This window comes from Andrographis paniculata, unplaced genomic scaffold, assembly GCF_009805555.1.
Source record: "Andrographis paniculata isolate CXL003 unplaced genomic scaffold, ASM980555v1 Contig69END, whole genome shotgun sequence".
NCBI classification, from domain to species: Eukaryota; Viridiplantae; Streptophyta; class Magnoliopsida; order Lamiales; family Acanthaceae; genus Andrographis; species Andrographis paniculata.
In genome coordinates, this window is record NW_026137605.1 from 2,437,743 (window position 1) to 2,509,831 (window position 72,089).

Below are 72,089 nucleotides of genomic sequence, written 5' to 3' on the forward strand. Positions count from 1 at the left end.
ATCCACTATTTGGCTGGACAGTGCCTCTATTAAACATAATTTAGTCTGGTTTGAAGAGCATGGTCCCAGGCTGAAAATTCGTACATACGATGCACTACTTAGCAGATACATGGAGTTCTCTATAGAATGAAGTTACTGTGCATGGTGTCAATGATCGCTGTTTGCATATTTGAATGCCTTTTTAAGACTTTGCCGACATGAAATGCACATTCAGGGCTCTGGATATTGGACGTCAATATATATATATATATATATGGATTAAATAGAAGCTTTTTAAAGGAGATGCTTTATTATATGTGGTTAAAGCTCCCCTTTCTTATGATATTCAGGTGATGATGTCGAATTAATAATTGCGGCACTGCTAAAGGTCATTACAGAAACTAAAACCAAGGTAAGCTAATCTTTTGTACAAAACATTAAGCTTTTGCTACTTTGTTTAACAATAACTGACAAGATTTTGCAATGTTGCAGTCTGTTTGCAATTTAGGGGTGTGGTGTATATCAATCCAACAGTTCAGTCCTTCATTGTTGGATAAACATTTTGAGTCTTTGATACTGGCAGTTAACCATGCCCTTGATAACCCATTTGGATCACTTTCAGTGACATTTGAGGCGATGCAGGTATTGTGCATTTTCATTATAAAGTGTTATCTCTAAGAGATCGTACTAGGTGCCCAATGAAACTTCATACTGATGGTTTTTCAAACAGCATGCTTTTCTTGTACACTGACATTTGCATAGATATGTTAATCTGAAATTAGACATGGACCAAAGTCCCATAACACACAACAAGAACCTAGCCCTACCAATTTCATTATCAGCATAATGATAAGTGGAAGCTTTTTTTTTTTAATAAAAGTTATTTGTGTGGACTATTTTCTATTTTGATCCACAGTAACATCACTGAACTTTCAGATCTAAATTAAACAATTAACAGCTTTTGGGATTCTAATTCTTACATTTTACTATCTACATATATTATACACAAAATATAATATTAAACAATTGATCGCCTATGTTAATAATTTCTATTCAAGTCTGTAGAACTGTGATTCTTATTAATTAATCACAAGATGAGAGTACACACGCACATCTATGATTAGATACCTATCTATACTAGGAGACAAACTGAAAATCCGGCTCTAATTGTTCTGTATAGATTAATGCCTACTGATATAGTTAAGCATATCCAAGTATATTAATGTCTATTCATATTCTGAAGTTTGGGACTCTAACCCTACTGGACTAGTGATCTCGTTCAAACTTAGTAAAATGAGTCATAGGTAGGGATTTAGCATCTATTCCTTGTCAAAAGGAATTTTAAAAGTTGCACATCTGCATAAGTTGATTTCTCCTTGGTATTCTATTTGTAGGATAAACTTGTAAGCATATGAATTTCATGAATTATAAAGTTATTCCTCACACTCTTTTTGCATGTAATGACTAACTATATTAAAGGTTAGAAATAAAATTTACTGTAGTTTGCTTAATTTCTTTGCTCTAAAACATTTTTTCACCAGTTATAGCTCTCTAGCACCTTCACCAATCCGCTCTTTATGAATGTGTGCATTTTAGCGTTGTCTCTTCATGCATGCTTTTTGCATTATTTCTGGGAAATTTCTCCCCGCAATATAGTTTGTATTTTCTATGCCAGGCCGTGGTGAAGTTGGCTAGTTCATTAACTGAGAACATGAGAAATATGTCTAGCGTGTGGCTTCCACCAATTTACAGAAGGCTAGTCAGTGTCAATAAAAGGGACAGAGATATGTCAGAGAGATGTTTGCTGAAGATTATGCATTTAATATGTCCTCCACCAACTACTCTCTCCAAGGTAGCAACATATGATTATTTAACTTAATTCATTCATTAGTTGAATATCTTCAATTCCTTTTTTTTGCATTAAAGAAAGTTACACCAAGAGTAAATGATTTTATCAATCCAGAAAGCTATATATGATTAGGTTCTATAGATGATAAATCATTTCAACTATTAGGAGTAGAAATATACTGCATTGATATATACTTTGGTAGAGTATGGGTAGAACTTTTTTTTATTGCTAGGGCATGGTGGCGTAGGTATCAAAGCCATGAGTGTTGTATCAAAGCTTGGGAAGAAGCTGCCGTAAGGTGAATGGGTGTTTTGTAGGATTCTATTACTTCTGTTTCATAATTATTCTTGTAATCTCATGTTGAATGGAAGAGTAATATTGTTTATATTATTGGCTACTGGAGACTTAATTTATATCGAGCTAGTGTTAGTGATATAAAAAGGTAGTATCATTTACACGACTAATTCAACTAACATATATAGATGAGTTATAAAGGTTGAAAATATGTAAAACAAATATATGAGAGGTGTTCTATCAGAGATTGCCTTTCAAGTATATTGATTTCCCGCCTTCCTGTTCTTGTTGTTTTTCAGTTGATAGTTAAATCTTGCTAGTTGCTACTAGTTTTATAATTTGCTTTTATATTTTCCTCACTCATTTTGCTCTTGTTGTTTTCTGTATGTCTTTTCCTTTCTCCACCCTTTATAATTTCAAGGTGGAGAGTTTATAATGAAATTTCATATGGCATTTTTTTTGGAGCTAACATTTAGATGCTTTTTAAAAGGCAGTTGCCGTGGACATGAAAAAGAAATTACTCTTAGCTATGAAGGGGCTATTGGATCAAGGGATGAAGATTGAAAGTTTGCGAGCATGGGGGTGGTTTATTCGCCTGCTTGGAACATATGCAATGAAAAACAAGCACTTGATAAATGAAATGCTAAAAAATCTGGAGCAGACATTCTCTGAGTTTGACCCCCAAGTTCAAATTGCCTCATTGGTATTCTGTTCAATCATATGATCTACCAGATCATCTTGGTTATTTATATTCCTTAAATTTGATAATGAGATTGCCTTAATTAGATCTTATCCTTGAGCACTGCTTTAGCAATGATCTTTCTGAACCTCTGATTTCAGTTTGAACTAGATAGAAGGCTCTTGGATTTGTCATGTCAACACAATCAGTCTAGATTTTTAGAAACAATAAATGCTTTGCACCTATTTGATTTTCTCAATGTGTATAATAACCTAGATGTAGAAATAACATGAAATGAGCAAATATACTCTTATTAATCTTTCTTCTTGTGAACCACCCTGCATGGTGTCAAGTAATTTGGGTTTCAATTTTTTTTTCTGCTCTAGTACTGAGGTATCCATATAGTAAGTATGTTTCTCTATGGTATATTCTATTTTTTCCATTGTTTACGTCTATCTTCTCCAAGTGAATGATAGACACCAGGTGTGTTATCAAGGTGGGTTCACACAGTTGCATTATTAGATGAATTCATTGGGTTTTCTTTTCATTGCAGGTAGCCTGGGAAGGCCTTATTGATGCTACAGTTGATCCTGGAGTTCAATTGTTTGGGCTGTCCGAGAGTACCACCACTTGCAATGAAGCTGGCAAAAACTTGAAAAGAATTAAGCTTATAATGGCACCTCTTGTAGGAATAATCTCAAGTAAATGTGATGTGTCTGTCCATATATCATGCATAAGCACATGGTCTTATTTACTACATAAGCTTGGATCGTGTGTTAGCTGTCCGTTAGTGATCAGTATGGTTTGGCAGCCCATTATCAAAGCAGTCTTTCAAGTTGGATTTGATAATAAGAACATCTGGTTATGGAATTTTTGTTTGGATCTCTTCAATAATCTTATATTAGAGAGAAATCAAGGAGCTGTTAGAAAGTTGCTTCACCAGGAAATAAATCAATTATCCTTTGAAAATACTATAGATGGTAATCTGGCATCTAGGAAGCACACATTGAAGAGTCATGAGATAAGCTATTCTTCTTGGAACCTACGTCAGCTGGACTTCTTCTTGAGCATGATATCTCTTCTTGTAAAAAAGTCAAATACATCTGTTGCACCTGAATTTAGGAAATTGGCAAATGAAGCTGCACTAAGGCTATTTGGATCTCTTATGGAAACAGTTCAAAGAACTCTTCAGCATGATAATATTACTTATGATGATATTATGCAATGTCTGAATGCTATATTTGGGTTCTTGGGGAGCACATGCGAGAATATGGCTTCAGAAGATCATACCTACTATTATAATCTTCACATAAGCCTTGAGTTTCTGAAAGTGGCAACAGAGGCACTATCAACCTCCATTCTGGGATCTCCTCTCTATAAAGTGGGCTTTGAGATTAAGAACATTAAAACTGTAGAATATGCTGCTGAAATTAGATGCCCAACAGTATCAGATACCGATTGTGTCGAGAACTTTGATGGCAGGGTTCTTCCTGTAGTGCATTTGTGTGCTCTCTATTTCTCTGTAGTTTTAAAGTCATCTTCGAGGATACATGAATATGAATCTCAATTGCAGCAGATGCAAGGGTATTTGAAGTTTGTATTATCTTCATACAATCCTCAGGATGTTCTTCATGCTTTTTTGTGTTCTCTGTACGAGAATACGGTCCCTGATAGCATACAGATGTGGATAGTTATGGTTAACTGTCTTCAGGAATGCTTCAGTGCAATAAATGATCAATCGATACTATTGATGGAGGCAAGTAATGCTTATTACCATCTTGTATTGCGTCTCCTGTTATATCCATTCGCTTCATGGCCATTATGTCAGACCAAACTTGAGCTTCAGATTGTTGCTGAAGCATGGAATCTGCTTTATGTATCTGTTGATCAAGTGCTACAATCTGTTCATTGCCCAGTCAAGAGCTTCCCGGAGGATCTTTGTGCATCACTGAACAGATGCATTGATCAATTTCTCACAACAGCTGATACTCTAGCTGAGCTGCAGCTTACAAAGAAAATGTATTATGGCAGATTCGCTCTACTCTGTGGAAATGCCATTATATGCATCCTGAAACAACTTCCGAGGCGGATAAGCTCTAATGGAATGCCTTACATTGATTTTTCTGGCCAAAAATCCCGAATCACCAACAGCTTGGAGTTAGCAGCTCGGTAAGAGATACGCATTTGAAAGTTTCATTTGTTTTGTAAAGTTGTCTAAAACTCCTTGAGAACATACTGACTTTGAGAGTTGAAAAAATGTTTTAATAAACGTCAAGGTTGAGTGGTCATTGTGCAATGGAAATTTCAGCAAGAGCAGAAGAAATTTAATTAAAGTAGCATTAATTAATTGAAAATGTGGGAATAGTTAGTGTATATACTTTCAAAAGCTTACCAGGCTCACTGTAGATTCAGCATCTTATTCACTCTGTTATTTTTTAGAAATAATCTACTGCCAAATGAATATAGTTTCTATACTCATTGTTGGATGTATGACCGTTATGAATGGATGCTCTTGTTTCAGTACTTTCTACCTCTGGTTTCTTCTGCTGTCCATTGGTTTTTACCTGTGTCTTGTGCTGGCTAGGAATCAACCTTGATTAAACTTTAGTTAGCAATAATTTTAAAGATCCATATATGTTCCAGTGTTCCTCTGATTTGAATACCATGTTTAATAAATCTTATGATATGCTTATTCATTCATTGTAATGTTTTATCCTAGGTGCAGACTAAGTCGCTTAACATAATTATAATGCTTCTTTCCTACTCCTCCCAAGATCCCTCAATTTTTTCGGCACACACAATAATGGTTATCTTAACTGATTCTGTTTTCTGTACATATCCTAAACTTCTCTCGTTTCTAATCATCTGACTGGGAGAAATATTAATGTCTTGAAGTTGGGAGAGATTTCTTATTCTATGACTCTCTTGCAGGTTTATGAAGCTGTTCTGGGAGAATAAGGAAATAACTGAAGGATCTCATCTCTCAATGGCATCTAGGTGGTTATCTATGCTTCCTTCATATGTACTTCTTTCTCTAAGTACTGTTTCAACATTAAACTCTTCATTTTCAGATTTTTATCAGCATCAGTCAACTTTGTTGAATGCCTTCACCAGAAGGAAGATGTTCTTATGTTGGTTGAGGTAAAAGCTTACTTAACATCTTGCTGTTTTTGTGGTGAGAGAAATATGAGTGATCGAATATAGTGTTTCTTATTGCATCATGCCATCTCCAGTCAGTCTTTTAGCTTAAACTTTTTAAAATCCGTTTTCTTAATTACAGTTATGTTTCTGTTTTAATGCTGGTGAATGTGAATGTGAATTTGAGTTGGCTATACCTATACCTTGTGTGCTGATGGTACTGGTTTCATGGGCATCCAAATCAAAAATGGAAGATGAGAATTTTAATAGTACTAAATTCAGTCCTAATTAAAAATGGGAATTGATTCATTAGTACCAATTCAATCCTAGTCTCAATGATCTTGAATTTGATTTGGTACTTTGGAGTATAGTTAATTCTTCAAATTAAAGATAACACTTGTAGTTTGTGATATACTATGTAAACATTGTTTCGAGTTTATACTATTATGTGTTGTGCTGTTGAATGGTATGAAAAACTTGTTGAATCACATCAAATTTGTTGAACCACTTACAATAAATGTTAAATCATACGAATCATTGGGACAATGTTAAACTATTGAATTGCAACGTCCATATGTTGAATGCTTGTAAGTATATTTGAACGATTAAATATGTTTAATCATGATGTAAATTTGTTGAACTTCTGGAACCATAGCGTGAATTTGTTTAATATGTTGCCTATATTTTGAGCAGAAAATCACAATAAATATACTTGGATACAAAACATGTTGAATTGAAGTATTTGAAAGTATTGAATATTATGCTCTTAGAGTTGAGCTAAGTACAGTGGTTTTGGTCAATTTGTGCCTTATATGCTGGATTCAAGATTTTGTGATTTTTATACAGAACTATGTAAATGGAAATCAAACTCATTAACTACATGAATGTATAGGCTCTGTTTAGATATATCTTTTGAGGTATTGAAAATTTTAAAAAATAAGTAAAATCCTAATATTAAATGTAATGTTTTGTGATATGAAATACTATATATATATATATATTTAAATAGTATGTAGATGAATAATATCAAACGGATTATTTTGTGTATGTAAACATATTCTAATTTTTTTTTATTAAATTCAAATTTCCTATTTACAAATTCATTTTAAGAAGTTGAAATAATTTGAATTTGGGGAGCCCTGATACTGCTTTTTTTTTTTTCAGAGTACATCAACACCATTGCTTTCATGGCTATCAGAAATGCAACTTCTTGATGAGAATGCAAACCATCAGCTTCACTTACTATGGGATCAAATGCTTAAAGCTTTGCAGAGAAGTGAGCCATCCCCTAACTTCGATTCCTCATTTCTCGGCCTCTTACAGCCTCTGCTCGAAGCCACTCTCGACCACCCAAATCCGAGCATTTCTGAGATGACTGTAAAATTCTGGAATTCAACCTTTGGGTCGACACACCATAAGTTAGACTTTTCTGAGAAGCTACTTCCATTGCTGGACAAGCTATACAGAAATGGTAAAATAAAAATCTGCAACCGAAACCACTCTACAGCGGACACCTTAATCAGCTCCCGGTACAACATTACCTCTCTAAGGAAGTGCTCAAAAAGAGTGGAAATCATCGACAATCCTTTGAGCAGACACAATAAGTCGAGCAAGGTGAGTTTGAGTGCAAAAAGAAAATGCCCGGAACTTACGGAACACCAGAAAGAAGTGAGACGAGCGCAGCAAGGAAGAACAAGGGATTGCAACGGGCGGGGACCAGGAATACGGACCTACACGAGCGCCGATTTCTCCCAAGACAACGAAGAATCGCAAGACAGCCCACATTATGTTAGGATATGCTGATTGTCTCGGTAAGTTTGCTGACCGTTGAGCTACATTGGCTTTTCGATTCTTCTTCGGCTGAGATTGCAGAAGTGGAGTTATGTTTGGGCTGCGGGGATTGTCGAATTGCAGCAGCCGATGCGTCGGTTTTCGATTCGAACCGGAGGTGTGAAAACTGTTGCTAACAATGGCACAGTTGTAGTTGGAGAAGTATGCATTGAGCAAAATTTGTAAAGGCGGGAGTTGGTTGTGTTTTTGGTTTCTTTGAGGATGTCTTTAGCATATTTAATAAGTACTTATTACTACAGTTTTGAATGTAATATTTTAAATTAAAAATATTTTATTGAATGGAGATAAATGTATTTTTATTTTCTATGTAAAGGGTGTCTTTTGTTTTGTATTTTTTTAATTGATGTAATTTTTTCTTTGTCAGGTATGAAGAATGGTATCGATGATATATTTTGTGTTGTATTATTTATTTTTTTGCAAGTGAATATATTATATATATGTGTAAGAAATAATCGAGTAAACACACCTAAAGTCTATACAAATGATTATGTACTATCTAATTTATACTTACTGAATAACTTTTGTATTGGAATATTGGTATGGTACACCCTGAGATTAGTCATTTCTATCATTAATTTTTTTTAAGTAAATTTAATTTAAATAAATATATAAATATACTCTCTTTGTTCATGTATTTTTGCATAATTGTGGTTGATTACAGTGTTTTTTTTTTTTTCTTTAAATAGATAACAATTTTTTTTATATAATTCTTTTTATTAGGAAATGATTCGGGCTTGTTTTTTTAGCTTAGATTTGGGCGTTTTTACTGTACAAACAGTGTTTGCACAGTGAAAAATGTCCAAGCTGTTTGTGTTTTGACGGACACTTTGAGAAGGTTTTTTCTTTCTTTTTTTTTTTAATAAAATAATAAATTTTTTAAAATTATAAATATAAAAAAATTATAATAATTATAATTGAATAAATATATATAATATATATGTATTTATAAAATATATTTATATAATTTATACAAATTAATACACATCTATATTATTATGGGTCTGTTGTCTACAGTTTGGCCTACCCATATTTGACTTTATTTTTACTTTTATTTTTTTAAAAATTAAAATATATATGTGCTTCTTTTGGTTGAGTTTAAGAAATTTTAATTTGGATTTGGTATTAAAATAATGTTTGATGGGATGTTTTGTGAGAGAAAAAAATATATATATATATATATTTTTTTTTTTCAGAAAAACGCATAGTCCAAATAGTAAAATTTGGAAAAATTGAGGTAAAGAAACATACTCAATATTTATTATAATTATAAGGAAAAAATATATATACAATATATATATTCGTAGAGAATAAAATTTTCTATAATACAAATAAATAAAAATTTAAATATATATGTTGTGTATAATATAAATTCATAATCAAATCATACAATATAAATTTTATCAATTAAATTTAATACACATTTATATTATTTTATTCATTATCCATCAAATCAATACACAAAAACTCCCAGAACCCCAACCAAACCTAGATACAAAAGAAATAACAAAATTCAAACCCAAACGCAAATTTCCCCAAACCCCTCTAAAGAAACACACCCGAAAAAACAATTCAAAATGACAATCCAAAAAAATATAATACAAATGAACATAGGAGTACTATTGTCTTACAAAATATCATACCTATCTAACTATATAAACCAAAAACTATTCTTCTTTGTAAATTTAAATTTGTGTTCACTTTTTTTTATTATTATTTTATTTTATTTGTCACCCAAAAATATCATTATTTTTTATTTAGTAAAAAATTATATCATTTTTTTACTATAAAACACAAAAATGTAACAAAAATATACATTCACGGTAAAACTCATGCTAAAAAGATTTGAGTATATTTTCTTGTGACGAAGGTAGTAAAATAACATAAAAACAAAAACACCCCATAAACATCTCTTTTGAGCACTTATGTCGATGAGGTTTTTAAATTTGGGAGAAAAACATAAGGAAGGGCAAGAAAAGTCATGGATGTACTTCCATTTCCATAGTTAATTAGTAAATTTTTTAATCTATTCAAATCAAAATTTTTAAAGATAAAATAAATATTATATTACTTTATTCTATAAAATATTAATTTATTTTAATTTGCACAAATATGTTAATAATATATATAGTATATTATTTACTTTTATGGTATATCCATGCTCATTATGTTACTCCCTCCGACACTTGTACTTTGCTCATTTGAAATCCGCATAAGAAAAAGTAAATATTTTATTAAAAATAAAAAAAATAATAAAGAGATAGTTGAAAATATTTTTAAAAATTTAATTAATAATAAAAAAGAATAAAGAAAAAAAAATAGTAATATTTGTTATAAATAAATATTAAAAAGAAAACAATAATTAAATATTACTTCTTCTGTCTCTCAAATCAATTGTTTTATTTTCTTATTTAATAATCGTGATACCATTTTATAATAAAATTATTTATATTTTTTCAAATTATCCCTAATTATTACTTTAACCTATTTTTTTTAAAATCAATCAAAAAATAAGAATATTTTAGTATTCTTTCAATTAAATATTATTATTTTTTAATTCGCGTGCTACATTTTTTTGAGAGAAGGAATAGTATTTTTTTTTAAAAAAAAATTTCCAAATATAATAATAAATAAATTTAACGGAGAATAATGGAGGAAAAATTGTGTGTTATTGTAATAATTTCCTATGTATATATATATATAGAGACATATTTTTGCAGTTTTGTACATTATTTTTTAGGTAAAATAACATTCAGCATGAACAAAACAAACTACAATCACAAGGACTTATGACTTAGCTTCCTATGAATCATCTCTTGTTCATAAAAACTCACTCCGACAGCTGTAAATACTTAATTAAATTATAAAATATAAAAAAGAAAGTCGTAAAACCAGTGTAGCTCTCTCCATCGCCTACTAATCCAATTTACCCTAACAAACAGTTAGTAGTATTGCACAATTGCCCAAACATCGATCCATCAAGAATGGAAAACTAACATAATAGCTAGAAGGAAGGAACAAGAGGTACAAAGTAAAGGGCACAAGAATCACTAACTACCAATGCCTATTTCCATGGAAGATATACGAAGCAAGACGACTAAAGAAACTTCAGTCGTCTGTAAGACCTAGTCGGGAACCAAACTTAACACTTCCATCAAGCACGCACAAATATTAAAGAGAGGAGACGAATATACTAAAATGGCATTCCTGAAATGAACTACAAGAAAATTTAAACTACTTTACTTTGTTTGTAGTAAGTATCCATTGCAACAGCAGCTCATGCCCTCTATATGTCAATGCCGGACCAACTCTACCTCTAAAAACACAACACTAGCAACCAAAAACATCTCAGAAATCCAGAGGTGAGAATCTGTAATTCACCGACTTTAAGCCACACTATGAATCACTACAAATCTAGACGCGACAACGAAAATTTTAAAAAGAGACAAAAAAAGAGAAAAAGAAACTTATTCTCTGAATTGAACTATATATGTAATACACATCCTTTCTTCAAGGATTGCAAAGTTACCTGCTAACCCACAGCAAGGAAGCGCGGGGATGGAATTCACCGAATATAACCATTAAGATGAGGCGCTCAATGTCACATTACCAGGGAGGAACCTGGCGGCGCTGTGCTGTCTCAACTTCGCTACGGCAGCTTGCGTCTTACCACGCTTTAGATCCAAATAGATTGCCGTAAGAATAGCTTGGGGGCTTCTAGGGACTTCAGATAATGCCTTGGTAACAAAGTGGTGCGCCTGCTCTAGATCCCCCAGCAAAGCTAGGTTAGCCGCATAATTTGCACAAAAGATTCCGCGCGCCTCTTCTGGACTGGGACACACAGCTGCAGTTTGGGATTTGTCTGAGGAGGACATGGAGCCAGGAGCAACTCTTCCAGTAGGTAAATCCTCATTATCAGTTCCTTTTTCCGTCTTCCAGTTTTCACAGTCCTCTTGGTTGTAGGGGAGCTCAACATCGCCTCGGGAGACATACATCATCAAATGTTCAGCGGCTTCTAATGGCTGATTTAGCAAGCATAAGGCCTCAGCAACATACATGATGCCCAAAAAGGTGTATACCCTTGAACAGTCGGGAAGTTTCAATAGAGACTTTGCTGTTGATAGTGCTTTCAAAGGATTGCCCAGTGACAACTCGACATAAGCCAAATCAGCAAGTACAAACTGCTTTATCATCTGGTTCTCCTTCATCTGAATCTGCTCATAGTCAATAACAGAGTTCTGCAAGGGTGCATTCAGAGTGTTTCCGCCCTTCTGTTCTTTCACTTCACCATTTGAATTGGGTTGGATTGAACCTGATGCTACATTAGGTTCTTCATGATCACCAACAGTCATGGTTTTCGGATCTGTACTCTCAGATAATGTTGTTTCTCCTGAATTACTTTCCTCTGTTGTAAGTGGTGAGCCAGATCTAGAATCTTTTGCCTTTGGATAGTCCAACAAATACAATGCGTTGACAAGACACTGTCTGGCTAGAGGCATTGACAGTTCCAGCTTTTTACTGTCATCTACAAACAAGTGATCAACTTCAACATCTTCCCACTGCCCATTTGAAGAAACCCCATGCCTCAGAGCAAGCTCTCTCCACTTCCCCTCTCCAATAACATTAACTCCAATATCACACTTTTCAGAACCAGGGGAAATGGACAAAATTAGCCCCTTTTCTAGGGCCATCAAACAGCACTCAGCTATTCGCAGCCACAGAAGAGGTCTGTCGGAAAAAAGTAGACTGGCTTTTTGAAAACAGCGAGCAGCATGGAGAGGTCTGCCACAGGCCAAGGAGTACATGCCACAATTATATGATATCAGAAGGGATTTGTCCTGCACCAAAGTTTGGAGTTTTGAAGGTTTTTCCTTCCTCACAAGAGAGCAGTTCTTTAGGGCCTTGGAGAAGAATACACCAGATATATGATACTTCCCTAGTTGATAATATATGCACCCAAGATTGTTGTAATACATGCTAGAGATTCCAGGTTCCTTGAGGTTGCTTGATGCCATCAAAAGCTTGATTGCTTTACGATAGTTCCTACGAACATATTCAAGCTGTGACTTCAAATAAAGAGCCATGGGGTACTCCTTTCCGCGTGCTAAATTCATGGCCATCTTAACTTCTCGCTTGGCTGCTTTGAGATTCCTGGTGAGAAGGAAAAGCCGAACCTTGAAAAGATGCATTTTAAGCCTTAAATCATCCACAGATAAGGACTCTTCCGCTTGGTTCCTAGTAGGATCACCAGAAGATGGAATAACAGGCCTTTGAAGTTTCTGTCCACTTATATCAAGGGAAGATAGTAACTGAAATGACTCGTCTTCAAGTGCTTCCTCTGATAAGGTTCTAGTTAATGAATTTTCCAATGCATTTGAAGTGATGGCAGTATCAGACTGGGAAGGATCGGGACTAGTTGAATTGCCTGGAAGTGAAGGATGTTTTGGCACCAACAAAGATTGATGCTGAGCTGATGTTCCATTATCCACTTGATTGGTCAAGCTATTGATGCAGAAAACCTTCTCCATGTAGCTAATCACATCCTGAACAAAGAATTCAAGTGATTCACATGTATGCGGAAAGAAGACAGTGGGAATGAAGTCTAAAAGAAGCTATACATTCATGTAAGTATATAACAACATGAGCAGCAATAAATTCAGAGCATAAATACAAGGAAAAGGTTTTGCCTTCAAATGGTGACTAAACATAGATGTCATACAAGGTCACACATTAGAGAGAAGAAAAGCAAATATGACAGGTCAATCTGTGTGTGTGAGAGAGAGAGGGCGGGGGGGGGGGGGGGGGGGGGGGGGGGGGGAATGAGAAAAGAAACAGCTAATAGCAAGCAACAATCATACAGCAGTAACACCCTCTTTAAGTATAAATATATTGCATATCGAATTATAAATAACACATGTAGATACCACGCATTTGTGAATGATACTTACAACAGATCTTGATGCATGGTGAGAAAGTAATGAAACATCCAGCAACAATAGGCATATACGAAGAGCTGTCCCCTGTATGTGACCTTGCACAAGTTAACCACCGGCCATAATAAGAATCAAGGTAATCTACAGTAGATTTGTGATTGATACCTCATCAATAGGTTCGATGATCTGATACAATGTATCCAAATACGAGAATGATTTTGAATATTCATGAAGATGAAACCAGATAACAGCCTGCACTCAAATTGATGCACAAACATCAGAGACAGAAGGATTACCAATTCAACAGGCATAGCCAGCAACAACAGTGGAAGTAATACATACTATGTTGAACACTGCTACCGAAGTGTCGAACTCATCACTGAAGACAACTGATGATCTAGAATAACGATCCACTTCATTGTTAATTCCCTTCATTTCAGACATAGGCTTTCCTCCATCATTGCTCGAAACTTCTAAGTGCTCTCCAGATGTTTGGGCAAGCTCTTCACTTTGTTTCTAATTTGAAGGGAAGAAACCCAACAAAATGTAGATTTTAGAAAAGAGATAAACATGCATAACAAAAGACTCTACATCCATAGCATACATCAAATTAAATGAAAGAAGAATCCTGCACATCCTAAACACTAGTCCATAGTGAAGTTATATTCCTAAAAAATTAAAGTAGAACAAAATGTACTGTCTCATAGCAACAATGAAAAGGAGGAGGAATAAGTCCAAATAGATATAGATATACATACACATACTGAAACAGTCACATGCGCCCCTGAATGTGTTGGGACACGTGCCCATGGAAATGGACAAGCTACCACAACTAATAAGCCAATGGAAAGTTACCTAAAGGTTTGTTTACTTGTCCCCCCACCCCCTCTTTTATTACCCATTTTACTATTTGATCCCTCAAAATTTACTCAAAAAAGCATCTCATCCAACACCCATCAACAGTTGAGTTGTGCGGTAGAAATGCTAGAAACAGATAGAAACAATTTGAAAGAGAAGTGTAACACGATGCTCATCATGGAGCAAAGACTTCAGAAAGAGCTCAATTGCAATGCAATTCCAGCCACAAATATGGTTATTAAATCTAGACAAATAACCATGATGCCTAGTATCTCTGACACATTCCAACTTTATTTCATGAATAATGATACTTTATGTTGCCTTGATTTTCCTGTTTAAAAAACAAAAAACTACTTGATGCCTACCCATCATGATAATACATGGAAACTTTGTGTATCATAGTCATGCTAATTGCACAAGTGTAGTAGTAGTATAACCTTTGTTTGAAAGAAAAGCCCACAAGACCAACAGTTTTCCCATCATTATTCAAATAAGTATTCCTGATTGCCAAATATCAAAACAAACAGAAATATGCTTTCTTCACTCTTCACCTTTCTCACTATGCATTTTCTTTCATATTATAGTGCATAGTAGTTGATATATCATATTCTGTCTATTATTTTAATAATTAAAACATAAATTTCGATCAAGTAATGTGATCATTAAAAAAGAACAAATATGTTAAATAACTGCAGGCGATCATAAAAACAGGTTGGATGAACAAAGTAATTCCATTACTTACTTTTTGCTCTTCACCTTTCTCACATATCTACAATTCTCACCATGACTGCCAAACTATCACAGTTTTAACCATCAAGACTTTACTGGACAATATGGTACAGACTCTGAACCTCTTAGGAACCTAATCCTAAAATTAAGCAATGCACCAGGCTAACACATACCTCATGATCGACTGGCAGGCTTGCAGCTCCTAATGCTGAACAAGTTTCTTATATATTGATACAAGACAACATCTTTTAAGGGTAACCCTTACAAAGTGTCATAAAGTAGAAAATAAATGAAAGCAGCAATCATAATTTAGGGGTACTAATCCCTAATAAAGACCACAGAAAAAAAAAAAAAATTAAAAACAGATAAATTGAGGAAAAAGAAGCATGCAAGCAAACTGAGAAAGCCAAGTTACCAGTAGAGCATTGTGAACAAGTCAAACCAATATCCTAGCTATTCCATTAAATATATACTCATATAAGTAAAACAACCCCACGAGATCACTGGGTCTTGAGTATCCAATTTAGATTCAGTTCCAAACTGCTCCACCAATCTTTTAAAATGCTAAGCACCAAAACTCAATGGACATATAGCATTCAAGCCCACACCAAGTGGTCCTTTAAAACCTACACACATGCCAACCATTTTGCCCTTTCGAGGATGCAGTTTAAATATAATTACCTTTAAGTTCCCATTGTACATATTCTCAAAAATATTTCTCATTTCTAAATGGCCAGAGCTATTAATGACTATTTCATAGTAAAATAGGTGTTGCAGGTAAGTATATACATGAGTCAAGCTACTCAATTCAAATTTGTATATAGCTCAAATTGGATGAATGCCTATGAAATAATGAAACCAGTTTTCATTCTGTTAAAACAAAGCTATATATGTAGTCATCAAACTGGGGCTAAATCAGGTATCTTTTATCAAACCTCGCACCCAAGTTGTTATTTCCCCAACCTAATACCTTTTAAGTTACTGACGAAGTTAGCACAATAAAAAAAAAAAAAAAGTATAATTAAGCATCCACTGGACTTTCGCTCCAGCTTCAAGACACTACACATTTTCCAATTATATATCACAAAAACAAATATACTCAACCAAGATAGACACAACTGAATATCCACCAAATCAAACACCATGACCATATATAAATGCAAACCTTGATGCTCTCAAGTGACTCCAGGAGCTTCTTAGAATCTGAACCTCCATCTTTAAAGTTCTCAGTGATGACAATATTATGGCGAACCTGAATGTAAAAGAAAATACCAAAAACAGTTAGATACCAACATGCTTCAGACTTGCGAAAGTAATGCATAAACCTTCTATACACATCGCACCAATTTACTTAGTTTTGCAATATATGCATAAAGCGTGAATTCAATCAGCTCGGTTGGTCAGTTGTTTATTGCTGATCGGACACAGGTTGGAGAGGAGAAGAATGTGGAAGGACAAATCAAATAAATTCTTTCTCAATATACACGTCATCAAGGGTTTTATTTTTATTTTCTTTTTAGTCAATTTGGGATGCTCATATAAACGACAACGCTCTTACGCTCCTATGTAACGACAAATACTTGTAACTTAAAATGAGCTGCGCACGGAAATTTAGTAGTCAACGGGGTATGACATGTCCCCTCCTCCGCTAGCATAGATAGTGAAAGGAGTAACTGAAGCATGACTATACCCAATAAGGTCGCAAGAAACCTCAGAAATAAATTAAAAGTAACTTGAAGAAGAAAATTTTCAAAAGTAAGAAATGCTTAAAAAATATCCCCCAAGGCATAACTGAACTTAAGGAATTCACAATCATGATTTATCTAGAAAGCTAATCAGTCATAACACTCCAAGTCCAACTAACTCTCTTGAAAACGAAATCTATGAATCTAAAATTACAGAAGACCAGATAAAACATAAAAGCCCACCGACACGCAACAGAAATATACTTTCCAAATGCGAACAAACTCAACACTCTGCCAAATCTCAGTACCATACATCAACATGAATTGTGTTTCCATTATCCAACAGCTTTCAAATTTACGACTAATAATGAACCTCAGCAGTTACCCACTTCTTGTAAAACCAATTACACAAACACCTGTTATGGATTGCGCACTAATTTGAGACAGTATATATAAAATTCTCGAAAAATGGGATTCCAAGCAGCCTTGACATGCCATGGTCAAATAATACTTAGTATAGCACACACATAAACATAGTTAGCATATCACCAAAGCAGTTGTGTCGCCACTATCAATCAGCTAGTATCAATATCAAGCTGGACAATCAGCCAGAACTATTAACACATCCAACCGATGTGTCTTCTGAAATTGAATCACGAGAGACGAGGCAGATCGCAACAGCTTTTCCATTTTAGTGATTAAATGCACCTTCACTTAACCAAAAATATAGACAACCCTAAAATCCCGCAAGCATCATTTAGCCCACCATGAAATTGAAATTCCAAAGTTCAAGAGAGCCCCAAAAATGCAAATAAAAATTGAAAAAAAATTAACCTTGGGATCGTCTTTCTTCTGCAGCAACTGATTCAAAATTCTCCGGCACTCCGCATACTTTCCAGCCTGAAAGAGCAAGGCAGCCTCCTTCGCCATGCCCGCCGCAACTGACAAGGCGGCGTCATCCTCCACCGCTACCGCCGATGTCGACCCATCTCTTGAGTTAGATGGCAATGACGAAGAAGCTGAATCCATAAGCGCACAGATCGAAATAAAGCGGCAAACAAAATCACTTCCACCTTTGCAAAAACCCTCACTCAGTTACTGCAGAACTTCAAATTGTCACCCAAACCTGAAATTACATTCAATTGAAGTCCGAAATGAGCGCCGTAGCTATACATCTTAAACCCTAGCGGCACAATGAAAGAGGCCCATACATACACATACATACAAGCACATCCACATACAGAAGAGGCTATACTTCGATTCCGATGCGTCGATTTAGAGAGAGAGAGACTGCAGAAGAGAGAAAATTAGCGGATAGAAAGAGAAAATCTAGAGAGAGTGAGGATGCACGAACTCTTTACTCTGTAAAACATTAAGGAGAAGACATTTCGTGGTGTAGGGTGTACGCCATCAGATGAAATCCTGACCGTCCATTTTTTTACCTCTGCTTGTACCTTGCTAAGTAGCAATGATTGTTTGTACGTTTTGGCCAAATAAGGGCAATCACACACAACACTTCTCACGGAATCCTCCCCATAACTCTTATAATGAATAATACTCATGTTTGCTTAATTAACTTTAAATTTTATTTTGATATCAAATTAATATATTAAAGTAAATTTGTGGTAGTCTAGACAGGAATTTTGAAGTTTTAATTATAATTAAAAATTAATATTTAAGATATTATTTAATTTAATATTCGGAAATAAAATTACTATTTTTCATACTTCTAAAAATGTTACATAAACAAAACTTTTATATTTTCATCTTTACTTTTTTTAAAAAATAATCATTAGTTGGATTACAAATCAAATAAAAATTGGAGTAAATCATGAATACATTTGGCTTCAACGCAAAATTTTAAAATAATAGTATCGAGTATAAAATAAATAATAAAAGACTAAAATATCTTTAAATGTATTTGTATGAAAATAATTATATTTTTGTAATAATAAAAAAAAATAGAGATAATGAGATAGGCAAAAATAAAAAATTAAAACTATTATTTTGGGACAAATAAGTATTATTTTTAAGTTTGATTATGACTTTTATATACATAGTTTAGATAAATAATATAATTTTAATACTCACTCTGTCCGATAAAAAGGGTTCGTCCCAAAACAAATGTATCATTTTATAATTTAGTAATTCTACTGCTTACCTAACATAATAATTACACTTTCAATTTACAATATATTACACAAATGTCACTATCTTTATATTACACAATATTAATAAGGTTATTTTCGTTTTTTTTTTACTACACCCAATATAATACTAATATTAAAAAAATTACGTGCAAAAAACAAATGTTACTCTTTATATGAGACGAATGGTGTATAATGTTTTGTAAAATAATGATAATACATATTTTTTATATAAAAAATCAAATAATACTCAAAATTAAACTTCAAAATAATCTCATGCCTCCTTTGCAGTATAAAAAAGAATCAATTGTACCTGAATCGCAGATACAGAAGTATTGCGCAACCAAAAGTAAGAATATGATGATTCTTACTATCCAAATCTTCCAATTTGGCAACATAATCTTTATGCTCCCGAGAGGTGGGATCAACATGCACAAAAGGAGATGGGGAGACAGGTGGTCTGATATCGCCAGTGACAATTCGCCATAACTTCCTACCAATCAAAAAACTTTTCATAGACTGCATCCAAAGATCATAATTATCGCCGGACAAGATAGTAGTAATAGGTAAATGAATGTCCATACGCTCCATAACAAAAAAAAGTATAAAAATATATGAATCACGAAATCAAAGCCCAAATAAAAAAAAAGTAGATCGAACAATTCAATAGGTAACAGTCGCAAAACGAGATCAACTTCGATAACAAAGCCAACCATACCACGACGTAGGGAACAAAGCAGGAGGCGGCGACCGAAAAAAAAACGACGACCGGAGAAGGGCGGACGATGGACGGCGAACAGCGGCGGCGACGACTAGGGTTTTGGTTTTGGAAAACCATGCTCTGATACCATTTTAGAAATTTTGAGTGAAAATAATGAGATGGTCATCTTGATTATCAAAATAAGAAGCCTATATATAGACAATACAAAATAAACTCAAATCTAAGTAATCTAATCTATGGATACGATCAAATATAGATATAAATCTACTAAATCTAAAATTGAATATCTAAAATATCTCAACACCAAGAAAATCTACTTGTAGTTTCCAAAATGTTGCAAAAAAATCCCCCTCCATTAACGGTGGTTGTATATCACGAGCCTGAAATGCGATTTTTTATTCATAAACTGATATATTTATGTATAAAATTACTAAAATACCCTAATGACTGTTTTACAACATCTTCTTTCTCATTCTTCTTATTTATTCTACTTTTAGAATTTAATCTCAATTTATTTATTTATTTTCTATTTAAATCCGTTAAACACAACTAAATTTGAAATTGATTCTAAATTTATAGCACGAGTAATCGACCGGACATGGAGATAGAGACAAAAATGCGTAAGTTATTACTGACTGTCGATTTCTTCTTTTATTTTACTAAATCCAGAAATCTAAGAAATCAATTTGACATCAATATTTGAAATCAATCTAACAAAAAAGAAATAAAGAACCTGAATTGGGGGTGGGGCTGCTAGTGTTTAAGGTTTAGGGCGTTAAAAAGAATTGAGAAAGAAGAAGAAAAAAAGAAAAGAGCTGCACGTGTTAAAGAATGAATTTGGAGAATGAGAAGATGAAATAAAGAAGTTGAGGAGAAAAGAAGAGAAGAGAAAGAGAGAAATAAATAAATTAAAAAATATATAAATAAGGATATAACTGTCAAATCTGATAAAATTAGAGCGGCAATATTTTAGAAATCACGTATAAGTTTTTTGGGATTTTAGAACCACCAGGGATTTTCAATGAATTCTTAAAATCACAGTAGGTTTTTTTTGCTATTTTGCCAAAAATTAATTCCGATTTCAAAACAAATCATTTTAATTAGTATTGATATCATTTTTTTTTTAAAAAAATAAAATTATTAGAATTAGTCAAATATATTTTAATTCAATGAACATTATGATTACATGTATCTGTCATATTCGCAAAGAACGCATGGGTATTTCTTTTGATGAATTTTAAAAAAAATTTGATTTGAATTTGATATTAAAATAATATATTATGAAATATTTTATTAAAAAAAATATTTTTTTAAAAACTACATAATTCAAATAAATTTGAAATTTAGATAATAAAACACATAGATGTGGTAGTTTTTATGAGTGATGATAAAAAAAAATATAATATGTTAAATTTTAATGTGGTTAGTCTTCAATATATTCATAGTTTTATAAATTGAGTTTGTTCACATACAGGGTCTTGATTGTCTTTTATTTGAAATTGAAATTGAAATTTAATTTAAATAATAATTTAATATACTACTCCTAATATTTGGTGAGAAAAATAATGAGTTTGTTTGCTATTTTTTATATGGTTTTTAATATATATTATTTCTATCCGACTCTAAGGTTACATTTACTTTTTGTGTCATTATATTTAATATTAAAAATATTTTTATATTTGTATAATTTTTTGTACAAATATCATTATAATAGTTGGAAATAAAAAACAAACAAACACGCCTTAAATTGTGCAGAGGAAATACAGACACGAAATTGAATTGGGAAAGAAAATGATACTTCCATGTTTGTTTCAAAATTATTCAATTTGAGTTTATTCAGTTTAATTGTTTTCGCTAATTCATTTTCGTATTTTTGTATACGAGATTTGTTTGATAAATTCAAAAGATCAGGAATAAATTCACAACAATGGTATCAGAGCCCGGAAACCGATTTTGAATTTTAAAGATTAATTTGGTTTGAGTTTGGTAGGATTCGAATCATGGTAAAAGGTTGAACCCTCGTTTCTTTATTTTCGACATGTTATATTTTGGTAAATCTTGGTGAAATTGTTGTTAGATGATATGTTGAATTTCTTTGTATTGATTGGCTATGCATCCTTGGTGATTAGATTGAATATTCTTGAAAAATATCTTGGATATTATTTTTGGATTCTTTGATTGTATTCTTGTTGTGTTTCTTGGTTATGTGATAGCCTAGTGATTTTTTTTGTGCTAGCTGAAATTGTTGTAGTAGAATGCATGTTAAATCTTTTCTTTGTGTATTAGATATTGCATGTTATGTGTTAATTGGAAAATACCTAAATAGAACGTATAATTGGAAGGATAATCAAGAATAAAATTAGGTTTGTGGCATTATGTGATTTCTTGGTGAAAATGCATTATTCTTTATTTGTATGTATGTGATTAGTTGTTGTTTATGTCATGTTTAGATTGATTGCTTTGAGTTTGTGCTCCCGGGTATTCTTAGTGGTGGTGTTCGATCGAACTAGATGCTTAGTGTTTTGCTTTCCGTTTAGTCGTTTAGTGTTCTTCTAGAGTTTGCTTTGTTCCTAGTTGTTGCGTGTTCCTCTAGGTTTCGTCCTAGTTGTTGCGTGTTCCTCTAGGTTTCGTCCTAGTTCCTTACTGTTCTTCTAGGTTTTCTCCTAGGTTGCTTAGTGTTTGATAACTAAAAGTTTGGTGATGAGTAATTTGTATATTTCCACAAGGAATTTTATGTTTGAAAATCAAGGTGTGAATGACTATAGGAAGCGGTCATATATAATAAAAGATTTTGGTTGTAGACCCTGAGTAGTTATCACAAATATTTATACTCTTTTTACTAGCGAGTTTCCAGGTCGAACACAGAGATTTTAAGTCATGAAATTCTAATCAAGTGTAGATCTTGAAAAATCGGCGAAAATTGTTGTAAAAAGGACCAGCTTTGCAGCGAATTCAAATTTCTACTCTATGGAAAGCGGTAAGTAAAAGCGATAAAAACAAGCGAAGGCGAGCGGTGAAGTGCCAGCGATGATCGAGTTAACGGAACATGAGCGGATGACACACTATATATATATGTAAGCGGTGGAGAGTGAGGGAGAGGTGCTGTGTCTGAATTGTATGTTACTTAATGGCTAGGTTTTCTTGGATGAAATGAGCGAGCGATCTAGATATGTTATCGGAGGTATATGTATAATATGGAAGCCATGGAAGGAGATGATGTATATATATAAACTAAATTATAAAGAATTCTTATCACTGAAATCTGACCTTAAAGGATTTACAACAAGACTTCAATGATACCCATAATTGGAATATTATAAAAAAGAAATCCTACTGTCACCAGGAGTTTCTGTGACCTAATAGACCACCGTCTATGCCCCATGAATTTTCCCAACCTCTGTCTCATTAGTGGCTTTACCCTTCTGTTACCTCTTTTTAATCAAAATTGAATTCAAAACAATAGTTAAGTAGGTCGACAAGGCTCCCGCGTACTTAACTACATTGAACTACTTTGAAAACGCTTTTGGCAAAATACAAGACTTAGATAATCAATTTTTCTTATGCTCTAAACCGGTGAAATGAAATTCTTTAAAATCAAGGTTTATATAAGTGTGAAGAAAATGTGAAAGAAATAGAGATGAAGAACTGAATGATATTTCATTATTTACTAACAAAGCTGGAAATATTAGTTCTACAAGCTGTAATCGAAAACAGTAAAGCTACACTAAGTAAGCGATAAAGTCTTGGCCAAGAGAGAAGGGAAATCCCTACTCCCTTGTCCATTCATGTGGAGAACTCCTTTACAGGGTTGGAGCTCTCGAAGAATAGGAAGACAACTAGAATGCACAAGAAAATAATCGCTAAAAATACTCCAATCGAAGTATATTTACATAGAGATATCTGGTCCTATTTATAGTAGGTGAAAAAGGAACGGTTGCAAGCAGTTACAAGGCAGTTCAAACCGCTAGGCAGTTATGCGGTTGATGGCAATTATTCTGTTGAAGCAGTTGCTGGCCATAACTCCCAGGGTGCTCGCTTCGCTTGTATAGGATGGTAAGGGCTCAGATCTTCCTCGCTTGCCAGAGGGCTCGAGGGCATCAGCGCAGCTAGGCTTGCTTGTGCTGGCTGAAAGTGGAATAGTTGTACCGCTGCAGTTGGAACGTTTAGTTAATATCTGCTGTCATTTTGCAGCGGTGGGTGTCTGGGCTGTCGCTTGCGAGCGGTGGAAGCTACCGCTTGCCTCTCTTGCCTTAGTCTTTTCTGAGTGATATAACCGTCGCTTGCAAGCGGAGGTGGCTATCGTTTGTGGCGTCTGCCTTAACTTTTCTAACACCAGGATACCGCTTAAAAGGGTAAAATTCGTTAATAATCTCAACCAACAAACTCGGGATCATGCCAAGCGATATAGTTCAATAAAGTATGCCATTAACAAGTTATTGTAATGGATTTTATAAAGAATTTCAAGTAATACACAGTATTGTCAAGCTAAGAATATGCTCATATTTGGAGTCATCAGTGTTCTTCTAGGTTTTCTCCTAGGTTGCTTAGTGTTCTTCTAGGTAGGATGTCTAAGTGCTTGTGTCTCCGGAGAGCTGAGTGATAGTGGTCAATCGATCCAGGTTCTTAGGTTGTGCTTATTCTGTAGAGATGTGTGCTAGAGCCGTAGTGCCTAAGATTTTCTTTGTGTCTAGTGTTGAGTGTTCTCTAGTAGATGTCAAATAAGGTGAGTTCCTATTATGTGATTCTATATTTTTTGTATTCGGCATGTGTTTACTTTCCTTTATGTATATTCATGTATGTTGTTCGATTGTGTAGTATTTGTTTGTTCTATGTGTTAGGTTGCTATGTGATCTATCTAGGTGCATTCTAGGATCTATGTGTTGTATTTTGTCTGCATTAACGCTTGTTCGTAGATGCAACGAGGGACAAAAGGCGATGATGAAATCCATTGGTGCTAGGTAAGTCTATATCTAGTAAATACGTATTTTGGAGTTTGGTTAATTCACGGCCAAAATAGGTGGAGCATGTTGGAAATTTTGGTCGTTCGAGGTATAACCCGACAAGTCCCTCGGAAATAAAAATTAGTTGGCTCACTCCGTAGCCCGGCTTTCCGGATCGGCCCAACCCTTTAATCCTTAAACCCAAACTCATTTACTTCACCTATTTTAGTGAGATATAGAGAGTGAGGTGAAGGAGTTAGTTTTTGACAGATAGAGATTGTGAAAACCGAAGAGAGGGATAGGGAAACTGTCGGGAAGTGTGAGAGAAGCCGTGAATGGAGTGCCGGTGAGTTTCGAGTGGTTTTCCGGTGAGAGTAACCTTTTCGGTGGCTAATTCCGGTGGATGTCGAGGCTTAGAGTGACGATCTGACCTCCACCTTGAGGCGTGGTTATCATAGGCCATCGCGCACAATGGGGCTGAGCCGAAAACCGCCGTCCCTTCGCCGGTCTGATGATCGGTGTAAAGATCGGGGCTAATAGAAAGTCGATCGGAGATCAGAGCGTTGGTTGTTGCGGGAGGAGGATCTGCTGCCATTAGCCGTTGTTGGTCACGAAGTCGCCGTCGACCGCCGCTGTCCAGTTCTGCTAGTCGAAACTGCCTGAGATCCGCCGCCTTTAGTCGGTTCTGAATCTCACCTCAAACAGAAATTGGCCAAAACTAATATTTATTTAAACCCTCCTAACAAACTAATCAACACACTTACTGATTGGATTAGGGTAAAATGAGTTTGGGCTTAAGGATTAAAGGGTTGGGCCGATCCGGTGGACTAGGCTACGGAGTGGGCTAACTAATTTTTATTTTCGATGAACTTGTTGGTTTAGGCCTCGAACGGCCAAGTTCCCAACAATAGTATTATAAGACATTAATAAAAGTATTTTTACTATTTTCCCTTTATTTGTACTATGTTTTCATATAATAATTAATATTCAAATATGAACACGCAAAAAAAGTAAATGAGACCCTTAGAGCCGGACGGAGATAGTATGTGTTATCTTTTCATAAAAATCAACATTTAATATAAAATATTATTTTTATATTACCAACACAATTTTTTATACATTAAACATTCTTCAAATCAAAATAATAAACAAACAAACTCAATATGTTTTTATTGAAATATAAGTTAAATAGTAGTACTAATTTTCGTCCACAAATGTATATTTATTTGTGTTGGATACAAATTTTAATTAATATAATATTATATTGATTGAGTTAATGAAGTGAAAGAAATATTTTTTTAATAGATCAATGTGCATTTGGTTACCCGTAGAATTTTTTTAGATCAAAGTTAAGTTGAAACTAATTAATTTATTTAATATTAATATAGATGATTAAAAGAATTAAAATATATATTAAACTATTTTGGTAACAATATTTAATAAAATACAATGTATATATCATTTATTTTATAGAGAATAAACTTTGATACTACAATACATATAAATTTTAAAAATATAGGAGTATAAATATATATAATTAACATAAATTAATTATAGTAATAATCGAGAAGTTTTGAATATATATAAATGTATTTTTTTTTATTGAAAATAGGGATCAAAATATGAGATATTCAATCGTTCATATGACGTAATATTTTGAAAAAAATAAATAAAAGCATAAAAGAACCGTAATCAAAGTTGTGATATTTTTTTAAATAAATGTAATATTTATGAATATAAATGTGTAAAAATGATTTCTTATAAATAAAAATAAATATATTTTTTTATGGACAAAAAAAAATAAATAAATTTGATGAATGGAAAAATTAAATTTTTTTATTTAAAATAAAAAACAAAAATAACTATATGGCTAAATACTTTCAAATAAATCATACAAAAATACATTAAAATTTATTCTCAATTTATATAAATATTTACTCTTTTTATAACCAATATTAACTTTTATAAATGAAAATAATTATAATACAATAATACATGATTTTACAAAATTTAAAATTACACTATAACTTTATACATATGTTTTCATTTAAAATTATATTTATATCATTGTAAGTTAACAAATGTATGTATTTAAACTATATTTAATTTTATCAAAAAAATTATTAATGATCTTTAAAAATTTTAATTATCTAAATAATAGTATTAAAATTATAAATGCATGATTTGTTTTAAATACCCTAAACAGCTGGGATTTGTTTGTCTAATTTTTTTATTTTCAATACGATTTTTAATATATATATATTATTTTTTCAAAAAAAATCATCTTTAAATATAAAATATTACTTTCTATATCATCAACATAATTTTCTATACTTCATATAAAAAAATTCAAACCAAAACACTAAACAAACAAACCTTTAAAATAAATTTAATTAAAAATACGATTTAAAATTACAAACAAAGGGTTTATTGGGTTTGTTCTTCAATCTTTTCTTCTCCCAACACAATTCTCAATTTCTATATATAGTATACTATGTTTTACTACCTCCATCCCACCTACCGTGTCTGCTACACTGTAGATACGGTATTTTAAGAGGGGTATAATTAATAGATAATTAAGAATATATTAGTGAAAAATAATTATCCGATAATATAAATAATTATAAATTAAGATTAAAATAACTAATTAGTTTAATTAAAATTTTAAAAAAATAAAATTAAAAAGTTTAAAATGAGATTAAAGTGTGTAATCATTTTCTAAAAAAGAAAAGTGACATGATACGTGGGACTAGCAGAAATGGCAACGTGACATGGCATGTGGGACGGAGGGAGTATCATTTAAAAGAAAAAAAAATCAACATTAATAAATAATTATTTATACTTCATATAAAAAAAAAAACTATACTTCAAACCAAAATACTAAGGCCATCTCCAACCCATCAACTCCATTTATCCAGTTTTAACTTCAAATATGCTACAGTAATTTTACTTCAACCATAACTCCATTTTTCATTGTTATTCTTCAAATATTCAATTTTCCTATTATTTTAAACTAACTTTTTATTTTTATAATTTAAAATAAAATTTTAAAAAATTTTAAAAAATAAAAATTAAATTTAAAAATCAAATTTAAAGTTTTAAAAATTAAAAAAATTAAATAATATATATATAACACAACGCCAAAAAATTGGCATTGCTTTTTTTGGCGTTGGATTTGGCGTGAGTTGGAGACAATCTACGCCAAATATGCCAACCTAAACAAAAACTCATTGATTTGTACTTCTCTGTTCCACCTAAATTGTCATATTTAGCTAAGTACAAGATTTTAGGTATTGTGTAATTAGTAAATAATTAAGAAGTATATTAGTAAAACTAATTATGATTTAATAAAAATAATTATAGATTAATATTAAGATGACTAAATAGTTTAATTAAAATAAAAAAATATAAATTATAAATTTAGCGTATAATTATATTTTTAAAAAGACAATGATATGACATAAATAGAAATATGAAATAAATTAAGTGGGATAAATGAAATATTATATACAATATAATAATGAGAAAAAATAAATTTTGGTCTCAATATAATCAAAATTTATCAATTTTCGTCACAATATAAAAAACTCATCAATTTTGGTCCCAATATAAAAAATTCATCAATTTTAGTTCTAATATAAACAATTTCAATCAGTTTTGGTCCAATTATAAACAATTTTAATCAATTTTGGTCCCATCGTCAAAACTAACGGAAATTGCTGACGTGGACATAACAGAGGTGACGTGGCAGTTGACCTAGACAGTACACGGCCATGTACAATTATACACGACCATGTATATTTCAGTGTATAATTAATTATACATGACCATGTTGTTACACGGTCATGTACAATTATACACGGCCATGTACATTTCTATTTTAGTTTAAAATTTTATTTTTTGTTATATTTTTATTAAAAAAAATTATTTTGAATTTAAAATAGTTGATATAGTTAAAATGGACAAAATCAATAGTAATTATAATATAATTAAGATTTATCAATTTTAATACAAATATAAAAATTTATAAGATATATTCTTTTGAAAGGTTTTGTCTAAAATTTTATTATTCATGAAAAAAAAAAAAAATTTCTCTTACAAACATCCAATTACACAACTATTTTTCAATTTTTTATATTATAGTAGTATTAAAAATTAATTTATTATTTCAATACATTAATTGGATATTTGTAAGAGAAATTTTTTTGGTAAATAGTAAAATTTTAGACAAAATCTTCCAAAAGAACATATTCGATAAATACTTATATTTGAACTCAAATTGATATATTTTAAATATATTATGATTATTATTGATTTTTTTTTTCCATTTTAACTATCTCAACTATTCTAAATTCAAAAAAAAATATATAACAAAAATATAATAAAAAATTAAAATTTTAGACTAAAACAGAAAGGTACACGGCCGTGTAGAATTATAAATAGCGTGTAACAACATGGTCATATATAATACACTAAAATATACATGGTCATGTAACAACATGACCGTGTAAAATTGTACATGGTCGTGTAACAACATGACCATGTATAATTATACACTGAAATATACATGACCATGTAACAACATGGTCGTATATAATTGTACATGACCATATATAATTATACACTGAAATATACATGATCATATAACAACATGGCCGTGTATAATTGTACATGGCTGTTACTTTCCAAGTCAACTCTCACGTCACCTCCGTCATGTCCACATCAGCAATTTCCGTTAGTTTTTTAACGATTGGACCAAAATTGATTAAAATTGTTTATAATTGGACTAAAATTGATTGAAATTGTTTATATTGAGACTAAATTGATGAGTTTTTTATATTGAGACCAAAATTGATAAATTTTGGTTATATTGGGACCAAAATTGATAAATTTTGATTATATTATATAATATTTTGTGATATATGAAATTATATTTTTATAATGAACAATATAAAATTAAGAGTTTTAATGCTTATTTAAAATAAAAAATAAACACACCCTAAGCATTTAATTAAATTGATAAAATAAGTATAATTTAACTTATAATTTAAATTTAAAGTATTAAAAATATTTAAAACCAAATATTCTAAGGGTTACGCTTGTGCAGCCTAATCCGATAATCTTATTCTCCATTTTGAACTAATCAGAGACAACAATTTCTCTCCCGTTCTCTCTCTCCCAGGCTCTATCTCCCGCCGCCTCCCGTCGCCGCCATGGCTACTGCTGGTAATTTTCTATTCTCTTTATATTTTTTTTATCCTATTTTATTTTTTATAATAGAAAAATATAAAATTGTAGTTCCATGATGATCAATGTTCCATTATATGCATATATATATATATATGTGCGCAAAATAGGTCACATTTTAATCAAAATCTTTCGAATTTAATCATTTCATTACCATTTTTACGTACCTTTCTGCTGTGTTTAGGAGCCTACGCATCATCAAACACTATACAAACTAGTGTATCTTCACGTTCCAATTTGATGGGGTATTTTGATAAGGGTGTATATTTTTTATTTGCATCTAATTAGGCCTATAATTATGTTAGTACGATTTGTTCCTTTAATTAGGGAAAATATATCCTGGCAATTAATTATGTAATTAGTGGCATGATTGCAGCTGTATAACATTGTTTGTATGTTGTATGTATATCTCGATAGGAACATAGAAGAAATAAGATTATTCCTCCGCAGATTTCTTTTATCCCCAAAACTTGCATCATTCATATGCATGCACCTACAAGAGGTTTATTTGTTTATTTTTCACTACTGTATCTTAGAAGCACGTGTATTAAGTAACATGGTTGAATGTGTTTGAACTGGTTGTGTGTTGGCTGTATTTTAGGATATACAGGCAAGCACTGAGTGTATTTTGTAAGTGTTTCTTGAGAACCCGCGCAAGAACATGACTTTATTTGACATTCATGGCCATATATTGAGAAGCATGGCCGTGTTCTTGATTTATACAAGCAATAACATGGGTGTGTTTTCTAGCTGTGTTCATGAGATACACCACTGTGGATCTCAGAAGCACAACAGTGTATTAAGTAATATATTTGTATGTTTTTGGAACAAAATTGTGTTTCTAAAATACACGGTCATGTTCTTAATATTTACGGCCTTGTATATGGACGTGCTTTGATGCCATATAGGCTCCCATAATAACCACAACAATATAGTCCGTAAAAAATGTAACAAAATGATTAAATTTACATGGATAGGTTTGAAATGAGACCAATTTTGAACAAAAAAATGTAATGGACCAATTTTACATTGACTAACCTATTATGGGACTAAAAATGCATACTTCCCTTTATATTATTAGTTACTACTTATTTTGTTTTATAGCGTTAAATTATTACATATTGTATAATTATTTCCTTTACTGAAAAAGTGTGAGGATTTCTATGTTACGAATTGGAATTGGAAGCTAGTTAGACAATAATGTGTCATCTTGCTATTGAGGTGATGATATGAATAGAATTGAAAATCCTACTTTTACTTTTATTTTTTTCTATTTTATCTATATCTGTAAGAGCTTTTTAATATATTTGTTAGCACCAAGGCACATGAATGTTGCCTTCTGGGAAGTCTTCAAACTCTAACCATACAGCTTTTCTTTTAAGAGTTTGAAATCGCTTCCCTTTACACCAAAGCCTACCTAGACACATTGTCATCTATATAATTTACATCTAAACATTGTTGGTGCATATGCCCTTGAACAACTTTGTGCTTGGAAATTATAACAAGTAAATACCTCTCTATTTTTCAAAGACATGCTTCATTTGACTGATTGGTCAAAGTTCTCCTTCAAGAATATCCCAGCTTATGATATAATAATAAAACTAAAATATGATTTCCCAAGTTTGTCTTGGATACCCTTGAGAAGGTTTTATTGAAAATGCCTGAAAATATTGAGACCAAACTTGCTATTTTTGTGCATATAGTGTTAACTTGGCATGTTATGTGCATGGCTGAAAAATCTAAGAATAAAGTTTTCGAATCTTCCAAACCTTCAGACAATGAGATTAAGACAAAAAAGAAACATAAAGGAATTCCGTCAAGATTATGGAATGCTATGTTTGGAGTACGTGGAGATGATTTTCAAAAATGACTGAAACGTATATCCAAGGAAGAGGCTATTGTTCTTGCCAAAATTACAAGGCGCTCTCATAGTTGGCGGAGAATGACTACGCACCTAATTATATTCTCTCTTCTTTTGGAGGTGCACTTATCTTTTTATGTGGATTTTAACAATTTAAATGCATGTTATTTATATTAAGCTTATTACCCGTCTATAAAGGCTGGCATGTTGTTGTTGTTGTTGTTATTATCTATTTATTTATTTTTGATGTTACATTACTGGCATTTATTTGTTGATTAACAAGATTCTACTTTTCTTTCGAGCCCATGTTTATGTTGGTTTTTGGCTAAATTCTCCGTTCACATCATTTTGCATGTCATATTATTGATTTGCTTGTCTTTGCTGAACTTTAGTATTGGTCATCTTGACTCAAAGATTCACTATTGACCTAGTTCTTCCCATAATTTTAAAGATTTATAATGACTAAGTAATTTGGATGATCATTGGTGCCATGCATGCCATTATTTAGTTTTGCCTCATGAAAAAGTATGCACAATCACCACCACCACCACCACTCAATAGTTGGAAAATTGACCATGCCAGTTTTTCATCTTTGATATACAATATACATTTAATGATTTTTTCCTTATTTATTAGTTTTAATGTATAGAGGTACTTTATAGTTTCTTTTTCCGTAATTTCACGGGGGCCTTTGAAGATAGATATGACAATAGTTCTTATAATTATTTTCTATTGTTCCTTTACTAGTGTACTTAAGCCTCTCAAGCATTTTGATTGAAAAATAGTGGTTTTTATTTTATCTTTTTCTTTCAGGTAATTGTTGTGGGTTATGATGTATTGAGCACAAGATCTTTAGAATTAAACTTGAAAACCAGAGTATTGTATTTCTTCCCTGTGTTTTTTGTGCCAGTGTTAAGTTTTTCCTTTTATACAACAATAAGAAATTTCACAAGGATGCGGAAGTATTTGAGCGCTCACGTAGCTTTGAATTTGAATGAGGCTTTGTTCTCATTCGTTCCTTATGATTTAACGTCAATGGCATTTTTTTATAAATATTGTTAAAACATTTTTTTATTCTTACTTTATTTATTATGTAACATTTAATTATTTGAATATATTTATTTTTTTATATTTTTTAAAAATTTATTTAACTTGAATTGTAACCATTCAAGTTTCAAGTGAACTTATTGTTGCTTGTTAGTAAACATCTAGTGCCATCTATTAAAGAATACTTCGCGTGTGAGCAATATTGTACGCAAAGTTAAGTTGTATCATCAGAGTCAATATTCTTAATATTAGCTTATTAGCTTACTGTAGCTGTTCCAATTTGATAAGAATTGACAGTATTCATTTGAATTATAATGATGTCTACCTTTTATTATATATGAGACATTTCCAATAATGAATCAGCAACAATAAGCTCTTTGAAGAACCTCATAAATATGGCTTTTGTTTATTGTTAAACTCTGCTTATATATATATATATATGTATGTTCATTTGTTATTCTATTTATTAGTTTACTCTTTCTTTATTTGTTTGTTATTTATTCATTATCACAGTGGTTTGATTGTTAATTTGAATGTTGTAAATAGTAATAAGATATCAGTAACGGTTAGATTTTATGGTATATAGTTTTAGGTTGTGAATATACATACGAATTTGATTGTATGTGTGATTGAACAATTATTTAATTTAAATATGTTTATACAAGATAATGATTTGTGTTGGTGTGTAGGGGTTAATACTAAACAAATTGCATTTTATAGTTGCTATATTCTCTTCTTTCAGTTTTTCTCTGGTTGTGTGCTGAATATATCTGATATGTGACTGTTTAAGTTCTCTTGCATGCTTCATTGAATTTTCCCACTTTCTATCCACTGCCTTATTGGTGTTACTACAATTTGATTAATTGATCATCTTGTAATAATACATGTGGTCGTTATGCATGAATGATTTCAAATACAACCTTTGATGTAAAAGTACTTGTATCATTACAATTTATGTATATGAATGTCTAATTACAGGTGACAAGAAGGACTACAAGACTTTGTTAGAGCTTCGAACTGAGAAGCAAGCAATAGTTGATGAACTAAAGGAAATAAAAATTACTACATTACTCAATTAATACAGGTAATACTGAAAGCTGGCTGTCTTTTTACAGGGGTAAACTCAGACCTTGTTTGATTATACCCTGCAACTGAGCACAAAGTTTTTGTCGGAGGGTGCTGCTGCTAGGTCTGGTTTCTAGATGCTTTTAGTCTCTCTTTTCTTGGAATTTTGTTTCAGTTTATTTACTATACAGTTCTCTCGATTTTCTATAATAATACCATATTTCAACTTAAACCCAAAACCAAAATATGAGACCAACCTTCAAGTAACAACTCTTTCTGTTTCAAATTCTTATTTGGCCTTTTTTGTGCAGAGGTATGACTGTAATCCTACTGCCAAGGCTACTGCTGCCACCGTTTGGCACATCCAAGCTAGGTGGAGACACGGGCGTAAAAGTATACGAGGAAGATAAGTCTACCCTGAAGAAAGCCTCTGTTGAAAATACTAATGATGCAGAATTTTGCCGGACTGGTGGAGTAGATACTGGCCTAAAAGTACACATGGAAGATGAGTCTACCTTGAGTGCTCCTATTAAAAAGAGCAGTGAAGATGCAACATTTTAAATGGTAGACTAATAGTAGAGGTGGAATATTAATCTACCCTGAATGCCCCCATTGAAAAGGGTAGTGACGATACACCAGTTATCATGAGTGATCGGAGTGATCGACTAACAGTAGAGGCGGAAGATGAGTCTGCCCCCATTGAAAGGAGCAGTGAAGATACAAGATTTATCAGGAATGATGGTGAACTGACAGTAGGGGTGGATAATGCAGAATTTGCAAGAAGAGGTGGATTAGGCATTGGACTAATACTATACGTGGAAGATAAGTCGTCTAAGTCTAAGTGTAATGATGTGGAATTTGCGAGTGGGCTTCGCAGTAGAAAGTCGAGCAAGAATCAACAACATCACCTGGAAGAAGGAGGAGGAATGGTGCAGCTGGAGGTTGTTGAGCATCACAGTCGAACAGGTTTGACCTCCACTCAAAAACTAAAAGAAACTTAGAAGTAGAAAAGAATCAAAGGTAAGACTAACAAGACATATATATATATTCCAAGGCATAATTGAAGAAGTTAAGGAATGCACAATCACAACAGTTTATCTAGAAAGTTTGTATATATAGTTATAGTGAGGAAATTTAATAATAAATAAGGAATATATTTTGTAATTGATGAGTGAAAAATATTTAAATAGTACTCCTTGGTCCATGCAATATGCAATATGTGATTTCACATACAGAATTTAGGTGGATAGTATTAAATAAAATAATTTCAGTATTAAATGATATGAAGTATAACAAGTGTATGTATATATATATTTTTTATTTGGATGATACAGATAATTATTTTTATTTTAAAAATATTACATGAACTGAAAAGAAAAATATGATAAAGTATTTTAGAATATAGATAGAGCAGTATTTTATTAATATATGAAGATATAATGATAAAGGAAAATATTTGTTTCAATGGAATGTGGAGGAGTTAATTGTTGCATTTTTTCTATTACAAGGAGATAAAAATTAATGCAGATAGAGAGGTTGTCTTAAATATTCAATTTCTAATGATGTGAGAATATATTATTGCTATTTAAAATGCAGTATCATATTAATTAATGTGTGTCAGTCAAAATCAAATATCAAATTTAATTATAAGAAACATAATATTGGTAATATGTAATTTCACCGTAATGAATATATTTATCCCCGTGTAACAATTCCCTTAATTAATATTGCAATATTAACAAAGAAATGCGGGGCTGAAAATGAAGGAAGCAAAAAGATTCTGGATAGAAAAACTGTGAGCCCAACCCAAAAACAAACGTCGTTCGCAAAAACGAAAGATGCTTCTGTATGTCTCAACGTCCGCCAACTGTTCGATGATATGTCCCAAAGAAAAGCAGAGCACACCACTGCCGAAATTACCCCATATTTCCCTGCCCGCCGCCCATTCCCATTCACTCGCTGCTGCAGTCGTCTCCGCCGCCGCCGCCGCCGCATTGCTGCTGTCCGCCGCCGCAGCCGAGGTGCCGGACGAGACGCTGTCCAACATACCGCAGACGCTGTCGAGTGTCTGCCCACCTGGGGACAAAGGCTGCCGGAAAAGCTACAGAATACAGAGGCCTAAGTCGAGGAAGGCGGAGGCTTGCACTAGTAAGTGCGTCGGCACTTGTATTCAGGGCGGCTTTGGCTCTCCCGGCGAGGGCCCTTTCAATATTAGGAGGTTTGCTTAATGCTTGCTATCTATCATATTTTTTTATTCTTGTTTCTCTTACATTCTCAATCGATCCATTTATATATATATATATATATGTATGTTCTTGTTTTGATTGTACAGATGCTTTGCTATCCTATGATTGTTACAATCTGAAATGATCCTTTGTGATAGTGGCATACTTGGAAAGTTAAATTTGGTAATAAGGTTATTGGAAGAATAAAGTATTATGCTCAATTTTTAGGTGAAATGATCGTTTAAATAATTTGTATAGTATAATTTCGCTTGCTCGTGCGTATTGAAAGACTATATAATATGTAATTAAAGATGTGTTGAAGAACTTTGTATTATAAGATGTTCATTGTCTTATCATCATCATCATTGTTGTTTTTCGTCTATTTGGATGGGTACAATTGGTGTCAAGCAATTAAGAAAGTTTTACTTCAAGGGCTACTCAAATTCTCCCATTCTTGTTAATGCATTTGATAAATTATGAAATAAAGATCTTCGTATTCAAAGATATTCGGCGCCATCATCATTGTATTGGTACGATCGATGTTAAGCAATAAGAAAGTTCCATTTGAAGGGCTACTTAATCTTTCTTGCTAATGCATTTGGTAATTATGAAATAAAGATCTTTGTATTCAAAGATATTTGGCGCCATCATCATTGTATTGGTATGATCGATGTTAAGCAATAAGAAAGTTCTATTTGAAGGGCTACTTAAATCTTTCTTGCTAATGCATTTGGTAATTAAAGATCTTTGTATTTGAAGATATTCGGACGCCACCATCATTGTAAGCAATAAGAAAGTTCCATTTGAAGGGCTACTTCAATCTTTCTTGCTAATGCATTCGGTGATTATAAATTAAAGATCTTCGTATTCAATGCTTGCTATTATCGTCTTCATTGCTGCATTATTATGATCTGTTTTAAGCAATCAAGAAAGTTCTAACTGAAAGGCTACTCAAATTAACACTTCCATTCTTGCTCATGAATTTAGTGTTCTAATACCTTAATTTCATCGAAGATTTGAGTGTTGCTCATTTTAATTCATTCCCTTGCAGACCTCTAGTGGTTTTCAAGGACACCTTTCGCAGTCGCAAGTATTGGTAACTTCTACGCCCTTCCATAGAAAAAAATTTGTCAGAGACTTTTGTATCGAGCAGTTAGACATTTCAGTACTTCTGAAACTTCGAATGCTGTTTTTCATGGAAATGTTAACAAGTAGTAATCTTTGTGCAGCTTGTCGGAGTGCTCTGATATCTGTAACTTGATCGGAGATGGCGATGATGGACAGTAGTTCTTCAGCTTCATTCATTATTTGTTTGTTAACTAAAACATTTTTAAGCACTTTTATATGTAGAATGAGATAAACATATTTGGCAAATGGCAATGTGTACATTCGAGGCTAGGGTTGTAAAAGAATCGAATCGAATATTACAATTTCGTATTTGTAATTGAATTCAAATCACAAAAATCCAAATACAAGTATTGAAATTTCGAATCGAATGAAATTGTTTGACTCCTTTAGAACACTATTAATCAAGGTTGCTATATAAGTTGCAGGTGATGTGAAGTGAAAAAAACTATATCAATTCACCACTTAATTTAAAATTAATTTCAAATCACAATCAAACCAACTTTGCTTTGGTAATCACCGGTACAAGTGATAATATCAATCCAATTTATTTTACCAAAATACTAGTGGGAAACCCGTGCGATGCACGGCTTTTTTATATTTTATATTTTAATTTTTTAATAATTTTTTTTATTTTTTTGTTAAATTTATTCTATTTAATTTGTGTAGAAAAAAAATTTATTTAATTATTAATATTTATTTACTACCATTATTACTATAAAAATATATATCATATTTTCTTTAAATATATATCAAATAAATATAAATCATAAATAAAATAGAAAAATTAGGCGAATATAAAGAATTATTATATAATCAAGATAAAATTTTAATTAAAAAAATAAATTCAAAATTAATCTTATTCAAAAAATTAAACTCAACTCATAATTCATAATTAAAAAAAAATCTAAAAAATAAAATAAAAATAAATTTAAGAAATAATAAAAAAAAATTGTTATGAGATTCAAAATACACCTTTATATTTAACAATTTGTTCATATTTAAAATAGTTGTTGTTTTTTAGTTGTAAAAATTTAAAATTTAATCAAATAAATTTGTACAAATTATTCGAAATTCATATATGTTTATTTGAATATATAAATATATAGTATATACGTATTTTTTAAACTAAAATAAATAATTTAATTGAAAAAGAAAGAAAGAAATATTCTATACTTTATACAATATCATAAAATTTATATCAAATTTTTTATTTTTATAAATTTGGTTAGTTATAGTTTTATTAATTATGAATACTGTAATAAAAATGTTGGGATTCTCGATCTTTCTTTCTGAACGTTGGGTGATCTGCACAGATTCTCAACCAAATAATTAGCGCGGATAAAAACGATGATTAAGAATGTAAAACAGAAATATATGTTAAGAATTGAAAAGAGAGATAGATCAATCGGTAGTGTAGGCTCAGATCGCAGTCACTCCTTCGCCAACTCCAAGTCGTCCTACGAGGTAACCCACAAAGGTGTCGATTGCGGTAGTTCCTAACACGAAGTAACCTAAGAACCCTATAGTGTTCCTCGCACACGCAGTATCAGGACGAAAAATAACGAGAGAAGTCGATAGGCTAAGGCAGTAGGTTCATCGCTCACTTAACATAGAACTGAATAGCGAACTCGTGACTCTACTCTCCCAAAATCCCAAACCCATATATATACAGAGGAGGCGGATGGATAGAACCCAAAAGAGTCGGGAACAACCTTACCTTATCAACACCTATGGCGGACTCAATCAATCTCGAAGAAATAGGGATAGCACCGTGAATGACGGAACGGATGAGAGACCGATTCAAACGATCGAACAGAATGGGGAGAGATCGGTTTGATTTAAGGAGATAAAAAAAACAAACCGGGTCGGTTCTGGATCGGGTCGGACATGGTCGGTTCTGGATCGGGTCGGACAAGGTCGGGTCGGATCTGGGTTTGGGTGTGGGTTGACGCAGAAACACACCAACAATCTCTACCTTGTTTCTAGTCGACCCTCGTGGTTACATTGGAGGGCAATCGAGAGTGGGAACATACTATCATCATCGCCATTATTCCTGCAATCTTAACACGGAGTCAATTCTGTAGAGCATATATTAATCACAGAGAAATATTACATGCTATCAATGAAGAGCAGACACGGTTCTAATCCAATGTATCAAAATTTAACATATTTAAACATGACTGAAGCTTGGAAACAGGCAGACATTTGGTTCCCATATCATCAGGGTTAAATTGAGAAGGTATTTTTTCAAGCTTAACTGACCCTTTTGCAACTATGTCCTTTATACAATGAAACTTAACATCTATGTGTTTGGTTCTATCATGAAAAATAGGATTCTTGCATAATTGGATTCCAGACTGACTATCAGAATAGACTGTCACATTGTCACGCAATATTTCAATTTCAGAAAGCAAACCTTTTAGCCACAACGCTTCCTTTAGAGCATCAGTTATCGCAACATATTCTGATTCAGTAGTAGATAGAGCAACAATATGTTGGAGTTGTGATTTCCAACTTATGCATGAGCCACACAAAGTAAACACATAGGATGTTGTAGATTTTCTATTGTCTCTATCGTTCGCATAATTAGAGTCCACATAACCTTTCAATATTACTCCTTCAACACATTTTCCAAATTTTAGCCCTAGGTTACTAGAACCACACAAATATCTAAATAACCACTTGACTGCATTCCAATGTTCAGTTACAGGATTAGACATGAAACGACTCAAACAACTCACAGAATATGCAATATCAGGTCTAGTGCAAATCATCAAGTACATCACAGAGCCTATAACATTCGAATATGGCACATCTTTCATGTAATTCATATCAGATTCAGACTTAGGACATTAATCTTTGCTTAGCACAAAATGAGAAGCTAGAGGCACATTAGTTGACTTTGCATTGGACATACAGAATCGTTTCAAGACTTTTTCAATATATGCAGATTGATTTAACAAAAGTGTAAAAGCAACCCTATCTCTAATAATGTTCATACCAAGAATATTCTTTGCATCACCCAAATATTTCATGTCAAACTTATTGCTCAAACAGTCATTAACATGCTTGATAGTATTCACACAAGGACTAATCAATAACATGTCATCCACATAAATAAGTAAGAAAACAAGAACATCATTTGATCTCATAAAATACAAGCAATGGTCAAAATTACTTCTTATGAATTTTAAAGATCTCATGCACTCATCGAATTTAATGTTCCACTGTCTAGGTGATTGTTTCAAACCATACAAGGATTTCTTAAGTAGACATACATGCTCATGCTTATCTTTATCTACAAAGCCATCATGTTGTTTCATGTAAATTTTCTCACTTAGATCATCATGTAGGAAAGCAGTTTTAACATCCATTTGTTTTAGTTCCCAATTAAAGTGAGCAACTAAGGCAAGCATTATCCTAACAGTAGTATATTTAACCACAGGTGAGAAAATTTCAGTGTAATCAATCCCTTCTTTTTGAGTGAATCCTTTTGCTACCAACCTAGCTTTAAATCTAACATTATCATTTTCATTTTTGACTTTGAAAATCCATTTGCAGTCAACAATAGAACAATTAGTTGGTCTAGGAACAAGAATCCACGTATTGTTAACATGCAAGGAATTCATTTCATCATGCATTGCATTTAACCATTGTTCAGCATGTTTAGATTTAAAAGCTTCTTCATAGGACTTAGGTTCATTTCCATCTAATGTCTCGAACACACTAAAAGCATAAGAAGTCAAGTCGTATTCATCAAATCTAGACGGTTGCTTAGTGGTTCTCTTAGTCCTATCTCTCGTAAGTTGGTAGTTTTCTATGTTCTCTGATTCAGAATTTTCAGCATTTGATAGGTCATTTTCAAGCAACTTATCATGAGAATCAGATTTGTCATGCAACTTTTCAGAAATTTCCAATTTATTTGGCTCTACCTCATTAAAAGTCAAATCTATTTCAGTATTTGGCACATTCAGACATGGCATCTCATTTTCATTAAAAGTGACGTCTCTACTAATTAACACTTTGAAACCTGGTTCATCTTTTAACCATAGCCTATATCCTTTTACTCTTAAAGGATAACCTAAGAAAACGCATTTCACAGCTCTAGGTTCAAGTTTATCACCTTTATATAAAGCATATGTTGTACACCCAAATACTTTCAAATTGGAAAAATCAAGTTTCTTACCCGATCATACAGTTTTAGGACACTTACCCGCAAGTGGCACAGAGGGAGACCTATTAATCAAATATGCAGCCGTAGTAACAGCTTCCCCCCAAAAACTCTTTGGAAGGCCCGAGGAGTTTAACATGCTCCTCACCCTTTCAATAAGAGTTCGATTCATTCGTTTCGCCACCCCATTTTGCTGGGGTGTATAGGGAGCTGTCTTATGTCTAGTTATACCTGATTTAGCACATAATGAATCAAGCAAATTGTTGCAAAACTCAAGACCATTATCTGTTCTCAAAAATTTAATGCACTTACCTGTTTGATTTTCTATTAACTTTTTCCATGCTTGAAAAATTTCAAAAACATCTGATTTTTGTTCTAATAGAAAAATCCAAACTTTTCGTGAAAATTCATCAATTACCAACAGAAAATAATGAATCACACCTTGAGTAGGAACAGGAGCAGGACCCCACACATCAGCATGCAAATATTCAAGCACATCCTTACATTTAGGTACTTTAGGAGCATGGGACAAATCAAATTTTACCCTATGTTGCTTACCATAAACGCACGAGTCACAAAAAGGCACAATAGTTATCTTATCATTTTCAAGAAAACCATTTTTCTTTAATATTTCAAGATCTTTATCACTAAGGTGACCTAATCGTCTATGCCACAATTCAGTTTTATCATTAACAACAGAATTCACATTTGGCATGCAATTTGGTTCAGCATAAGCAACGTACAAATTATTTTTTCTAACAGCCTTAAATGCAACAAATGAACCTTTTAAGACTTTCATAACGCCATTTCCCCATTTTCCTATTAATCCACTTTCATCTAGTGCAGCACATGAAATCAAGTTATTGCACAAATCAGGAACATGCCTAACATCCCTTAAGGTTAACACATAACCAGAGTCAAACTTTAGACAGACATCACCTATACCAACAACTTTACAAAGTTTTTCATTTGCCATTGAAACACTGGCATGCGAAATAGACCTATAGTTTGAAAACACGTTTTTCAAAGGAGACATGTGAAAGGTACACGCAGAATTAAGCAACCACTCGTTAGCACATATAGTATTAACAGCAGCACAACTTCCTTTAACCATGAAAAATCTCCTACATATTCATTTCCTATAGTCATATTAGCATGCTCATTTTGTTGGTTTCTAAAGTTCTTAGGATGTGGACATTGCTTAGCATAATGGTTGGGTTCCCCACAGTTGTAACATTTTCTGTTCTTAGGCCTAGTCTTAGACCTAGATCTCTCATTGCTCTTTCCCATATTCTTTTAGTTTTCTGTAATTTTTCTAACTTGTGACCTACCCCTAGTAAACATCACTTCATTACTAGCATGTTTATGACTTTTATGCGCATGCAAGTCAAGTTCTTTGCTTTTTAATTCATTCATGACAGTTTCAAGATTTATACTATCTCTACCATATTTGATAGCAGACTTAACATCTGAATAAGAGTCAGGAATTGCATTCAAAAGAACAATAGGGGTATATTCATCAATATTCTTATCGCCTGTTTGTTTTATATCTTAAACTAACTTTGTAAAAACATCTAAATTTTCATCAATGTTTCGATTCAAATCAAGTTTAAAATGGAAAAACTTTTCAAGTAAAAACAGTTTGTTTGGCAAAGATTTTTCCATGTAAAGCTCTTCTAATCTTTCCCATAATTCTTTCGTAGAATCAAGTTTTCCTACCATCCTAATCACAGAATCAGACAAGTTCAAGATAATCAGAGAGCTTACATTCATCTATTTCAGCCTTTCTCTCTTCCGTCAATAACGCATTATAATCACCATCAATTGCTTTGGAAACTTTTTGAGTTACTAAAAGTCCTTTCATTTTTTGTTGCCAAATCGAAAAATCAATTTTTCCATCGAATGGTGCCATATTGAAAGATGACACAGACGACATATTAACGAATAATTCACACGGTCACACAAGGGGCTATTAGAGGTCAACTACCTACTCCTTTAGGAGCAGCTTGGTACGTAATAGCCAACACACACAATCAAGTATGTCAGACAATAATTCACTAACTATCAGTGGTCAGCTACTTACTCGCTCTTGGAGCAGCCAGTTACGTGATAGTTGTGTCACACAATTCATATATAAACAATCACGAATGCCCAAGTATTATCTAACACATAGAGGTTCAAGGGTTAGCCATCCATTACCGATTGGGGCAAAGTTTACCAATTTCTCTTTGCAACTAGGATAGCAAATTCAGTCCGCGTTCAGCTTTTAACCTCGCTCTGATACCAATGCTGGGATTCTTGATCTTTCTGAACGTTGGGTGATCTGCACAGATTCTCAACCAAATAATTAGTGCGGATAAAAACGATGATTAAGAATGTAAAACAGAAATATATGTTAAGAATTGAAAAGAGAGATAGATCAATCGGTAGTGTAGGCTCAGATCGCAGCCACTCCTTCGCCAACTCCAAGTCGTCCTACGAGGTAACCCACAAAGGTGTCGATTGCGGTGGTTCCTAACACGAAGTAACCTAAGAACTCTATAGTGTTCCTCGCACACGTAGTATCAGGATGAAAAATAACGAGAGAAGTCGATAGGCTAAGGCAATAGGTTCGTCGCTCACATAATAGAGAACTGAATAGCGAACTCGTGACTCTACTCTCCCAAAATCCCAAATCCATATATATACAGAGAAGGCGGATGGATAGAACCCAAAAGAGTAGGGAACAACCTTACCTTATCAACACCCATGGCGGACTCAATCAATCTCGAAGAAATAGGGATAGCACCGTGAATGACGGAACGGATGAGAGACCGATTCAAACGATCAAACAGAATGGGGAGAGATCAGTTTGATTTAAGGAGATAAAAAAAACAAACCGGGTCGGTTCTGGATCGGGTCGGACAGTGTCAGTTCTGGATCGGGTCGGACAGAGTCGGGTCGGATCTGGATTTGGGTGTGGGTTGACGCAGAAACACACCAACAAAAAATATGTATAAAATTCATTTAAACCCCTTAGTTATATTATAATAAATATACATTCAAATAAATTTAAATCATAAATAAAATAGGAAAAAAAATAATTAGGGGAATATATAAATTTTATTCATATCGTTAATATATTTAGATAAGTCAGTTGAATAATTAAATTTTATTTGATATATATAAGATTTGTGATATGTAAAAATAATGTTTGAATATGACTTTATTATAAACATTTATAGTATTGAGTTGTGTTAATTATGAACGTAATTATTATTAATTATATGTTTAAATAAGAATTTAAAATTATTAAATCAATTTTAAAAATGGTAAAGAATTTCAAAAAGTTAAAAAAATATTAATTACATATTTAAATTAGAAGTAATAAATATTAAATTAATATATAGATAATAACATTTATATTATTGTATTTAATTTTTGTAAATTTTCTTTACTAATTAAATTTCTATATATACTTTTTATTATTTTTTTTTCTCAATTATTAAATAGAATTCGTACTTTTAACAAAAAAATAAAAAAAAAATAAAATGAAAAAATAAAATATGTACATCTTATATAAAGTGGAATATTAAAATATAAAATTATTAAGTAAATATTATAAAAGTAATACGAACAATCAAACATCAATAAATACATACAAACATAAGATACGAAATATATTATAAGTATTCAATTAATAAAGTATATTTTTCATACAATAGAAAAAAAAAAAATAATAATAATAACAACAACATCATTCAAAATCCATTTGTCTTTCTGATAAGCATATTATCCGAGGAAAATTCAATTTTTTATAAGATTTATATAAATTATATTTCAAAATAATCAAAAATAATTATCGAAATATTCGATAATTTACATTTAGTCGATAATAAAACTTCGACTTATAAAATGAATACATTCTAATAGTACCTATAGTTTATTACGTAACTATACTAAGAAGTTCATTCTTATATTAGATGACACTCTAATATTTCGGAACTCCGACAAACTAAATTGAGAAAAAAAAAAGTTGTGTCGAGAGGTTTAAACACGAAGGAGAGTCGTGTTATCGTCGAAAAATTCACCATCGAAAATATTAAAATCATTAAAAAATCAAAAAAATTAGAAAAAAAAACTTTGGAATTACAGGATCTACCGAGCTCAAATTATAATAAATAATAAATTACATAATGAATATATTAAATTATGTATATAATATATAGATAATAATAATAATAATTTTTTTTTTGAATTTTAATAAATATATTTATTAGCTATAATTTTAATCATACCAATAATAACTACATAATATTAATAGTAACATATTAATTAATATAATTATTTTTATTAAAAAATCAGAAAAATAATAAAAAAAAATTGGTCGAATGGTACCCACACCGACCTCAAATATATAATATATAGACTATTATATTTAAAATTCATATTAATAAATATATTATATTCGAATTTGGTTGATAAAAAGTAATAGCAAATTGGTTGTTATTTGTTAAAGTGAGGATAATAAAATTATGAGTGAATAAAGTCATCTATCATATATAAGTTTAACGAACAACGAAATAAAGAAATTTGATATAATTATACTGGATGAGGAACTAATATTTTAAAAAAGTTATGGAAGTTGACTTAATCCATAAATAAGATGATTTTTTAACTATTAATACAAAAAAATTTAAAATATAAATAATCACATTTATAAATGCTTATAACTGTAATTATTGTTTTTATTTTATTTTATTTACTTTAAAATACACAAACAAAAGTATTCATAAATAAACAGAGATATATCAGTAAAATAATTTAGAAGAGCAGAACATACCATATATAGAGTGGGATTTGGTATAAATATATAAAATAATGTTTGGAGCATTTGAATATAATTTAAGTGTACGTAATATTTATACCAAATATATTGTAAAAAAAATACAAAATAAGAGCTAATATTAAACCAAAATAAATAAAGCGGAAAGTACAAATTAATTTACTTATAATAGGAACTGAAATCAAACTTATTATGTCTGCCGTGGCAAAGAATAAAATCATAAATCAATGGGAGAAATTTGATTTTATATATATATATATATATAAAATTACTATAATGGAAGAAGATATGCATGCCCTAAGATAGATATAAGCTATTTCAACATCATTTTAGCCAATAATAATAATAATAATAATAATAATAATAATAATAAATACAACTATTTTAAAACTCAAGAAAACATAAAAACATATACACAATCAAATAAATAAATAATTGTCTACACGTAATGTACTATAAATAAATGATTATTGTGATGGATGGAATAACAATGATTGAGTAACATCAATAATAATATTAAGACAATTTTGCCACGCAATTCCATGATATTTTGCCAATTGTTGTCATATATATATATATATATATATATGGAAGAAATTATTTTGATATTAATTTTACATTATTTGAACCAAATGATTATTGTTTCTTTATTTTTGTATTGATTAATTTTTTGGAGGGATTATTTTTATATCAATCCAACCCGCTCTATTATGCCGTTGGCTGTGAAAAAAATGAAGTGTAATTTATAAATATGAAAAGTTATGTAAAATAATATAAAAGAAAAAATATATATGAAATAAAGTAAAAAATTAAAGTGTCTGATTTTTATTTTTTTAAGAGAACTGTATTTATACGATAACAACTGCAAAAGTGGAGTGAAGGATGTGAGATGACCTTAGTAGCAGTATTATGATTATTTTTGAGAGAAAACAAATGATGTATATTTACTTGTGTTTTGTTTTATTTTAGTATTTATTTAAATTAAAAATTAATATTGGATATAGTATATTAAATAAAAATACTGAGTATTAAATTTGATAATTATATTAAAAATACTAGTATATTAAGTGATACTCCCCCCGTCCCAAACACCATGAAACATTTGTGTTTGAACGGTAATTTGAGATAATTTGGATATTAAGTGATGTATTTGAGAGAGAAATAATTATTTACTTTTTTTTATTTGAGTGATGTGATTAGATAAAGTTAAATATATATTAATATATATATATATAAATATTATTTATTATTTTTAAATTTAAAAATATTGCAGTTAATTTGGGACAAATAAAAAAAGAAATATTCCAAACTGTTTGAGATGAAGGAAGTACCAAATTAGTCTTAAAACAGGAGTATTAAACAAACCATCAAATGTTGCTCATATTCCAAGTTACATATTTTTTTTAAAAGCAATTATTAGGTTGAAGATGATCGTGACATGTGACAAGTGTACAAACTTACAAAAATGATTTTATGTCACCAATATTGAAATAGATTTTAAAAACAAATATCAATTATTGTAAAAATTGACATATATTATTGACGAATATATAATACATATATTTTTTAATATTTACACACGTATACGTCATACTAGACTAAATGCTGTATGATACGTAATTAATATATCCACTCGTGGGTATATTTTCTTTGTCAATTAATACTCTTCTGTCCCATGTAATATGGATATATTACCGTAGACACGGGAATTTAGGTAAAATATAATTAATAAGCAATTAAGAAATGTAGTAGTAAAAATAATTATAAATTAAGATTATAAGTAAATAGTTTAATTAAAATTAAAAAAAAAAATAAATTTTAAATTGTAAAATATTATTAAAGTGTATAATTAAGACAAATTATGTGGGACGGACGAAAATAGAAAATATGGACAAATTATGTGGAACGGATGGAGTAATTTAATTTTCTTTATCTATAATTAATTATTTAATTTTTGAATGATTAGGGTTGCGTTGGTTTTGCGTGAATGTTAAAAAAGAAAATTTTATAATGTGAAATACAAGAGAATCATGGGCGGATCTAAGTAGGGGCCAGGGGAGGTTGAACTTCAGTAGTAAAAATATATGTACTTTTTAGTATTAAAAATAATAAAATTATATATTTTTTTATTAATTTATCTCTTTAATTTTTTTATTTTATAGTGTAAAAAATAATATATTTTTTTTTGTTGATTTACACTTTTAACTTTTACTTTTTTTTAGTAAAAATATATTAAATTTTATGTAATTTTGTTAATTATTTAAATGGTATATTTGCTTATTTATTTTATTTTTATGATTTTTATTTTTTTATTATTTATAAAAATAAATCTCTTTTTATATTTATATTTTAATTTTATAATTATAGTATTAATTTTTATATTATATTTATTATAATTAATCAAATGATATTATATATTTTTATTTATATTTTGAATAAATATTATTTAATAATTTTCAAATTTTAATTAATTTAATTGTAAAAAAATCTTTATAACTTTTTATGGTCAAACTATAAATTTAATTTATCAATATAATATTTAAAATATTTTTAGAAATTGAATATATATATATAATAAAATATATGATATTATTTATAAATTTTAAAAAATATATATAAAAATTAATAAATAAAATAGAATATAGAGACAATATTCTTTTACTCTTAAAAAACATAAAATATGATTAAAGATGAATTATTGGTCATTGACATTTTGAATCAATCAATACTCTTAATCATTAAATTATTTATTTAATTAAAATAATTAAATTTAAAATTAATGATTAAGATTAAATTATATGTTGAATTCGTATGTATATCAGCATATGGTCCAATCCTGTTTAAGAATAATCAGGGTGTGTTTGTTTAATATGATAATTTGAATTAAAAAAATTTAATGTGAAGTAATAGTAACTGTGTAAAAAATATAAAATAATAAATGTATGTAATATATTAATATTTTTTGAAAAATATATGTGTTTGGTTGATGGTTATTTTTAAATCTTGATTTTTATTTTATATTTAAATAATAAATTGATATGATATTTTATAATTAAAATAATATATTATTATATAAAATATTAAACATTGAATAGTTAAAATTAAATAATAATAAGAATTTTGAATTTTCATGGGCACACATATAGAGTACATTTTGGATAATATTGATTTTTTAAAAAAAATACTCATACTCTTTGTTTCGGTTATCATATCTGAATTATTATAGACAAAGGTTTTTTTTTTTTAAATATATATAATATATAAATTATAAAAAATATTAGTAAAAATATTATATATTAAAATTAAAATAATTAATTAATTTAATTTAAATAAAATAAAAAATAATATAAATTATAAAATTTAAAATAATATTAAGATGTATAACTTTTAAAAAAAAAAAATAATATGAAACGTGAAACAAATATAAATAACAAGGTTGACATAATAAATGGAACATTTAGAGTATTAAATAATTAATTTAAAATCTTTATTAATTAAAAATATATTAATAAAAATAATTATAAATTAAAATTAAAATAAATAAATAATTTAATTAATATTAATAAAATTATAAGTTATGATTAAAATTTATAATAATAATAATAAATAAAAAAGACAAATGATATGAAATTAAATGGTTCAAAAATTGTATTGAAAGCATCATTTAGTCATAAGAAAATTATAAAATACAATGCATGTAAATTAGAATTTATTTAGTTGTGATTTAAAATTAATTTAAAATTAAATATTAATTTAAATTTTTATTTAAATAATGTTTATTTCATTTTGAATGAATAACTTCAAATATGTTAATAATTGTGAGTATAGATACAACTATTCTGATTCTTCTTTCTTAAATGCATGGAAAATAATGAAAAAAATTGATTTGTGAGGTAATAAAATTTAATTAGTTAATAATAGTGAATTATGATATTATTTTATTATATTTTTATACAAGTAGTATTATTGATAGTTTTAAAATAAAATTAGTATATATGATTATAATAAATTTTAAATCTTTATTTAAATATTCTTAATATGATATATTAATAAAATATATGTAATATGAATATCATGTTGTACACAATAAAATTTTAAACAATACAAATAAATAAATAAATAATATTTATTTATAATTAAGATAAACTCATTATAAAAGATAAAAATTTTTAAATATAGATAAAAATATTTGCTTATTGAGATAAAATATAAAAATAAAAATAAAAATAAAAAAGTTTGGGTTCTACATAATTGATATTTTATATTACGAAGTTAATTAAATTGATTTATATCTATTAAATATATTTTAATTTAATAAATTTTACAGAAAAAATGTAAATATATCAATTGAAATAAAATGAGTCTAACATTAATAATAATAATAATAATAATAATAATAATAAAACAGTCAATTGAAATGGAATAGGGAAAGTACAATAATAAATCATAAACAATAAAAATTAAAAGAATGCTTTGATGATAAACCTTATTTCACTCTTCTAAATGTTTTTATTAGATGTATGTAAAAAATACTCCCCATTCGTCCCATAATTATAGTCTGAGTTCTGTTTATACGAAATTTGGATAAAAAGTAAAGGTAAAAGATTTTTTTGCCCTTGTGAATGTATTAGTGTAAAAAATAGTGATAATTGTGTAATAATAATAAAAAATAAAAATAATTTTATAATGATATGATTATTTATGAAAATGAAACTATTATTTTTGAGACGGGATGGAGGGAGTAAACCAAAACAAAACCTCAAATTGGTCAGTGTTATCTCACCTTGAGTTTTCCAAGAGTGTTAGCTATATTTATATTATTAGTAGTAGTATTGTTTTTTGTATTATTTATTTTATATTTTAATTTTGTTTGAAGTCAACTTTGTATATATATTCATATACATACTTATTTTATTTTGTTAATATAATCTATAATTTTCTCCAAAAAAAACTGACAAAGTGAATCATGTGGTAATGTTGAACCATTGCTACATTTAAATGTAATTTAATTTTAAATTTAAGAGTGTTTTTGTACAGAAAAATAGAGATATAAAATATACGTTGGATGTCTGGGTCACTACAGACACGAAAATTTAGGATAAATATAATTAGTAAATAATTAAAAATATATTAGTGAAAATAATTATTCTATAATATAAATAATTATATATTAAGATTAAGATTAAAATTAAAAAAATTAAATTAAAAAATTAAAAATGTATAATTATTTTTTAAAAAAAGAAAGTGACGTGGGAATGTGGAATGGACATAATGGTAAATGAGATGGAGGAAGGGAGTAGTATATATTTTGCTTGTTTGGGCCAAGAATTCAAATATAAAAAATCAACCATTTATTGAATTATATTTTCAATTTTGATTTAAAGGCAAAGAAATAGAAATAAATAAAAATTTAAAAACCCAGTGTGTTTATTCATTATTTATTTTACTATTATATTTAATAATTTTTTTTTATATATATTATATACTATTTAAAATTTGCAAAATATCATCTTCAAATTATTATTCAATAATAATAATAATAATAATAATAATAATAAAACAAAAATCACCAACCAACTAAATACACTAGTAATATTTTCTTACCCTGTATTTAACGTTAAAAATATTCTTATATTTGTATAATTTTTTATACAAATATTATTATATTAGTATTATAAGACACTAATAGAAATATTTTTGCAATTTTTCCTTAATTTGTAATACATTTTGATATAATAATTAATATCCAAAGATCAACATGCAAAAAGTAAATTGATATTTAGTTATGGGACGGAGGGAGTATATTTTTTCATTTGTAATACATTGTCTTTTTTTCCAAACTTTTAATTTTTTTTATATATTTTTTAATTGAATTATACTCATTTTGTTTGCCGATTTTATACTTATTTTATTTGTAAATTACAAACAAAATAAGTATACAACTGATAGAAAGAGAACACATATTTTACTAAGTAGAAAAATTAATTATAATTCTTTGTTAATTTTTTTTTTTGATTTTATTTTTTACTACTTCATCTGTCCCACATATCACTGTATACACGGTATTTTATAAAAGATATAGTTAGTAGATAATTAAGATTGTATTAGTGAAAATAATTATCGTATAATATAAATAATTATAAATTAAGATTAAGATAATGTTTAATTAAAATTAAAAAAAATAAATTAAAAAGTTTAAAATGAGATTAAAGTGTATAATTATTTTTCAAAAAAAGAAAGTGACATGGTACGTGGGACGGACATAAACGACAACGTAGACATGATACGTGGGACGAAGGGAGTATTATTTATCTGTATCAAATGAATCTTAATTAGCTAATTTTTTTTTATTTAATGATAATTATTTAATTAAATGTTAAGAATTAAGATATATATAATTTGAACAATATACAAGTTTATTAAATCAAAATGTAATTTAAGTAAGCAAATGATAAAAATCAAAATTAAAAAAAAAAAAAAAATGTAAAGTAGCAGCCAAAGACAGCAGTAGGGTTTGTCGGTCTACGTGGTCGAAATGGGAGCTAAGTTGGACCACATGTTTTAACTGTGGCCGGTGATCACTGTGCACGTGTCACCTCCACCCATCTATATTAATTTTATAATTTATTTTTTACTTATTTTTATAAAAAAAAAACTAATAATTGATTTAAATTAATTAATTATTTAAAAGATTGAAGTGCAGTGAGTTGGCGCTCTCTGAGACGACCAGCCGACGTGGCCAATTCCTCCACGGAAACGATTTTGACGTGCTTACGTGGAAATTTGCACACGTTGACCTAATTAACGCCACGTTATGCGGGTTCTCTTTTTATAAACAATTTTTTAATCTTTTTACCTTTTGCGGTGGTTAAATCAAATTGCTCATCCTACGTTTAACTCTTTATGGTGTTTAGTTCTTCTTCCGTTCCGTAATATGGGTGTATTACGGTTGACACGAGAATTTAGGTAAAGTATAATTAATAAGTAATTAAGAAGCATATTCAAGAAAATTATAAAATTTAAAATTTAAAATACGATTAAAATACATAATTATATTTCCAAAAATAAAAAGAACAAATTATGTGGAACAGACGAAAATAGAAAATAAAAATAAATTATATGGGACGGACCGAGTAATTAGTATCTGTCAGTGGTTAGTGGTTTGATAACTCACAAAGTTAATTATAATATTTAATAAATAAACTTTTTAAAATAGTTTGTTGCATTCTAGAAATTATTTTTCTGCATTTTATTTACTTACTATTTTTATATTACTCTCTCGTTTCCATAAATATAGTTTTAATTGAGCTAATATATTAGTATTTGGTAAAAGTTATGAATAAAAGATTTTTTTTTGTCTTTGTAAGTGTATTAGTGTAAAAAATAGTGATAATAATAAAAATGAAAAAACATGGTAGTTTTACTGTGATATATTTATTTATGAAAATAAGACTATTGTTTTAGGACGGACAAAAATGATATACAAAACTATTGTATTTGAACGGAGGGAGTATTTGTTTTCTTAAGAAAAATTAATTATATATTTCAGTTACATTTTAAAATTTATTAAAATGTTTTTTTAATATAATGAAATTAATTAACTATTTTAATTTTAATATATAATTATTTTTATTGATACTTTTTAATTATTTATTATTTGTACTTTATATAAATTCTCGTATATACCATAGACAATACATAAATGTGAGACGGATGGAACAATTTTAAAAAATTATTATACTCATCATGTCATAGGAGCATTTTCACTCTAATTATTTTTATTTCATATTTATTTTTAAATATTATTATCTTTTTTACATATATATAAATATAGTTTTATTTATTATTTTAATATATTTATATTTTCATAAATTATAATTTATTTTTTAAATTTCAAATAATTGAAATTATTAATTATTTTTTAATTTATTTGTCAAACATATTAATTTATTAGATTAAAAATTTAAAATTATTTTTATATATTTATTGTATAAATTTTAAGTTAAAAATTAAAATAAATTAAATTTATTGAAAATGGTAATGAAATATTAATTAATAATTCATATAATTAAAATATATATTAGAAATATGTTCTTTTATAGTATTTGATATTATTTTTTTTACAAAAATATCTAAAATAGCAAAATAAATATATTAATAATATTTTTATAATTAATAACAAAAATTATTCAAAATCCTTTAAACTGAAAAAAATACAATTAAAATTTTTAAATTAAAATATAAATATCTTTAATTATAAACAACTAATTAGTTAATTGTCAACCACACGCTCTAGGTATGCTCTTTTTGTAAAAAAATTTATAATCTCTCCGTCTCCTATCTATTTTTTTATTTTGGTTTGTCTCGTAACAAAGTATCTATTTTTTTTATAACTGTATTGTCTACCTAACATTACAAATACGATTATAACTTACAATGTATTACTTTTATATCACATAATACTAATAAAATTATTTTAGTCATTTATACTTTATTTATACTAAGTATAAATATATATAATACTCCCTCCGTCCCATAACAAAATATCAATTTTTCCATTTTAGTCCGTCTCATAACAAAGTATTCATTTCCTTTTTAGTAACTCTACTGTCTACCTAACATTATAAATACCTTTACAACTTACAATATATTACACAAATATCATTAACTTTATATCACACATATTAATAAGGTTATTTTAGTCATTTCTATTTTATTCCTATTATATCTAAATATAATACTAATATTTCTAAAACTACGTGAACAAAAAATGAATATTTAGTTATGGAACAGAAGGAGTATTAATATACCTTAAACTCCTTGCAAAAATAAACGAATAGATAGAAATGAGACGGAGGAATTATTTTTTCAAAAGATATATTACATAAATTTATTACTACTATTATCTATAGAATTCTTTAAGGGTGTGTTTATTTTGATTTGCTTTTAGAAAAAAATTTGATTTATATTTATATTAAAATAATGTATAATAAAATATCTGTGAATGAAAAAAAAAAATACATAATTTTTTTAAAAACTTATAAGTCGAAACAATAGAAATGTTGCACTGGCTAAAGAAAACAGCCATATCCCATGTCAAAAAATATCCATACAAACTATCGTGTACATTTCATTTTTCGCCCCCGCCCAATTTTGGAGAGCAATTAGTCATACTACGTGTCATCTTATTATTGGAGATTGTTTGAGAAACCGTTCGATGTTTAATGATCGGTCGAGTATTTAAAGGAGCGGATTGTTCAATCTGCAAACTCGCGCTCTTATTATCGAGCACTTGCTGGAACATTCTAGCTAGCTCAATCTCCATATCCATTGGCTTGAATTTTGTTGTTAATTTATTGCGCATGCTTTACTTACGGAGTTCTGCATTCTAGATTGCAAAGGTAATGATAGTGGTGCTCTTCAAGGCTTGTTTGTCTGTTATAGTAGTCGCAGAGTTGTCTGTTGATTGTGAACGTTTTGTTGGAGTGGAAGCCTTAAGTATGCGAACGAGTACTTCGTTTTTCCTGCTTGGACGAACAGTGCAATTTTTAGTTGATTTTGGATTTTTTGGTGCCGTGTTTACAGGTGTTATATTTGCAGAAGACGTTTCTCGAGACATTTTTGAACTTGGTGATTATTGTTAATTTTCTAGACAATTTTCCTCGGAAATTTGGTGGAATTATTAGAATGATTTTACGTCAAGCATTTGTTTTGCCAGTCTATCGATCGTTGGTTCCGTGTTTGTATTATCGAAAGAGCGTGGTAGCACGTAAAGCTTGTGCTTTGTCTTCGAGTTCATTGGAGAAGTCGGAGAACTCTGGAGGTGATTCGGGTTTTGCATTAGTGAAACAACTGAATTCCTGCGGAGATTTTCATTTCTTGTGTCTATTCTTAGTATTATTAGTTTCATTGGAAACTGAAGATTACAGTGGCTAGTCTTCTGAACGTTGCTTCTTTTTTCAGCTTCTACTTTGATACATTCAAATCACCTGCCCCTGCCAGAACTCCAGAAGACAAAATTGAAGCCTTTGAGAGGTCCTTGACGTTGAATTCGTTAGTAGTTTAACGTATATGCCATGGGTGGATTTTACTCCAAAACCTTTTGAAATTACAATTAATTTTCTCGTCGAACCTATGGTCTTTCATTTCGATCCTTCTTATCTAACCTTTGGGATAGACTTTGAGAGATTTTTGGAAATTTCCCTCTAGCTCTCCCGTAGAGTTTTGTTTTTCTATGGGTTAAATGCGTTTGTGTCATTCTCTTAGCCACTTTCTGAATATTCTGTTTTTTTGCAGCCCTTGTTTTAGATACTATTTTCGTACTGTTCTCATCCCTTAGATTGTTATCCCTTCTTGAAACAGGATTCTTATATGAAACTGCCTACGGTGTTAGCTTCTTTTGATTATTTCGATTCAAAGTTTAATATTGGCCTCATGTAAATTATTTACATTTGTATTTCTATTTGTTGCTGAGGAAAATGTTTATTTATTTATTTTTTAATGCCTGTTAAACAGAAGCAAAACGATTTAACTAGAATTCGATTGCTGTGATCTTACCTTAGAGCTGTGCATACTTGTTTCTCTGTTATGCAGTAAATTCTCAAACCTTAATTTATCAGGAGCGAGCAAAGATGACGGTGACACCGAATATCTCTCTCAACGACGGGAACCTTACTGTTCATGGGAAAACTCTACTGAAAGGAGTACCAGAGAATATTGTGCTGACCCCAGGATCGGGTGTGGGGCTTGTTGCAGGTTCCTTCATTGGTGCTACCGCTTCACATAGCAAAAGCTTGCATGTCTTCCCTGTTGGTGTCTTAGAGTAAGCACACTTACGGTTATATTTTTGCATTGGTTGTAGAGTTTTGTATATATTCATTTACCCGTTAATTGTTGCTAATCAAATATGGAATTGATTTGGACATGCTTCAATTCATGCTGAAGTTAAATTTCCATAACATGTGAAACAACATTAACGATATCGAAGACTATAGGATGGAACTGGTCAGATCGTAAGTGGAAGAGAAATTTTCTTAGAGCTTTCTTATGATGGCATTTATATTATTTCCATGTCAACAGGGACATTCGCTTCATGTGCTTATTCCGTTTCAAGCTCTGGTGGATGACTCAAAGAATGGGAACTTGTGGGAAGGACGTTCCGTTGGAGACTCAGTTTATGCTTGTGGAGAGTAAAGGCGCAAGTGAAGGCCAGCATGAAGATAGCCCAACTATTTATACCGTTTTCCTGCCTCTTCTTGAGGGGCAGTTCCGAGCAGTTCTTCAAGGCAACGAGAGAAATGAACTCGAGATATGCCTTGAAAGTGGTGAGTAGTTTGCTGTATTACAAAGCAATTGATGTGGGCAGAATGAGGCCTGTGACAATTAAAATCATCAGTTGTGTCATCAATTGCATCCATTGATGAAGTTGTTTGGGCTGCAGAGTAATATGGTGTGTTTATTTATTCATTTGGTGTATAATTCCGGACTTTGGGTTGCAGGGGATAATGCAGTAGAAACTAATCAGGGGCTCTACCTGGTTTATGTGCATGCTGGGACAAATCCCTTTGAAGTTATCAACCAGGCAGTGAAGTAAGCATAAACTTTTTCATTTTTGGTGTTTCGTGTCAATAGTTCTTACTAGGATACCAGCGATTTTCTTATTTTGCTGATATCCAATAAATATTTCGGTGAAACAGAGCCGTTGAAAAACATTTACAAACATTTCAGCACCGTGAGAAAAAGAAGGTGAGAACTAAAAAATATGTGATTATATTTCGAATTGAAGTAAAAAAACTCTAAAATATTTGTATTTATGCTCACATGTACCTTCCACCTTCAACTGTGTAGATTCCTGATTTTCTGGATTGGTTTGGTTGGTGCACATGGGATGCTTTCTACACTGATGTCACAGCTGAAGGTGTAGAAGATGGAATCCGAAGGTACTGTTTTGATTACTATTTTTGATTACTATTTTTAATTACAACCTCTGTATTGTAAATAAAAAGAAATTAATGCAAATAATCCGTTGAACCACTTATTCATATGCATGCAGCTTAACCGAGGGAGGTACACCACCACGCTTTTTAATTATAGACGATGGATGGCAACAAATTGGTAGTGAAGTGAAGGAAAGTTCAGATTGTGTAGTTCAAGAAGGAGCTCAGTAAGTAAACAGTTAAGTTTGCAATATAGTAAATTAATCAAAAAGATCATCATCCAGCTGACCTTATCTTCACGGTTATTGCAGATTTGCAAACAGGCTAACTGGAATCAAAGAGAATGAAAAATTCCAAAAGAGCAATAAACCCAACGAACAAGAAACAGGACTAAAATCTGTTGTGAAAAAGGCAAAAGAGCAGCAAAATGTCAAGTAAGATTCAGCTGTGGGTCTTTCGACTAATTTTATCTAAAAACATGAAATGTAATTACATGTTTTTTCTTGCGGACGCTTCAGGTATGTATACGTATGGCACGCGCTAGCAGGCTACTGGGGTGGAGTCCATCCTGCAGGTCCTGGCATGGAACATTACGAAACTTCTTTGGCATACCCTGTACAGTCTCCCGGCATTCTGGGGAACCAGCCAGATATTGTTATGGACAGTCTTGCTGTCCACGGCCTCGGTTTGGTACACCCAAGGAAGGTTTTCAACTTCTACAATGAGCTTCACGCCTATTTGGCTTCCTGTGGAGTAGACGGGGTCAAAGTCGATGTGCAGAACATTATCGAGACTCTTGGTGCTGGCCATGGCGGCCGAGTTTCTCTAACCCGCAGTTATCACCAAGCTCTCGAAGCTTCCGTCTCCAGAAATTTCCCCGACAATGGATGCATTGCTTGCATGTGTCATAATACCGATGGGATTTATAGCGCCAAGCAGACCGCTGTTGTTAGAGCTTCCGATGACTTCTACCCTCGGGATCCTGCTTCGCACACCATCCACATTTCCTCCGTAGCTTACAACACAGTGTTCTTGGGGGAATTTATGCAGCCAGATTGGGACATGTTTCATGTTTGTGCTTCTTCAAATTTATTACCATCTTAAACTCTCAGATTTAATGAACATCCCTGACTTCCTTCTGCATCTTTTTTTACAGAGCTTGCATCCAGCTGCAGACTATCATGCCGCGGCTCGTGCTGTTGGAGGCTGTGCTATTTATGTTAGGTAATCTCATTCAGAACTCTCCCATATCACAAGTAAATGCAAATTTAATCACTTATGGTAGTTTACCGATTACCATCTCCTCCTCAGCGACAAGCCCGGGAACCACAACTTCGAGCTTCTGAAAAAGTTGGTTCTTCCCGATGGATCGATTCTCAGAGCACAATTGCCCGGACGACCAACGCTAGACTGTCTCTTCGTCGATCCAGCAAGAGATGGAACAAGGTTTGTGTTTTCCATCATATGATCAATCTTGAGATATATCTGTCGAGGAACTAAAACATACCTACTGCCTTTCAGCTTGCTTAAAGTCTGGAATGCAAACAAATGTTCTGGAGTGGTGGGCGTCTTCAATTGCCAAGGCGCCGGATGGTGTCGGGTAACTAAAAGAACCCGCATTCACGATGCATCCCCAGGGACACTCACCGGCTCAGTCCAAGCCACTGATGTTGATGCGCTGCCTCAAATTGCTGGATCGGACTGGACTGGAGACACGGTAGTATACGCTTATAGAACAAAGGATGTTGTTCGGTTGCCAGAAGGAGCTTCTTTGCCCGTCACACTCAATGTTCTTGAATACGAGCTCTTCCATTTTTGCCCTGTGAAGGTGAGTTTCACACTCTTATCCCTTTCGATTCAGTTGTCATTGCTTCACTCGTCGACTAACATAACAGGCCATCTTTCAACACAGCACGTCACAGACGGCATTTCCTTTGCGCCTATTGGCTTGCTGGACATGTTCAACACCACTGGCGCAGTCGACTACTATGAAATCAAGACAACGAAAAAAGATTCTTCTGACAACAGCAATGGCATCGAGCCTGTAAAAGAAAGCAGACAGCCAGTAGCAACGATCACGATTAAAGTTAGGGGATGCGGCCGGTTTGGAGCCTACTGTTCTAAAAAGCCACGGAAATGCAGTGTGGACTGTATCAAAACAGCATTCGACCATGACTCTGCATCTGGACTTGTAACTCTCACTCTCCCGACTCCAGGAGAGGAAATGTACAGATGGAGCGTCGACCTCGTTGTTTAAGTAAGATCAAGATCAAGAAATCCGAACCCCTCTGTAAGAGGTTTTTGTATCAGAATAAGTCTATATATGTAGCCGTTCTATTTGAAAGAGAAGAAGAGCACACCAAAACATTCACCAAATATCTCGGCAAGAACAGGCGCCATCGACGAACTTATGGAAGCGAATCCGATCCCTAACAACGATCTCCCTCCCGTACAACTTGCTGATAGTTTTTGTCACTTCGTGACAGTCGATGCAGACTCTAAGATTCTTCACCACTCGGATTACAACAGGCGCCTTCGTTTTCAACAATCCATATGCGATAGCTAATCGTTCGCTGTGCTCCCAAAGTGCATCCTGCTTTTCTGCGTCGCTCATATTCTGCAAGACGGATGCAATCCAAGGCTCGTGCCCAGCTCCTCGAACTCTCTCCGCAACCTCCCGTAAAACCTCTCTAATGTCCGTTGCATCAGGGTGCGACCAGTCGCCCATGGAAAACTCGTGCACGTACCCATCGATTTCAATGGAGCTACACCCGGGCACGGCTTTGACGCCCCTTTCCTTCATCTGCATCCTCACCCGACTCATTTTCACCCAGTCTGACACGGAAGCGTACATGCTCGAAATCAGGATATAGTTCTCGGCATTGAGTGGCTCTAGTTGAAGAAGATACTCGGCGATGAGCTTGCCTTTTTCTAACATCTTGTTCCTTTTGCAACTAACCAGCAAGGTACGCCATATCGCGGGATTCGGAGCAACCGGCATTTGGTTAACGAACTCATAAGCCTCCTCGACTTGGTCGGCGCGGCATAACAAATCCACCATACAACCATAATGCTCCATGGATGGTTTGATCCCGGCTTCCACCATGCTCGACCAGTACTTCCTCCCTTCTTCGACCAAGCCGCCGTGCGCGCATGCAGACAACACCCCGATAAGCGTCACATGGTCCGGCTCGACCTGAACACATTCCAAAAACCATGTAAGAGCAATTAAACAAGCGCAAATGCTTTAAAATCGACAACTTTGTAACCTTGGCTGCTTCCATTTTTGCAAAAGTCGTCAACGCCTCATGTCCAAGGCCGTGAATCGCAAATCCGACGATCATGGAGCTCCAAGCCTTGACATCTTTTTCCGGAAGGGCCTCGAAAATGTGGCTGGCCTTTTCGATGCAGCCGCACTTGGCGTACATATTAACCAGAGCTGTGCTCACCTCCAAGTCATTCTTGATCCCTTTCTTGTCGACGTAGGTATGCAGCCATTTCCCCAAATCCAATGCTCCGATCACGGCGCAGGCCGATATCACGCTCGCCATTGTCATCTCATCAGGCTCGACGCCCCTCCTCTGCATCTCTCTAAACATCCCCAAAGCTTCGTTCGCCATTCCTACTCTGGCATATCCCCCAATCATGGCGCTCCAAGCCACCACATTCCTCTCGGGCATTTCGTCGAACACCTTCCGGCCCATGTCAACCGCCTCGCATTTGGCGTAGAAGTTGAGCAGCGAAGTCCCGACGAACAGATTCCCGGCCAATCCAGATGCGACGGCGTGTTTATGCACCTGCCGGCCTTCCTGAAACGCCGCCAGATTGGAGCAGCACTTGAGCACGGAGGCGAGCGTGAAGGTGTTGGCCGGCGGGAGCTTGTTGCGCACCAAAATTCTGAATAAGAGGATGGGGTGGGGCAGAGATGGGGCTTGAGAGAGGAAGCCTCGCATGACGGTGTTGTAGGCGAATACAGTCGGGGAGGGGATGTGGGAAAGGAGGGTTGCGGCGTAGCGGATGTCGCGGTAGGCGGCGAAGCAGAGGACTTTGGAGAGGGAGAAGGAGAGAGGGAGGAGGGGTGAGCGAGTGAGAATGTGGGCGTGGATTTGGGTGAGGAGTCTCATGTTGGGACATCTTTTGATAAGCGAAGCTAACCTTTCTTCTTCGTCTTCCCCAGCCAGCTCTATGATCTTCTTTCGTCTTGCTCTCTGCAACTGTTCCTTCTTCTTTAATTAATTGCTAATGTATCATATTAAATCCTATGTCAATTTGGCTATTGTTACAGACGGGATCAAAGCATCCAAAATTTTCTATTTCTTCCTCCATTCTTTCCAATAAATACTGGATGTATTATAGAGATGAAAGAAAGAGAAATATAAATTACTATAATTTAAATATTCTATTTTTAAATATACGTTTAAATAAAATTATATATATACATACTATTCAATTAGATTTACGTATTTTTAACAATGATTATTTAGTCATTTTTTTTTTAAAAAATAATTATACAACTAATGTTATTTTATTGAGTTTTTTGTTGTTTTACCGTTTATTTATTTTAATTGTGATTTAAATTGATTTTTAAATGTTGGTGTTAATTTGAATTTTTTTAATTAATATTTTATAAAAAATAATAAGGTAAACTATATAATACTCCTCCTATGTGTTTTAATAAAAACATACAAAACATCGTGTGTTTTATTTATTGCTTGAAACCTCTATTTTAATGTAAAATTTGCACAAAATACTATTTTTCTTTAAAACTGATATAGAACCAGATTATGCAAGTTTTATAAAATAAAAAAAATATAAAATATTTTAAATAATTTATTTTGAATAAAATAAATAATTGATCAATCATATATTTTTATAGTTTTAATAAAAAATCAGTTAATAATTTGTTTCAACGAAGGATTAATCAATTATTTATTTATTTATTTAATTCAAAAAATTATTTAAGATATTTTACGTTTTTTATTTATATTAAATTTGTATAGTTTAGGTATTTATTTAGAATTAAATATCAGTTTTTGGACATAGAAGGTACTTCGTGTAAATTTTACATTAATACAAGAGGGATTTCACGCAATAAATAAAATATAGGATGTTTTGTACAGTTTTTACTAAAAGACATGATGAACATTATATAATTTACCCAAAATAATAAATTATTATTGAAAATTGTACCAAATAAATAATAGTAATTTTAAATTCAAATTAAGATGAATAAACTCATAAAAAAAATTATTTTTCTAATATTTTACTTGCATTTAGTTTTTTGTAATACTAGTTTATAAATATTAATCCCTCCGTCGTCCCAGATACCATGTCCACGTTGCCATTTCTGTCCGTTCCACATACCATGTCACTTTCTTTTTTTTAAAAATGATTACACACTTTAATCTCATTTTAAACTTTTTAATTTTATTTTTTTAAAACTTTAATTAAACTAATTAATTATCTTAATCTTAATTTATAATTATCTTATAATACTAATATATTCTTAATTATCTACTAATTACACTCCTCCTAAAATACCGTGTCTACAGTGTAGCAGACAGGACGAAGGAAGTATAAAAATATATTACTATTTCATAAATATCACATTCAATTATTAATTATTAGTTTTAAACAGAAAATAAATATAAATATGGAGTATAACATTTTTAAATATTATAGTAGTATAATTTTAAATATTATATAAAAAGTTACTTTTAAATATTATATAATTTATTATGATTTTAAATATTCTTTGTGAGTTTCTATTATATAATTTTTTGAACTCATAATAAATAATATAATAAGTATATAATTGAGTATATATACTTGTCAGTTTCAAATTATATAATTTATTATGATTTTAAATTATACTATATAATATTTAAAAATTTTATAATACTCATATTTATTTTCTGTTTAACCAATAATTAATAATTGAATGTGATGAAATAGTAATATATTTTTATAATATTTATAAACTAACAGAAAATAAACTAAATATATCCGAATAAAATTTTTAAAAATTAATTCTTTTATGAGTTTATTCGTCTCAATTTGAATACAAAATTACTATTATTTATTTCGTACCGCTCTCAATAATAATTTATTAATTTTTTATAAAATATTAATTAAAAAAATTTATAAAAATATTCAAACTAACACCAATGTTTAAAAATTAATTTAAAATCACAATAAAAAAAAACCAAACCGTAAGATAACAAAAAACTCAATAAAAATAACATTACTTGTAAAATTATTTTTAAAGAAAAAAATTGACTAAATAATCATTTTTAAAAATACTTAAAATCTAATTAAATACTATGTATATTTTTTATTTTCATCCATATAATTATTTTATTTGTGAATATATATATATATGCATACTATTTAAATAGATTTATGTATATTTAAAAATTATAAAATAATATAATGAAATTTTAAATAAAAATTCACATTAGATATATTTATAAATATTATTTTACTTCTTATAAATTAAAATTTTCTAAAAATAGAATATTTGAATTATAATTAATAAATTATATTTCTCTTTCTTCCACATCTACAAATATATGTCCATTATTTATTGAAAGTAACAAAGGAAACAGTGGATTTTGACACAAATGATTTGATCCCCTTGTCGATACGTACACACTCCTTTATTATTTGATGAATTTTTTGTTATTTCTCAATCTAATATTAAAGGGTTATAAGCTCCGTATGAATACTAAATATATTGTATTTGTTTTGACACAGATTGAAAGCAATCAAATTCACTTCAACATTCTATTGTTTATCTTTCCCCCTTTAATAGATATGCTTATATATATACTAGTGTGCCGACCCGCAAAATTTGAAATCCGGATTATGTAATCGCGACCCGTTCCCCGGTTCTCTGTGAGATCGCCAGTTTTGCTGGATCGTCCGCTTAAACCGATTTTTTAATCCGAGTCTTATATATATATACATGCTGTGACCGGTTCATCCACAGACAACACTCTCATTCTCACATCGCGAATCAACTCTCTAAAAACCCTAGCATCCCGACGGCGGTACCAATCAATCTTTTTTGGATTTTCTCCGGTGATCTGTCCGGCGAATTTGAAGTTTCGATTGCTGGGTTCAGCCTGTACTGAAGTTGTTCTTCGATTTGGTTTCTCGACCTTTGTCTTCCTTACTATTCTTGGTGTATTTTGTCTATCTGCGATGAAAATAGGCTTAGATCGTTGATGTTTCCTTAGATCAGAGTCTGTTTCGCATGTTTATTACGTTTATGTGGATGTTGGTTGTGTTTTGGGTCTGGTTTGTGCGGTACTATTGGTTTTTGGATATTTTTTGTTTGGGTAATTTGAGTCTGAGCTCTTACTTTCGATATATAAAAGATCCTTTAAGTTTTCTAGTAAATTTGTATGTTTCTTGTAAATATAAAGCTTGTCGATCTTGAATATAAAATAACAAATAGTTTTAATAATTTTTATCAAATTTTTCATTTTCAAAATATATTAAGGGTGTGTTCGTTTGATGGATTTGGATAAAATTCCACTATTCATCCAAAATTTCCCCCCCAAAAATATCAAATCAAACACCTATTTTTCATTTTTTATATTATACTAAAAATCAATTTTACATTCAAAACATCACATCATCACCTATTTATATCACATCATACAACTATTCAAATTCAAAATTTTTACTATTCAAATCCCAACTCAAAATCCAAACCCCCAAACAAACACACCCTAACTATATTTATTATAATATATTAGGTATGTTAATTATAATTTTATTAATTGTGACTATTTAATTTAAATTTATTTAATTTTAAAAAAAAGAAAAAATAGATGATTATACAGGTTTTATTGATGTGTTTTATATAATAATTAGTGGGAAACCTGTGCGATACACGAATTTTTTATATTTTATTTTTTAATCTATTAATTTTTTAATATATTTTTTTATTTTTCGTTAAATTTATTCTATTTAATTTGTGTAGGAAAAAAATATTTAACTATTAATCTTTATTTACTATCATTATTACTATAAAAATATATATCATATTTTCTTTAAATATATATCAAACAAATATAAATCATAAATAAAAAAGAAAAAATTAGGCGAACATAAAGCATTATTATATAATCAAGATAAAATTTTAATCCAAAACTTATAAAATTTTATAAATAAATTCGAAATTATTCTTATTCAAAACTAAACTCAAATCATAATCCATAATTAAAGAAAAAAAATCTAAAAAATAAAATAAAAATAAATTTAAGAAATAAAAAAAAATGTTATGAGATTCAAAATATATCTTTATATTTAACAATTTGTTCATATTTAAAATAATTGTTATTTTTTAGTTATAATAATTTAAAACTTAATCAAATAAATTTGTACAAATTACTCAAAATTCATATATATTTATTTGAATATATAATTATATAACATAGTATATACGTATTTAAATAATTTAATTGAAAAATAACCAAAGAAATATTCTATACTTTATGCAATATCATAAAATTTATATCAAATTTTTTATTTTTATAAGTTTGATTAGTTATAGTTTTATTAATTATGAATATTGTAATAAAAATATGTATAAAATTCATTTAAACCCATAGTTATATTATAATAAATATACATTCAAATAAATTTAAATTATAAATACTATAGGAAAAAACTAATTAGGGAGATATATAAATTTTATTTATATTGTTGATATATTTAGATAAGTCAGTTAAATAATTAGATTCTATTTAATATATAAGGTTTGTGATATGTAAAAATAAGGTTTGAAGATGACTTTATTATAGATATTTATAGTATTGAGATATGTTAATTATGAATGTAATTATTATTACTTACATGTTTAAATAAAAATTAAAAATTATTACATCAATTTTTAAAATGGTAAAGAATTTCAAAAAATTAAAAAATTATTAATTACGGAGATAATTATCATTAATTACATATTTAAATTAGAAGTAATAAAATATTAAATTAAGATATAGATGTTAGTTTAATTAATTAATTAATCATGTTTGAATTTTGATTATTTTTGAATTATCTTATATAATTAAACTAACCTAAAATTGTGGCCCACTTGTTTCCCATTAAGTCTATCACATTCATTAATACGTGAGAAGTAGCAGAAAAATCGTGATGGACGGTTTCTCTTTTTTATTATAAATACTCTCACATACGGGTTACTAAGCCTACTCTCAGAAAATCAGAATACACCATCGCTATTTGAGAGCCAGGGTTTGGCAACATCATCTTACGGTTCCAGGATCTGACAACATCTCCACAGGGTTCCAAAGTTTGACAACATCTCCACAGGGTTCCAAAGTTTGACAACATCCTCCCAAGGATTCCAGAGTTTGGCAACACCATCTTCCCACGGTTTTAATCTACCGTTTGCTTGAAGAAGAGAATATCGAGAATAACTTTAATTTTTAGCAATGGCTGGAGGTTTGTTTAAATTCCGCTTCCGCTAACATATTTGATTATATGTTTATTTTCTAACATTTGGTATCAGAGTCTATTTTGCCTCTGTCTTGCTTAGAATTTTCTTCTCGTCAAATTCTTGATTTTAAATTCTTATTTGAAAATATTTTGGATTTTTATTTTCAACAATTACTTTGCTATATTTTCTTGATCAAGATCCGATCCTGCAATTTGAGAAAATTTCATTATGTTTTTGAGGAAAATTGTGAATTGTATTTTGAAATTAATTTATGCAAAATATTAAATTTCTAAATTTTTCCTATGTTGTGTTTTGATGGAGTGTTCAAATTCTTCTGTAATGTCTTCTGTGCACTTCATATCTGTGTCAAAACTTGTATGCGCAATTAATTACCCTGAGGAAGCAGTTTCGTGTTGAATAATTGAGATATTGTATGGGATCAATCGATTGAAATCATTTACACTATAATTTTATTGGATCTACTCCCGACACGAAAGTTTTAAATTACTGTTTGATGAGAAATCTAGGAATTCCGGCTTCTCTCTTACTTGGCGGCCTATTCAGTTTGCGAAATAATCTTCAATTCTATCATTAGCCGTGTGGGTGGTATTAATTATTGTGATATTAGAAAGAAGTGTGTGGGCAGCCTCTGCTATGACTTCTCAAACTTGGATAAGTTCCTCAATATAATTGCTACATGGATTTGTGTGATTCACGTTAAAATACTGTGTTTTACTTTGTTGGATTGGTTATACACATATATTATAATTTGAATTAGATGCATGTAAATTTGTATTCGTCTGTTTGTTGACACCAAAATAAATTATATCGGGGTGCCTATTTATTTATATATTTAATATTTGCATATATGTTTATTTGACTGTAATCGATTGCATTTGGTGAGCAATTGCGAATTAATTGTCTTTTATTTATTTAATCAACCATTTGGGTCAAGATTGACGTTCAATTTATATATATGCATCCAGTTTGATTATTGCAGAATTTATTAATTAATGTGTGTATGTTGATGTATCTGCAATTAGATTTAATAAATGCACAATCCATTTATTTATTCATGGATGATTTTGTGAATATCAGAATTGTAGATTCATTATGATCTGTTTGAAGGTCCAATTAAATTTGGGATATAACATGTGTTTTCGACATTATGCATTTATGCAAATTCGACTATAAATATTCATTATATTAAATTTATAGTCTCTTTGGGTGACATATTTTTGCCTGTATAATTTAGCTGCACTTAGTCTTTCTTGGACTACTAAATTATTTTAATGAGTCCATAAATTAATTGTTATTATAGCTTTCATATGTATTGGACATACATAGTTTATTTTAAGGTGAATTTAATTAGCAATAAGGAGTATAATGTATTTTATGAATTGGTTGAAACAGTAATGTTGCCAAAGCAGCCTCTGCTGTGTAGATCGGTTTATTTTATATGTTAGAAAGTTGTGTATGTAATTTATAAGGCTGTTGATTGACCTAAAGACAAGTCAGCGATTAAGTAGTTACATGCATCTTTAGTGACAGTGAATATGGTGATGATAATTTGGTTATTTGTGTGTGAATATAAATTTGTCCAAAGATGGAGTATTGTTCGACACACTACTTCATTGTCAACTTTCGATTGTCAAAACAAATTTATCATTGGCGAGTCAATAATTTGTTCAAAGACAATTGCTGATGTTGCTCGATAACTTGTAATAAGATTGCTAATTTATTTTATAAATTCACATACAGAGCACTCAATAGCTTATAGAAATGTGTACTTCAGATTGCATATTCATGATATTTGTGATTTATTTTAAATTTTATTTAATTGGGGAATAGCCACATCATCCTCGATTAATTAAACATTTATTCATGATTGATTTGAAATGACATTAATAGACATCAATTGTAATTATCATGTACAATGTATGAGATCTACCTACAGGAGTCTTGTTATATTTATATGAGTAATTAGGATAAAATATCGAATTGTATTTCTTAATCTACCAACAGGAATTGAGAAAAAGAACGCAATTTGATAGTTTTATTGTAAAGTTTTTTATGAAATCTAATTGAGTAAAACTTTAGCCCACATGCAAGTTTTATGTCTCTAGATTCATGTTTTGACATGTTTACATTGGTAGAACATGTAATTTACTTGTCTCGTTCATTGATGAGCATGTATATTTAATTTTGGAGCGTTTAATCTTATGAATTTCTCTGACATTAAGTGTGATATCCCCGAATTGACTGGTGATAATTGCGAAATATGGAAGGAAATGATCCTCCTTCATTTAGGTTAGATGGACATTGATTATGCTAGTTATTCAATTCTCCACCATGAGATTCACGGGTGTGAGGGGTGTGCGCGAGCACATAATGCGGATGCGGGACATTATCCTACAATACACATAAAGATAAATGGTCCATCAATGAATTGATGACTATGTGTGTTCAAGAGGATGAAAAATTATTGATGGAGGAATGTGAGAAAATTTAGTCTGTAAGCTTAATAAATCCATATATGGATTGAAGCAAGTCTCCCCAATGGTATTTGAAATTTCATGATGTTATCTCTTCATTCGGTTTTGAAGAAAACGTCATAGATCACTATATATACCAGAAGGTTAGTGGGAGTCGTATTTGCTTCCTTGAGTTGTACGTGGATGATATTTTGCTTGCAACTAATGATAAAGGGATGTTATATGAGGTACCTTCAAGGTACGAAGGATTTCATGCTCATGTATAGACAAACTGATGTCCTGGAAGTGATTGGCTACTCCGATTCGGACTACGCTGGCTGCATTGACACTCGGAAATCCACATCGGGTTATGTGTTCATGTTGGCTGATGGAGCTATCTCTTGGAGAAGTGCAAAGCAGTCTATCACTGCTACTTCCACTATGGAGGCTGAGTTTGTTTCATGTTTCGAGGCTAGCTCGTATGGTGTATAGTTGAAGAGTTTCATATCCGAGCTTAGAGTCGTTGACTCTATTTCTAGACCGATTAAGTTGTACTGTGACAACTCTGCTGCGGTGTTTATGGCTAAAAACAATAAGAGTAAGAGTCGAAGTAAACACATCGACATCGAGTATTTAACCTTAAGATAACGTGTCAAGGAAAATAAACTGGTCATTGAACACGTTAGTACAGAGTTGATGCTTACTGATCCCTTGACTAAAGACATGCCACTAAAGAGTTTCAGGGATCACGTAGCAAGTATGGGACATGATTCTACAATGTAGTTTATTTGCACACATTGTTATTTGAGACTCTTATTCAGTTTGATGTTTTCTCGCTTTATTGTGCACATATTTGTTTATTATTGAGAAAACTCGCTTATGTTTAACCCGGAATAAATATATGATTTATTCATTAAGATTGTGAATTTAGTTTAAGATGCTTGACATATCGTGATACATGGAAGGTAACATTCGTTTATAGAAGACCTACCGCCATGATTCGTATATGTAAGGTTTCTCGTTATGTTGTGATAGTTTGAGTGGGCCAAGTGGGAGAATGTTAGTTTAATTAATTAATTAATCATGTTTGAATTTTGATTATTTTTGAATTATCTTATATAATTAAACTAACCTAAAATTGTGGTCCACTTTTCTCCCATTAAGTCTATCACATTCATTAATACGTGAGAAGTGATAGAAAAATCGTGATGGACGGTTTCTCTTTTTTATTATAAATACTCTCACATACGGGTTACTAAACCAACTCTCAGAAAATCAGAATACACTATCGCTATTTGAGAGCCAGGGTTTAGCAACATCATCCTAGGGTTCCAGGATCTGGCAATATCTTCACAGGGTTCCAAAGTTTGACAACATCCTCCCAAGGATTCCAGAGTTTGACAACACCATCTTCAGACGGTTCTAATCTACCGTTTGCTTGAAGAAGAGAATATCGAGAATAACTTTAATTTCTAGCAATGGCTGAAGGTTTGTTTAAATTCTGCTTCCGGTAACATATTTGATTATATGTTTATTTTCTAACAATAGATAATAATATTTACATTATTGTATTTAATTTTTGTAAATTTTATTGACTAATTAAATTTCTATATATACTTATTTTTTTTTAATTTTTAAATAGAATTCGTATTATTAACGAAAAATAAAAAATAAAAAATATGCATATCTTATATAAAGTGGAATATTAAAATATAAAATTATTAAGTAAATATTATAAAAATAATACGAACAATCAAACATCAACAAAAACACACAAACATAGAATACGCAATATATTATAAACATTCAATTAATGAAATATATTTTTCATACAATAGAAA

The 72,089-nt window shown here is 30.8% G+C and overlaps 5 protein-coding genes and 1 pseudogene across 16 annotated transcripts in view; 4 read left to right on the forward strand and 2 right to left on the reverse strand.

Moving 5' to 3' along the window:
* Positions 1-8,098, forward strand: part of LOC127263359 (uncharacterized) — a 9,276-nt gene extending 1,178 nt beyond the window's left edge. Inside the window, exons 3-10 of one of the 2 annotated variants that reach the window (XM_051292341.1) lie at positions 330-391; positions 472-621; positions 1,655-1,831; positions 2,613-2,825; positions 3,355-4,970; positions 5,733-5,798; positions 5,873-5,942; positions 7,104-8,098. In XM_051292341.1, coding sequence (XP_051148298.1) covers positions 330-391; positions 472-621; positions 1,655-1,831; positions 2,613-2,825; positions 3,355-4,970; positions 5,733-5,798; positions 5,873-5,942; positions 7,104-7,742 — 2,993 coding nt within the window. In that variant the 3' untranslated portion in view covers positions 7,743-8,098. Of the gene's footprint in view, positions 1-329; positions 392-471; positions 622-1,654; positions 1,832-2,612; positions 2,826-3,354; positions 4,971-5,732; positions 5,799-5,872; positions 5,943-7,103 lie in introns of those variants that run through there. The other variant, XM_051292342.1, reaches the window with a different exon arrangement.
* A 2,883-nt stretch (positions 8,099-10,981) lies between these two features.
* LOC127263680 (uncharacterized) lies at positions 10,982-18,340 on the reverse strand. 5 transcript variants are annotated; one of them, XM_051292829.1, is made up of 7 exons: positions 18,218-18,340; positions 17,827-18,118; positions 16,473-16,559; positions 14,063-14,236; positions 13,886-13,972; positions 13,736-13,807; positions 10,982-13,330 (listed from the first exon to the last, which is right to left on the reverse strand). In XM_051292829.1, exons 2-7 carry the CDS (start codon positions 18,019-18,021, stop codon positions 11,369-11,371), a joined length of 2,577 nt encoding a protein of 858 aa, XP_051148786.1. In that variant the 5' UTR covers positions 18,022-18,118; positions 18,218-18,340; the 3' UTR covers positions 10,982-11,368. The 5 variants fall into 5 exon arrangements, with proteins under 5 accessions (XP_051148786.1, XP_051148785.1, XP_051148784.1 ...); XM_051292828.1 differs by having other exon boundaries at positions 18,214-18,340; XM_051292827.1 differs by having other exon boundaries at positions 18,208-18,340.
* A 13,433-nt stretch (positions 18,341-31,773) lies between these two features.
* Positions 31,774-34,581, forward strand: LOC127263607 (uncharacterized protein At2g24330-like; annotated as a pseudogene).
* A 1,195-nt stretch (positions 34,582-35,776) lies between these two features.
* LOC127263804 (uncharacterized) lies at positions 35,777-37,684 on the forward strand. The gene is made up of 3 exons (XM_051293035.1): positions 35,777-36,238; positions 37,297-37,341; positions 37,475-37,684. Exons 1-3 carry the CDS (start codon positions 35,859-35,861, stop codon positions 37,530-37,532), a joined length of 483 nt encoding a protein of 160 aa, XP_051148992.1. The 5' UTR covers positions 35,777-35,858; the 3' UTR covers positions 37,533-37,684.
* A 17,957-nt stretch (positions 37,685-55,641) lies between these two features.
* Positions 55,642-62,618, forward strand: LOC127263696 (probable galactinol--sucrose galactosyltransferase 2). Of its 7 annotated transcripts, none has more exons than XM_051292861.1 (16): positions 55,648-55,770; positions 55,955-55,999; positions 56,088-56,192; positions 56,333-56,404; positions 56,963-57,191; positions 57,449-57,693; positions 57,868-57,958; positions 58,066-58,114; positions 58,217-58,308; positions 58,422-58,532; positions 58,617-58,739; positions 58,824-59,376; positions 59,462-59,529; positions 59,617-59,751; positions 59,827-60,133; positions 60,218-62,618. In XM_051292861.1, exons 5-16 carry the CDS (start codon positions 57,001-57,003, stop codon positions 60,560-60,562), a joined length of 2,310 nt encoding a protein of 769 aa, XP_051148818.1. In that variant the 5' UTR covers positions 55,648-55,770; positions 55,955-55,999; positions 56,088-56,192; positions 56,333-56,404; positions 56,963-57,000; the 3' UTR covers positions 60,563-62,618. The 7 variants fall into 7 exon arrangements, with proteins under 7 accessions (XP_051148816.1, XP_051148818.1, XP_051148819.1 ...); XM_051292862.1 differs by having other exon boundaries at positions 56,989-57,191; XM_051292863.1 differs by lacking the exons at positions 56,088-56,192; positions 56,333-56,404.
* LOC127263697 (pentatricopeptide repeat-containing protein At5g48910-like) lies at positions 60,217-62,429 on the reverse strand. The gene is made up of 2 exons (XM_051292865.1): positions 61,575-62,429; positions 60,217-61,501 (listed from the first exon to the last, which is right to left on the reverse strand). The coding sequence occupies exons 1-2, from the start codon at positions 62,427-62,429 to the stop codon at positions 60,674-60,676; spliced, it is 1,683 nt and encodes a 560-aa protein (XP_051148822.1). The 3' UTR covers positions 60,217-60,673.
* Positions 62,619-72,089: the final 9,471 nt, after the last annotated feature.

Coding starts and splice junctions, on each gene's coding strand:
- LOC127263697 (XM_051292865.1), bottom strand. CDS start 62,429: ATGAGACTCCTCACCCAAATCCACGCCCACATTCTCACTCGCTCACCC. Junction 61,502..61,574: donor CAAAAATGGAAGCAGCCAAG/GTTACAAAGTTG, acceptor GAATGTGTTCAG/GTCGAGCCGGACCATGTGAC.
- LOC127263696 (XM_051292857.1), top strand. CDS start 56,057: ATGATTTTACGTCAAGCATTTGTTTTGCCAGTCTATCGATCGTTGGTT. Junction 56,405..56,962: donor AAAATTGAAGCCTTTGAGAG/GTCCTTGACGTT, acceptor TCTGTTATGCAG/TAAATTCTCAAACCTTAATT. Junction 58,740..58,823: donor AAAGAGCAGCAAAATGTCAA/GTAAGATTCAGC, acceptor CGGACGCTTCAG/GTATGTATACGTATGGCACG.
- LOC127263680 (XM_051292829.1), bottom strand. CDS start 18,021: ATGGATTCAGCTTCTTCGTCATTGCCATCTAACTCAAGAGATGGGTCG. Junction 16,560..17,826: donor AGAAGAAAGACGATCCCAAG/GTTAATTTTTTT, acceptor TTTTACATTCAG/GTTCGCCATAATATTGTCAT. Junction 14,237..16,472: donor AGTCACTTGAGAGCATCAAG/GTTTGCATTTAT, acceptor CCTTCAAATTAG/AAACAAAGTGAAGAGCTTGC.
- LOC127263804 (XM_051293035.1), top strand. CDS start 35,859: ATGCTTCTGTATGTCTCAACGTCCGCCAACTGTTCGATGATATGTCCC. Junction 36,239..37,296: donor GGCCCTTTCAATATTAGGAG/GTTTGCTTAATG, acceptor ATTCCCTTGCAG/ACCTCTAGTGGTTTTCAAGG. Junction 37,342..37,474: donor TTTCGCAGTCGCAAGTATTG/GTAACTTCTACG, acceptor ATCTTTGTGCAG/CTTGTCGGAGTGCTCTGATA.